The following is a 61,252-nucleotide window of genomic DNA, read 5'->3' on the forward strand; positions in this document are numbered from 1 at the left end:
TCAACTTATCCGGAAGTGCATCTCCCCATTTTGATTTTTTCAGTGGGAAGAATATATGATTTAGATAAGTAGAAAAATAGTGTTAAGAGGCTCTGTCCTGGAAGTCACTGAGAGAAAGTTAAATTTCATTTCTTTCATTGCAGTGTTTCTATGAGTGTTTTGCCCAGCTTTAATTTTCTCACATGTATCTGCAGCAGTACTGACTGGAGAATGTCTCCTACATATGCTTTATATATTTTTTCCAGAGAAGGGAGAAGGAGGCCTAAAGCTATGATTTTGTCTTCATGTCTGTGTGCAACATATCTCAAGGACAGAGCACTGGACTGTAAACAAAAGGGACAGCTGTAAGGTCATGAACATTCCTGGAAGCCTTCTATACACAAACACAATGTGGAAAGAATATGGAAATCAGACAGAGTTACAGCAATATTCATTCCGAGCTGTTTTACATGTTTTTAAGAACTCAAGCTATTTCAGATTCTTTTAGATCTTTTGTGTCGTATCATTTAATGTATTACAGAGCAGCTTTAGCTAACAGGGAAGAGGTGGGGGAGAAGCACAGATCTCATGGAACCGCATAATGCAACCTTCTTGACTCAAAATGTTTTTGTCATTATTGGAACAAAACAAAATAACCCTACCTAAAAGATGAGTTTCAGGGTTAACGATAAAGCACCTCATGGAGACTACTGAGAAGTTATGAACGGGAAAGAGAGAAGAAACATCATCTGTTTGTTTTCTAGGATTTAAGCCATACAGTCTTCTGCTCTGCTTCTAGACTGCCTTTACACTGACCCACTAATTCCCTAAATAAATAAATGTAAATCAGTCTGCACAGCCTTAGTATTAACAGAGTTCCATGGTTTTGGAAAAGGTCAGAAGCTCTGTGCTTTGCTTCTTTTTTTTTTTTCCCCAACAGGATAATATTTTCAGGACATGTCTTTCCCTGCGCATTGTGCTTACACAGACTTTCCGGTGGTGCTCCAGTAAAAAAATGTTTGCATGTGCAGTTCTAAAAAGTCTTTCAGAGATGTAAATCATTAAAGACACAGGGACTCAAAACCGTGTAGACACAGTGAAAAGCAAAATCCCTGTTGGCTGCTGTTCATGACTGAGTTGTGTTGCTTTCTCCTTACCCTCATTAAAGTCTGCACAGGAAAATCATTCTCTGTGATCCCTTTTTTGTATCAGGTGTTCAGCATCCTTTTCCATCCCTTTTGGAACTCTGCTAATATACTGAAGAACAGAGATAATGCAAATGGATCTACTTGCAAAACAGCTCCTATTTTATTTGTTTTTTGTGCTACACACCATTGCCACAGAGGACTTGGATTTGCCATGGAGAGCTGCCTTCGTGTCCTGCCCAGCACAGTGCTGCGATGGAGCAGAGGTCTTCTCTCAGACTCACTCCTAAAACCATGCTTCAGAATGGCACTAACAGCACTGCTGTGGCATGGAAAAACTGACAGTATTTATTCCAGCCATATTCCTAGCAGTAATGATGTATTTAATAAATTCATCTTAATTCTTCACTAGAATTCTTCATTTCCCATTTTTGGTTTCAAAGTGCTCCCATACACTTTGCAAGAGTTATTGTCAGTGGAAGAGTGTGATGCCAGTAGATTCCAGAGATCCCGTGCAGTAAGTATTAATCAGCATTCAGAAATATCCTTAAGATCATTAGATGAAAGCAATTAAAAAGTTATAAATATCTAAAAAGAACTGGGATGTATTGGCAAGCAACGGCTCTTAGAATTCACACATTTTCTTGTTGAGTCAATAGAAAAGGTTTTCTCCGCTGATATACACTACTGCTGAATTTGATGCAAAATCTGGAATGCATTATGCCTACATTTGCTTACATTTTTTATATCACAAAGATGGCTAAATACACAGCGTGGTTTATTTATTTGTAATTGTATGATTTTGATACTTCTGATGCTTAGGAGATCCTCATTTCTTTCCACTGAGAAGCCCCAGCACTTGTGTGCTGGTGCAGGTACCTGAGCAGCTTTGAGCTGGGGCTGCCACCTCTCATCCCACTGCTTGCATGGAATAGGGTGGTCTTCTTGGCATGTACTCCTGGTCAGAATGAATACTACAAGAACTGGCTGAAATTCTCTCATGCTACAGCTGCGGCATTTTCACTTGCTCCAGCAGAGCAACTCCAGTTTGCAACAACAGAAGAACTGGACCCATTTTAGGACTAGTGGGACGAGAGGGAATGGCCCCATGTTGTGCTATCTGAACTTCAGGTTGGATACTAAGAAAAATTTATTCTCAGAAAGAGTGGTCAGGTGCTGGAGCAGTGTGCCCAGGCAGCGATGGAGTCACTGTCCTTGGAGGTGCACAAGAAATGTACAGATGTTGTACTGAGGGACATGATTTAGTGGGAAATATTGATGGGAGGTGGACATTTGGGCTGGATGTTGTTGGAGGTATTTTTCCAACCCTGGTGACTCTATGATTGTAACATTTCTAATGAAAATTCACGTCAATACTGTGATCACGCTGTATCACCGTGTGGGCTGTTGGGGGAACAATAGGGGTTTCTCTAACATACGCTGAAAACTGAAACTATCATTAGCAGTGATGTTCTGACTGTGAGGCGTTTCTCAGTGACAACTTTCACAGAGACCAGGAGCAGTGCTAAACGTGGGGCTTCTGTAAGCACTGTGCCAAGCTCTGGAGGCTGTTCCTCGGTGCTATGCTCACACCTCAGAAGAACGCAGAGCAGAGGGATGCATTTTCCTTCTTTCCTATTGCAGCATCTACCCTGAAGAAAGGACTGAGGGAGTTAAGACCATGTATACACGTCTACGTGTTTGCATTTCTTTCACAGATGTAAATAAAAGTACATATGCATCTGGATCACCCAAAACTAAAGCAAAACCATGTCTAGAACTAAAAAAATCATTCCAAGTGTTAAATATTTCAGAGTAAAATGTCACTGGGGTTTTAGGAAAGAAGGAGTACTGCATGTAATTTAAATTGCAGCTTGAAAGGAATTATCCTCCAGGAGATCCTTGCCATGGAAGCAGTTTCTTTCTTAAAAATCATTTTGTCCTTTAATAATCTCTAAAAATTATGTACCTACAAACATGAAAAAGACCGTTTTAGTGAAGAACTCCACACACACTGCTCTGCTCCTTAATTCGTATTGCAAATGTTATTTTGAATTAGAACAGAAATAATGCAAACGTGTCAGGCCTGTTGTCAATCTAAACTACAGACGGCTGCCTTAAGATCATTGAACAGCTCTTATTAATGAGATCTTGTACACAATTCTTCCATTTGTCTTAAGTCTTTATCAGTTTGAGTACACTCCACTTCTCATATGTACAGCTATTTCCCATTGCCAAGTGGAAGAGAAAATGTTCTTAAAAATGGGTGTAAAACCAGAGAAAGACTGGAAAATTTCACAGCAGCTGCAAAACAACTTAATCTTGGACTCTTATTAAAGTAAACCACAAGCAGCTTTCGACACCCTTAGGTAAGTGCAGATTTCTCGGCTCCGAGAACCTCCAGCACCACACGTGCTCCATGAGAGCAGTGCTGTGGCACAGGCTGAGGCACTTTATCTATTTCTATGTATTTGCTACAGGAGCACAGCAGAATAACAGCTGATGAATAGAAATCTGCATTCCCTCCAGCAGTGCCTGAGCAGTTGGTGCTCTGCAGTTGGGACAAACTGCTTTCCCACTCAGGAATGGAATTCCATGCAAAAGCACATGCACAAACCACAAAGTGCAGAGCTGTCGTCTCATGCAGACAAACTGATTTTAGCTCCAGGTTGGCACACTGGTTAATTTGGAATCTCAATGCAGGTTTTTCCAGCAGATCTTCTCTATCTATCAGCAGGAATAAAATGCATGCATGCTCCTCATGTGACTTTCCACTCACATTCTCAATTTAATAAAAATAGAATTCCTAAGTGTTTGAATGTACAGTTCCCACTTTGTTTCTAAATTTGGGACTTTACTTTAAATTATTGCTGGAAGCATCTCTCACTAAAGGAGATTGGAAGGAAAAGGACAATGTCTGACTGCAAAGTCGTGATTGTGGAGGAGTTTCCTTTTACTTGGTGTTCTGCAGAAAGCTGCTTTGTGGCATTGCAGAATGCTGTGATTTGTTGCCTGCTATTGCAAGGTGAAAGAAAACCTCATCATCTGATCACCACTGTATCTTTACAAGCCCTGAAGATAAAGTATGGAAAATCTATAACCTCAATGTTATGTCTGTTGCTGCCGCACTCTTTATTAATCAATCAATGCCTCTCCACAGAGCTCTTTCAGCCTCCTCCTACGGCAGTAAGACCTGTAATCAGCTCGACAAACACAGTTCAGAGATGCATCCTTTGTGCTTCTATGTAATTTACATATACTAAAAAAACACCCAGCGTGCTATTCATAACATGTTATGGAGTACAGAACGCACCGTATTAGAGTGCTATAATCACAGCCATTATTTAAATAGGTTAAAATGCTTTTTACATTCTAGAGTAAATTTCACTGTGAAGACCGAATGGATTAGATCGTTGTTTCCCCATTTCCTTCATAAGTAAAGCACAATTGTTAAACAGCCCCCTGCCCTTCCTGCGCAGGTACGTGGAATGAGTGCACCTTAGCACAAATGAATGCTCCAATGAGTGAATACGTGTACCTGCTACACAGAAACCTTCCAGCTGACTTTTAATAACAAAAAAGAATTTGTTGTATTTTCTGAAATTGAACAACAGACATCAGCAGAGCAAAAAGCATTTCCTGATGCATCGATACAAGGTTTTGCTGCTGCCATTATCACACCATTTCAGGCACAGGCACTATCCCATGGCACATATTGATTTGCTTGCCTTTCCCTCAGCACTGTTCTCCAGTGGCCTGGCTCACCTCACGTTTAGACCATTCATTTTCACCCCCTACTGTTTTAATTCAGATTTGGAGTGTTAGAATTGCACCTATTGACTACAAATTGGATTTTGCTTTGCTCTTTTGTAGGTAAATCATCTGGAGGGAAGGGGTAAGGAGCCTTCATTTTGCCAGCTCATCTCTCCCTTGTTGAGAAGGCCAGCCCCATGCTGCAGCTCCTGCAGCTTCCAGCTTACCAGCGCTCTGGGGCAGCCGCACAAAGGCTCTCAAAGAAAGTCATCCGTTAAGTACTCAAGCAAAGATTTATTTATAAAGCATTCGATGGGAGGCCAGTGAGGTGGATACAAAGGATAAGAGCACCAGTGAGGAGGTCACATCTCAGGCACTCTACTTGTATTCAGGGCAGAGGCACGGCTCATGGTGGGCTGCGCTGCAAAGTACTCTAGAAACAGCAGCAGCAGCAGCAGCAGCAGCTAGCTTGATTGCAGGTGTGTTGTCTGATCCTTACAGAATCATCATGAACCAACAAAATGCTACTCTTAGTAACATGTTTTATATCTACATAAGATTGTCTGAAAATGTCAGCATGGTAAGAGGTTATTTCCGCCCTATAAACAACTCACTCCAACTCTGTTAGAGAATGTGATAGTACCTCGGTTACTAAAAGATTGTGTTAACATATTACAGGAAATGTCTATTTTATGCAAAGACTATAATATGAAAGTATGTTATGGTCACTACATGCATGATGATCTCTATAGATAGCCCTTGGTTAGGTGTTTTGATAATGGTAAAACCCAGGATTTCTCCAAAGAGAGGTCTTGGTATCATACAGTATCTGGTTCCTGTCAGTTTCTAGTTTCAGCTCATTAGAACACACCTTGATAAAGAAAAGAAGCAAAAAAAATCTAGAACAGCAGCAAGGTGATTGTAAGAGTAGAGAGAGCTTCTCCTGTCTTCTATCACACATACCATGATAATATCTAAGAAGATGTTAAACGAATTTGGATGGTCAGAGGATGATTCTCAATGACTGATTTTTCCTTTGAGAAATTCACAACAGAGCACATTCTTATCTCAAATATGAATTCTTAGAAACCATCATTGGCTACAAATGAAATAAAGTAATTCCATTTCCATTTCTCCATCTTGAGAATGATGCTGTTAACTAGGTTAGTTCAAATCCCTGAGAGTAAAAGGCATGAGTCACAAAGCTAGAATTTAGCCCTTCAGAAACTTCACTTGCCTGCATCACTTATTAGCAGAAACAATGCCAGAAAACAGTGTTGTTGCAGTTTTTTAACCTTCTACTTTCTTATTCCAAATACTACCTATCACTGTTACAACATTTTTTATTTTCAGGGATGAAGACTGTTTGAAGGCACACTGTAAACAGAACTCCTCCACTCAAGAAGGGTCAGAAATTCAGAAAGTGAGCAAACAGGGAGAACATTATCTCTACATCAGTGCTGAACATACATTTATTATTTTAAGTCTTAATCTCAGTCCTGACCTGAATAAAGCAGAATTTTGTTGATTTCAGCTCTCTGTTTTCCAGCTTGACTCCATATTTTCTGATGCAAACACAGTATCTGAGGTCTGATTCAAATTCATTTCAACCTCATCTATATCCCTGTTATCCTGACAATACATCTTGGGCTGTATAAGGGGAAGTATGGCAATACGACTTTCCCTGAGGGTGAGCTATATTGGATGTAACATGCTCCATATATTTGCATTCAGTAGCGTGGCATGAAACACACAACTGTATTAGCAGATCTCATTGGACAAGTCTGGAAACCACAACAGATGCTGGCAATCACAGAGAGAGTGTTGAAGCTCAGCTCACAAATTATCCTCACCCTCTGTGCTGCTATGTTGCATTCTGACAGGGAACTGACCTTTAACGTGCTTCTTTGGATAGACACAGTCAGAGGATCTTTTCTGTTTGTCTGCTATCAAATAAATGATTTCTAATGTTTGTGCAGTATTTTAGCAAAGATATCTTTAACTATATAGTCCCAATTTTATTGGAATCCTAGTTAATTTTGAACAAATACTTCGATAGCAGATTAAAATACTCAGTTCTGCAAGAGGGAAGTGCTCAGGCTGGTGGAGGTCTGTAGTATATCAACATCCCTTCTGTTTCCTGCCAGGCAGAACCAGGATTTCCTCTGCTTAGGATGAAGGTTCCCAAACACAAGATCAGTTCTCCATAGATGCAAAACTTCTCCTGCTAGGAGGAAGGGAGAGAATGAGAAATCCCTCTTGGCGCTGTGTGAAGGACAGCTAACTGCTTCCACAGCAAACACTGATGGCAGAAGGCAAACATGCATCAGAAATATGAACAGTGGATGATTTAGGAATTAAACAAACATCACCTCTCTCAGTTACACGACTAACAAAGCAGCCCTTAATGCAGAAAATAGAGCATGCTGCAGAATCCAGGAAGTTAGCTGGGAATTCTAGATTCAAAATCTATTATTATGTTCTTCTGCAAAGTATCAGTATGTTTGTGCAGCCAGTCTCAGGTCAATGTGACTACATTTTGGAACACGGCACCACAAATGTGCCTCTTTGCTGCTTCTACTTATCAGTTTCAAATTGTAGTATACGTTTGCAGGGCTATATGACATCTACAGACAGAGAGCACTGACTGGTTAGCTCGCACCTGCTGCCAGCCACCACAGTCAGCTCTCTCATTTAGTCTTGCTTATTTTTTTGTTGTTCTCTTCCTGCCTCCTTGAAATCCCCCTTTCTACTTCACTCCTTTCCCAGCCCTCACCTCTTCTTTTTCTCTCTCTATCAGGAGCAAATGCTAACAGAATTTATATTTGGCAGCTTGTCACATGGCAGACATCTATTTTTCACTTGTCAGTTTGTCCAAAATTGAAGCAAAAGCATGTTAGTATGGTGATCAGAACATGCATATACTCTGGGTCAAACCTTCTCCAAAAGATTGGTGCAACAGACGTGCACAGAAGTTATTTATTTTAAAACAAATATTCAGCTGTGGATGCATACTCATTAAGGATTAAATAAAGCCAAACAAACCAATTAGAACAAGCCACACAATGGGTAGAACTACGAGCATGTTGGAAAATCAATAGCCATACAACAACATCTCCCCTTTTATCAAATCTGTCTGTAAAAAGAAAACTGAAAGTGGCTAATCCTTTATCCTCACTATGGAGCTAAAAATTTACACTTGCTGCCTGTTTGAATAGGACCTGCCATGTTTAATATATTCTGAGTTATATTTGTACCTACCTTGATAATGGGCAGCCATTGACCAAGGTGAAAACTTACATTAAGAGGCAGAGACAGTAAGCCAAAATAACTTTCAGTCCTCTGGTTAAGCAGTAACAGTAGTAGTAATCTTCCCTTGCTTTCAGTACATGTAGGTATATTTTAACTCCAGAGAATCACAGAATCACAGAATCAGAATCACGAAGGCTGGAAAAGACCTACAAGATCATCCAGTCCAACCATCCACCCATCGCCAATAGTTCTCAATAGACAATGTCCCCCAACACAACGTCCAAACGTTCCTTGAACACCTCCAGGGTTGGTGACTCTACCACCTCCCTGGGCAGCCCATTCCACTGCCTGACCACTCTTCCAGAGAAGCAGTACTTCCTAACATCCAGCCTGAACTTCCCCTGGCGCAGCTTGAAGACATTCCCCCTAGTCCTAAGACCAGTTACACGAGAGAAGAGGCTGACCCCCAGCTCACTAAAACCTCCCTTCAGGTAGTTATAGAGAGCTATAAGATCTCCCCTGAGCCTCCTCTTCTCCAGACTGAACAGTCCCAGCTCCCTCAGCATACATCAATATGCAATGCAATAGTGCCAAAGAAGCCAAATGACACTCCTCTCCCTTTGATACACAATACTTCCTCTTCCATTATTGATTCTTCCATGTAAGTGGTCTGTATAGAACATAACATGCTGCTTAGATTATGCTCTGCAATGCTGGAGACAGAGTGAAACCTGTAAGCATGAGGTTCCCAGCTGCATAAGCAATCACACCCCTCTTACTGCCTGATACAATATAAGAATGAAACAGCTGTATTAGCCTTGGCAGAAAATTATTTCAGACACAACTACATTTGATTTATGTAGGGGAACCATGGACATTAAGGTAGACAAGAATTTTGAGAATTCAGGATGTTCAGACTCACTTTATCTACAGCTGCTGTTATGAGCAGCCGGAGTAACGGATGGTAAGCAGCAGCAGCATGGGACTGGATGCACTCCCCATTGTCAAACAGTACAGTAACTTCATTTAAAGAAAGGCTGTTATTTTTTCCCTATTCTACAAAAGGTGCAGAGACCAATTAAGGCATTTTCTCAGTGATGAAGAAATCAGAAGATATTTTCATATTTTGAGATACACAAATCAGAAACATAATGACTTCAGCTTCAGTCTGACCGAGGTCTGGATGGGTGAGACAGTCTGGAGCCTTTGGAGGACTCCATGCTTTCCGTGTGTTGCTATATCCTTTTCTTGAAACCCCTCTGCAGCTGCTTTGCTGTTTGTCCCCACTGCTGTACAACCACCTCTGAGAGACACAGCACACTCATTGCAGAGGAACCTAATAAATCCACGAAGCCAAACTTTCTAGTGTGTCTCGCCATCTCTTTATGTTTTATGGATGCTTTCAGCTGACAATTCTCTTTAATATTACCAGTGTCTCCAGGAGCATAGAGAAACAAAAGATATAACTCGAAGAACTTCTCTTATGTAAAAAAGCATTTAGGATTGCTCATCTAATGACGAAAGTGATGGTGTTTACTCTCTTATATGACTGTAGACCAAAGCTAAAATGATACAGCACCATTTTTAGGCTGTAAGTTTGTGAACTCTGTAAAAGCTGTAAAATCAACAGAGATGATAGGAATCTTTAAAAATGTGAAACATGCTGAAAAGAGAAGTGTTCAAAGCTCAAAGATTCTATCAGTGCAGAGGCTCCACTTCCATTGCAATCCACTTTCTTCCACTGAAACTGTCATAGATCTCAAAACAAAATTGAGTTAGAATAGTTAAAATTGGGGGGGGGGGGGGGGGGGTAGGGGGAGGAAGAGAGGAAAAGTCAAAAAGGCATATTTCAAAAGGGATTTTAATTCTTCTTTTTGGGGCACTAAAATCACCAGAGATAAATCCCAGAAATTAATCAACCATAATAAACCACCACCGAGTGGGTGAAGCACTTGGAAGCCTCAGCTGCACTTAGAGCGTATATGGATCTCGACGGACAAGTAAGCCTGTCCCACAAGACAACTCCTTTGTTCCCTCACACAAAGCATGCTATGCAGAACTCAGGACTGGGTTCCAGTATTTTAAAAGTGGTAAACTGTGTGAAATGCCTGGAATGCAATGCTGGGATAGGGGTCCCTGCTGTGCCCAGCCCTACAGTCTGCAGTGTGGCTTTAACAACATTTGTCTGCAGGAACAAGGTATTTTAAGACTGAACATGTGCAGTATGTTTTGAGAGTTTTAAGTAGAAAGCATTACATAACTGCATTGGGTTTGATGATGAGGAAGATGAAGCTTGAAGGATTCTTTTCAGTTGTTTTAAACTAATGGGAAGAACAGTTTTTAAAATCCATTTTGTTGAATTTAAACATACACTGGAAGGGGGGAGGGAAGGGGGGGGGGGCAAGAGGGGTATCGGGAGAGCTTTGGGGCTGAAGTTTCTAATTCCTTTTTGCTTATTTGTTTTTATCAAGTTTACTTCACTTGAGAGAGAATGGGAGAGCAATAGAATTGTGTGCCAAGAACAGTCATGGCATATTGTAGAGGTGTGTGAACCCCACCAGTTTACAAGCTGCAAAAGCATCCATTGAGAGGGGAAGGCAACCTGCCACACGTTGCAAAAGCAATCCATTTTGATAAAATGCATGCCTTTGTGAATCGTAAGCAGACTTTCTACAAAACTGTCTCTCTTTTCTCCAGATTCCCTGCAGACGTGTGCAATTTTCACTGCCTGTCAGTTTATCAAAAAGACCAGAGCATCAAATTTCAGCTCTGGATTGTCAGGTCTGATCCCTATTTCCTTTCAAATTCCAAAATACTGACACATTGATTGGAGTTCAGAGTGTCAGACAACGGCACTTAAGAGACTTTTTTTGCTAAAATATAGCTTCTGATCTATCTTTGATGGTTTAGTGTGTTGTTTTTTTTCCTGTTTTTTTATCCCCATCCTGCAGCCTCAAGAGCATTGATCTGGGACTCATTTCTATATGATTTTCACAAAGTAGCAGGCAATTCACTCAAACAAAACAGTTCTTTTGTATAACCTTTTAAAAGGGGGCCCATCAAAGGGGACTGACCTAGCTTGTTTGGTTTACCCAGCCATCCCCCTCACCCTGCCATGAATTGCCCATCCCTTTAAGATCTCAGATGCCAGCAAGGAAGATCTAAAAGGAGATTGCAGCTACAGAGCACTGCAAAGTTATGGCATGTTAGCATCATGCAAAAGTTGGGACTCCATAGCAAAAAACATTTATGTACATACACATACCCTGATAATACCAGGCATTATCTGCTAAGTTTCTTTAGTAAATACATCATTGCAGTGGACCTACACTTCCAGCTGTTATCTCAGAATGTTATTTTGAATCACAGACTCCTCTTTAGTGACCCAAACAGTCATCCTGCCTCCTCAACAACTGTCCACTTTCACTGCAGACCGTCAGATTGCATTGTAAGCTGCACATGCCTGTATTTCAGAGGTTGCAACAGTGCTAGGGGAGGAACGCAGTAGTTGTATTAATTGCATAACAATAGATTTTGAAGCACTTCAATTCATAAGTGTGTACATTGTGATGTAATATAAACGGTTAATTTGATTCTCCCTCAAGTGTGGAAGTCAGAGAATGCTGTAATATTTCTGCAGTTGCACGCTGTGCTCACTTCTCCTTTTGGAGAAGTGTCATGTATTTATTTTTTAAACATTCTGCACTCTCTCCACCAGCACACTGAGCCATATGTGTAGCATCCAGCTGTGACTCAGAGTGCAAGACTTGCCGCTACCTTGCCCTTCAGGAAACACACTTTTGAATCCTTAAAGTGAGCATCCCTCGAGGGGAACTTCTGAACAAGCAGCATACAAGTGTGCTTTTTAAAAGTGCGTGTGTACATGTTTATATGCACATTCAACGGTGTTGGTAGAATAAGCACTTATTTATCAGATGGCCACTGAGGGAGCAGAAGTGGGAACTGTCACCAAATCCCTGCTTGCAGCTCGGCTCTTCATTACAAAGACAAAACCTCAAGGCTACTTTGGAGCAGAGAAAGGGACTAAGAAAGAAACACTACTTGTACTAATTGAATGAAAACCTAATGTACTTTCTTAACAAAACCTGAAAGAGGAATAAGAGTAAATGGGAAATTCTGCAGTGATTGGAAGTTAACCAATAAGGAATCCTAGGTGCTTCAAAAGAAGTAATAGCTAATGTAGTACAATATATATCTGCTAAACTCCTGATACTAAAGCAAAAACAGATATACCAATATATGTATGAGCTACCCATCTCCTTCAAGAAAGTAGCATAAAAGTTACATGAACTTTCTTACATTTACTCCTGGAGCTTCTCATGTCTGAGCAGTGAGAAGTCCTCACTCTTTCTTGCCTCTACATGTTCTGCACTATCCTTGTAGTTCATTCTCTATTTACATTAAGCTCAGAGAGCTTCAAAACATAAAAGTAATTTTTAAACTGATACTATGAAAAGAGTCTAGGGGGGAGAAAAAAGAAATAAAAACAAACCAACAAACAAAAACTTTCCATCTGGTAAAACTGCAAATCTCCAAAGCAGAAACACTTTTTCAGCCATCTGAATGAAGAAAAATATTCCATGTGCAAATAAAATGCACTGTGCAGTTATGGAAGCAGATAAGCCATAAAGTGAAGAGTAGGCTAAGAAATCATTGTTCCAGCAACACGTAGAGGCTGCAGGACCCAGTGTTGCACACCACATTCTGAAGCACAAACTGACCTATAGCTCTATGGAGCTGAGACTGCCGTTTGCTTGTCTTACTGATGGAGATGTCTGTCTTCAGACTTCTGTATGACACTGGCAACAGAACAGTCAAATAACAATGAAATCATGAAAAGCTGATATCTGACTATGTGCACATACTAAACCTTTCTTTTTAATAAACTCTATGTTGTATATCATGTAAATCAAAGAATGGCTTGGGTTGGAATGAACCTCAAGGTTCATGGTATATATAGCATAAACACACATACAGCTATAGTCATGTGAACTAGCTGGAAGAAAAGCTCTGTTTTTCATTTTCAGGCATGAGGGAAGTTGTGAAAGCTATCACAGATAGAAGAAGGAACAAATCTCTTGCACTTTTTTTCTATGCTCTTTGTTGTAAAGCTTCTAAAATACTGTGATTGTGTTTGAATATAGAATGGAAAAAAGATGACAATACAGGATGTGTGATCTCTGCCACTCTGTTCTCGCTTTATTTCTGAGTGCTGTTTTTACTTAAGTAAATCAACTGGTAAGCACTTTCCCTGAAAGGTAAGAATACATTGGCTAAATGAAAGATTTCTTATGTAGTCTGCAAACCATTACTTTTATTTCATTAGCAACTGAATCCCACAGCAAGATCAGCGTAGACTCCTTGCTTCCAAATCAGAGTTAATTAGTTACCTAGTACCAAAAGTAAATCAAGACACTGCAAAGTTGACTGACTTGGCAAGGGTCATTAAGTAGCTCAACAGCAGAGGCAATAAAGGAGACAGGCCTGGCCTCTGGCTCTCTCCTGTTTGCGCTGTACCTTTCCCACTGCAACACACAGGGCCCAGTCTTCGCTTTAAGTTGCTCTGTCCTGTACAAATGGAACCTGTTAACTACTGCTTAGAAGACTTCTTACTGCAATTATCTGGCATTGGTATTTCAGCTGTGAGAGGATTCTTGTCTACAGAGGCGTGTGGGTACACATACATGAGGTGGGATATGAGCCCTTTACAGAGCATAAACCAGCTGGGTATCAGATGGCTGAGGAGTTAGATCCCTTTGCTTTTAGGGAGAAGGAACACTGCAGACTGTGCAGAAAAGAAAGCATGGAGTAAAACCACATCCTGATCTTCACTGTCCTCACCACAGTGAGACTGAGCTCTTCCTTGCTTCATCAGCTGTCCTGAAGTGTTCTGTACATCCAGACCTCCTCTGTCACCCATAAGTACTTACACGGCAAAGTGCTGGACTTGGTGCCAGCTGGCAGACCCATTTGTTTTCCTGCACCTCTCCTTCAGTTCAGAGAAATCATATTTCAGACTGCTTTACAATCATATTGTTGGTAAGGGCTACCACAGTTTCAATCAGATTAAGATTTTGCTTATGCAATATTGAAAGTAGAGCAGGATCAAATAAACCCATAGCAGTCTTCTGTTTACTAGAAAAGTAAGACTTGCTAGCAGAAGAGCTGCAGTAATGCTATGTCAGCTGTCCATCTGAACCATCCGCTATTTGGCGACAGTGCCTTACAGAAAATGGCCAGTGAGCAGGGAACTGGGCACAATGCCATCCAAACAGATGGGCAGGGGTCTCAGGCAGCCAAGAGACTGTGTATGTGTGTCAAGTGAGGGTACTTAGGGCAGGACTCCCAGCTGGCAATACCCACATGGCCATCCATTCTAAGCTCGCACTTTAACAAAGAAACACTCCATTGTTAATCCAGCTCAGGGCTGGATTAACTCAGAAGGAAAAAGAGCATCTTCCAGAATCACTGAGGATGCAGGAGAGCAGGGTGTCAGGACCAGGGAAAGGGCTGTTTCTCCTACTCTGTCTTTCACTGCAATGCCATCATGGACAACTGACCCATCAGCAAGTAAATCCCACAACAACAGCAGGGTAAGACCTCACTTCTGAGGACCAGAGAGTGTAGAAAGTACAGCTATTGTCCTCAAATGATGAAAAGCTTTACTTATTCTTTTTAGCTTACATACATGAATAACACTACTCTTACCACACCCACAGTAAAGTAGTAACTCCCTGAAGCACCAATAATTGCCCACCACCACAAGCAGCTTTAAGGGCTTACTTACTTTGGATGAAAGAAGTGGCAATAGTTTCAGAATGACAAGGAAGTTTCTGGCAGCTAATATTGTGGCCAAACCATTTCATCTTAACAAAGCTTTCAGGGGCAGGATTAATTTTGTGACTGCCAGTTTTTTAGCTTACGTAATTTTTGCTATAGAAGAAACAGCAAACTTGAAAGTTTAGAAACTGCAAGACTTGATTCACAGTGGCATTTGTAGGGTTTGGAACAATGCACTTTGGGGTCAGAGAGTCTGAATGCTGTAGAGGATGGAAAGGAAGCAGAGCAGAAAAGGTGACTGCACAGCCTCTTCAGATCTTTGCAGGTTTTTGGGTATGTGAAACATACACAGCTTTACAACAAAGGCTGTTGGGAGTAGGTTTGAGCTTGAGTGCAAGTATTTCAAATGTCTTTAACTTTAATATCAATTGTTTTCATGAGATTATGCTGTATTTTGTATTATTCTGTTCCATATGGGATTACGCAAATTGTGATGTTCATGTTCTCACTAGTTCATAAATCATCACTTTCACACAAAGAATTCCTCAAGATTTCTCTGAGGTTTTGTTACATGCTTTCAGGAAGGAAGAACTTGCCTCAAAAATAAATGATATTCCACTCTTCCATCTAATCACCAAAAACATCCTAAATTTAATATGTTGGGTTTTCATTGATAGGTTTTTTGTGAACAACAGTTCCAGTCCAGTACAGGGGGAGCTAGACTTCTGTGCTTTGCTCATGTATTTCAGTAGCTATATCTATATTCCAATGATTAGTTATCATTTTCAACAGTATGCCCCAGGAATACCTTTAGCACACCTGCATTGTTTCACCAATGCCAGTCATCCTGCAGAAGCAGTCTTCAGACAAAACAGTAAGCCAGAAGGAGCAGAATGCCTTTAATGCAAGGACAATCCCATCCTCTTAAAATATGGATTGATGAGCTGAGGAATACAGAATGCTTTTGGATTTGCCTGTCTGTAAGTGGCTCTGTGTGTAGAACATAACATAAGGTTTATGAAGCTCTCAAAAATTAGAAAAGCATGTTGCTCTGTATCTCATTTCTATGTAAAATTAATGAAAATAAAGCAGTGCACTTCCCATGCATAATGAATAACCATGCCAAACTGTATCAACTTTTTCAGACTTTTCCTCTAGAGGGCTTTTAAATGAGGTCAACAGCAAACGTATCTTTACATTTGATCTAAGAGTGAGCAGCACAGAGTAACAGAGCTTGTCCATGCAAAGCACAGAAACAAGCTCTTCTTGATTTTGATGATGAAAAGTAGAATACTAGATGCCACTCTTGTATTAGTACCAGATATGGATTTTGCAGACTCTCTTTTAGACAGAAGAAAGGACTGTAAGTAGAGATACACAGTTGTCATTAACAATGCTGAAAAGATCAATGCTAGCTAAGCACGAGAATGACAACCCCATATGTCAGATGCAGTAGGACCGGCAGCACGTGCCTCCAGAGGAGACTCTTATTGCACAGAGGAGTTTCAAAGAATCAGGTAAATGCTCCCATTTTACATTAGCAGCTGATAATTAGCATGCTGCTGTAACAGAATGCAGCACTAGCACAGCCACAATGAGCGGACAGCCGCTAATCTTTTGAAGAACTGGGAAGTCAGGGTGCCCTCCCACCCCTGAAAGGAGCCCCGCATTGCACGTGGGGGGCCACTGCGCCCAGCCACTTCTGTGTAAGGTTCATTGTAGCTGATTTATTAGCAGATGTAGCCTAATTAAGAATCAATCTCCTACCCCACTGAGGCTAGAATTAAAAGATAACATCTTCACTTACAAATATTCTTACTAATGGCTTATCATATATTATTATTACTCTTTGTACTATTACTATTTAAATTGTCATTAAATAATTATTCAGTAAAACTCACAAAATCCAATTTTTACTAAACCCATAGTGCACCAGACCTTGCCAGACACATTCCAACTCCTTTGTCCTGGAGCACTTGCAATCTAGCCAGATGAAACGGGTAGCACAGGAAAGGGAGTACTGCCGTCGTTTTTACTCCCTCCCTCCCTCCCTCCCTCCCTCCCTCCCTCCCTCCCTCCCTCCCTCCCTCCCTCCCTCCCTCCCTCCCTCCCTCCCTCCCTTCTTCACTCATTCCCTCACACTCCCTCCTCTCCCTCCCTCGTCCTTCTATTCCTTCCTCCTTTCCTCCTTCCCTCCCTCCCTTTCTTCCTTCCTTCCTGCTTTCCTGCCTTCCCTCCATCCCTCCCTTCTTCCCCTTCTTTCTTTCTTTCTTTCTTTCTTTCTTTCTTTCTTTCTTTCTTTCTTTCTTTCTTTCTTTCTTTCTTTCTTTCTTTCTTTCTTTCTTTCTTTCTTTCTTTCTTTCTTTCTTTCTTTCTTTCTTTCTTTCTTTCTTTCTTTCTTTCTTTCTTTCTTTCTTTCTTTCTTTCTTTCTTTCTTTCTTTCTTTCTTTCTTTCTTTCTTTTTCTCTCTTTCTCTCTTTCTCTTTCTCTTTCTCTTTCTCTTTCTCTTTCTCTTTCTCTTTCTCTTTCTCTTTCTCTTTCTCTTTCTCTTTCTCTTTCTCTTTCTCTTTCTCTTTCTCTTTCTCTTTCTCTTTCTCTTTCTCTTCCTTTCTTCCTTTCTTTCTTCATTTCCTTCATTTCCTTATTTCCTTATTTCTTTATTTCATTCCTGTCCTTTTGTTCCTTCTTTCCTTCTTTCTTCTTCCCCTCCCCTCTCCTCTCCCTTACCCCACCCCAACCCAGCCCTCCCTTCCTTTTCCCTTTCTTTTCCCTTTCTTTCTCCCTTTCTCTTTCCCTTTCCCTTTCCTTTTCAGAACACAGTCACTGACAGAGCAGTTTTACACAATATCTTGTAGAAAATCTCAGAAACCAAATACACAACTCCAAAGTGATACTCCAACACTGCATAAACAAGGGGATGGCTTTTGTCATTTTTTATTATCATTATCAGCATCTAAAATGCTTCCCTTTTCCACATCATTCCTACTTCTACAAGGACTTTCTAGTTCTCTAGCCAGGAAGCTTTTCAATTTAAACTGGCAACTAACATGATTTTTCATCAACCAGTACATTACAGCCAAATTAAAAATAAAATGCCTACATTTCTCATCTTCCTTCTTGTCTTCTATGAAGAGACATCATTGGGGTATATCTCCACAGTATCCCATTGCAAACTAAGAAACCAGATCCTACATCCAGGCCATCAGAAGTTGCAAACACTGATACAGCTGCTTGCCCCTGAACATAAGTACCCATAAATCATAAATCACTTCACAGTTACCTCTTATCAAAGATTAATCAGAAGTTAAAATGGTAATAAAAAGCAAGAAGCAGCATTTCTCCCCCTGCAATGCTAGGCCATGGAGTGAGAGCCCCACAGACCTTGTCAGACTTCATTTTTCACATTTGCTCATATAATTTAAAACTTGTTATAGAAGAAATATTTACTGTGGTTGAAACTCAGGCACTTATTCAAATTATAAGAAAAAACTAACAAATACAAGGAGGAAATAGAACTGTTCACTCTACCTCAGGCCATGACACATTGGGCTTTTTCAGGCAGAGGACACACAGCCACAGTGGCAGATCACAACCACGGTGCTACTTAATGATAATTCCATAATTCTAATACTTGATACGTTTTTGAGACAGATGTGAGTAACTAGCGATCCTTCTGTAGAAACAGTGACACTAAACAGGCAGAAAAGGATTTGGAAGGAGAAAGGAGAATGTAAAATTCCTGGAGAAGAAGCTGCAACTGTGCAAACTGTTCACAAGCTCAATATGTCTGGATGGAATTTTGGAAAACTGGGATTAAGCTCTCAAAGTGAGCAGAACCCACTGGTAAGGTGGAATGGCCAGGCTAAGTGATCACTAATTTGGGCTCTCCAAGGTAATTTATGTTATACAATTAAAGCTGAGATTCCCTTGCTATACTATTTACGAACACTATTAACCCACGACCTTTCTCTTAAGTTTACATCCAACTGTTTTCAATTTCTTTTCCTGAGTGAAAGGAAAGCAGTTGCTGAGGAAGTTATTTCTCATAATAATTAATTGTATCTGGAGCCTGAGAGGTGGATACATACTTTAAGACTATCTTGCTGTCGTGTTGTGCTGTGTAATTATATTAGAGATGTCTTTGGGATCCTTCAGCTGAGCCATTGCTAATACCCTTGGTTTTATTTGTATTGATTTTGCTTTAAGTGCGAAGGTGCCAGATGTTCTTCATTTAGTTGAATATAAAATGATGAGCAAAATCCTGATGCAAACCTCAGTGGTGCCAGCAAAGAATATGCTTTGACCCCACATTAATATTTGGCTTTTATTAAGTCAATTTTAATGGCATTTCAATAGGCAAATGCAATAATAACTCTTATGCTATGGATAAGCACACTTTAAGGGCAAGTGGGAAAAGCGGAGCAGTGTGGCATCTGCGTCTCTGAACACACATCCTCTTGTGTCTTATTCAGCTGGTCATTAACAAGTTCATTCTGATGAATAGTTGAATGACTGGAAGAAAGGCCGTTGTTTCTTATACCTAGTCTGGAAAATTGGGTTTTAGTAACTATATTGCACACTGCTATAGCGTGTTATGATTCAGAGAGTGCTTGTTTCAGGGGACAGATACTTAATGCTGGCAGCAATTATTCATTTCCAGGATGCTCATCATGTGTAATACGATGGCTTAAGAACACGAAGTAGCATAAGTAGCACAGTGAATAGTGCAGGGAAGAAATGTTCCCAAAGAAAGGAGTTAAACTGGGAATCCTCTGCTTCAGGGAGCTGAAAGTGTGCAACGCAGATGCTAATTTCTGGAGGAAGGGGCAGGTGCTAGGCTCCATGAAGAGCACAAGTGGGGGAAACACTGCACCGAGAATTAATGAGTGTGCTGGCCACTGGGGAATAAAATAACATTGTAAACTTCAGTAAACAACAAAGCTCCAGGACTGGACTTAATTTATAATAAATTAGGCTGTCGAAATCTATTGCCCTTTTGTGGGACCAGCCCTGGAGAGGATGCATGCTTTGCAGCAGGCATCAATATAGTTTCATCATCTGTGGATGAATACAGAAATACATGCAACTTGTAAGAATAGCAGAGAGAGAAGAGCACATTGATGGAGACACTGCCTTGCTGTTGTGAGATGTATGACAGAATGTCTTCTATTTGGCTGCAGAATGATATTCGTACAGATATCTCATGGATTATTTTCAAAAATAACTTACTATGAGATTTCTACATAAAATAAAGATCTAGTACAAGAAGCCAACCATCCTTCAAGTTTATACTCCCCCCCTGAGCACCTGGATTTGCTTTTCCAAATTTACATCACTAAAAATAAACCGCACGATCATTTCTACAGTTGATACAAAGACATGACCATCTGCCACCTCAAGATACCTACACAAGATTGGCAGTTCTCTGGGACAACAATATATTCCTATCACTTTTGGTGTTACATGAGATAGACATCAGCAGCTCAGCCACCAGCATTTCTGAGACAAAAAGTAGTGTGTGACTATTGCTTTAATGCACCATATATATTTGTCTCCTCCAAACTGCAAGTAAGTTCATAGTCAGTGCATTAGGTATGTTAAAAGAAGTGTTAAACTTTGTTTAATGAAAGTTATCTACAATTTCAAATTATAATTAAAGCACTTTCATTTTTATTAGTGTGGATAGTTCATATGCCATATATGTGGTCATCTGTCTGTTGTTTGTTTTCACAGAGGATAAATTTCTTAAGAGTGAATGATGCTCAGGAGAAGATTTGTTTCCTGAAGCAAAATTGAGGCATGAAGTCAAAGTGATCTGATGTAAGATCTGAAGAGGAACACTTAGGGTATGTGCTCAGAGACCTGAGACAGTGTACTTCTGGTACACTCAGCAACAAGCTACTTCCTAGGCTAATCTTCTCTCTTGACTGAAGCTCGAGGTGTTGCCGTTATCAGAAGAACAACTACCATCTTCAGAGCATGTCTTGAAACACATATCTTCAGATTTCAAGTAATTCTTGCTGTTTCTCTCATACAAAATCATTACAGAATGTATTGAACTAAAAACTACATAACTGTTTAAGTTTTGTACTTGTGTTTTAGCTCGAGATATATTCAAGCAAAACCCAGAATGGTATAAAACATGACTTCTAGCTTTTCAGGGTTTTATTAACTCTAACAAACTAATTATGTGTTGTTATGAAATGTATGTAAAATATGCAGAAAAACAAATCCTACGTGCAAGTTATTACACTTTATAATGTTGTATAAACAATGAACTCTTGATTATAAAATAGGAATAAATATGTAAAGGCATTAGGTAAAAGCACTGATCTGTAAATTACCAACTGGTTTACTTGCCAATTTGCCAAACAGTGGCAGCAGTGATAATTATGATATTTCACTTGACAGAAAACTCTAGTTGGTATTGTTCATGTCTGGCCAGAGTAGTTCCAGAAGTTCTTTTCCAGCCACAGAAGATTGTAAGTGCCACTGGTCTCCAGCAGAGACAAATCTCAGCTCTCACGGTCCCACCTCTGACATTGTTGGCAGAGCTCAAGCTCACCTCTTCCTCTCCTTCTCTCCTTCCTTCTTGCCTAGGAGAAGTAGTAGATAGAATACACATGCAGGCAGAACATACAGTATCAATGCACAGCACAAGTACAATATATACATAGTATCTAGTGTATAGCATCAAAGTACAGCGTGTAGCACACATGCATAAACAACAAATAAAACATCCCTTTATGGCCTGCTATGACATTGTAACCATGTCAGTGGACAAGGGGAGAGCCACTGATGTAACCTAGCAGGACTTCAGTGAGGTGTTTAACACTATCAGCATCCCACAGCATCCTTCTCTCCAAACTGGAAAGATATGGATTTGACGGGCAGGCTGTTTGATGGATGAGGAACTGGTTGTGAGACTGTACTCGCAGAGTGATGGTCTGTGACTCAATGTCTGGATGGAGATCAGTGACGATGGTGTTCCTCAAGGGTCAATTGATGCTCTTTAACACCTTCAACAGTGCAATCAAGTGTGTCCTCAGCAAGTCTGTAGACAACACTAGGATGTACAGATCCATCAACATGCTCGAGTGACAAAGATGTCATCTAGAGAGACCCAGACAAGCTGAGTAGTGGGAATCCTCATGAGGTTCAACAGAGCCAAGTGCAAAGTCTGGCACCTGCGTTGTGGCAATTCTCACTACCAACACAAGCTGGGGGGTATAACAGTAGAGCACAGCCCTGCCAAAAAGGACCTGGGGTACTGGTTCTATGAAACAGCTAAACTGCTAAGGTTTTTCTTAAAAATGTTACTGTTAAAGTGTGTCTCCTTCACAGGTTATGTCACAAGTTTATTTTTATTAATAACATTGGAACCATCAAACAGACAGAGCTGCCATTTGCAAGTAGCCTTACTCTGGACATGAACAGCGCCAGTCAATCTCAACAACAGCACTGCCTGAGGGTACGGAAACATCTTACTCTGTAGATTCTTCCTTCCAAAACCATTCCAGGATTTGAATCCATTCTAAAATGTGCTTCAGAAATGCACATAAACTCCGTCAGTCCTGTTGGGCTGAAAGAAACCTATCTTTTTTCTCTGCTTGATTTCAGACTGTACATACTGCATAGTATCATTATTAGGTATCAAGAACAAGTGTTATTTTCTTCCTTGGTGTGAAAAGAACATACAATCACTTATTTTCCAAACTAGAATATAGGCTAGAGAAAGAACCTATCTGTTAGGTAGTTTCTTGTCTATAATTTCCACTCATTCCCTGCTGGCATTATTTCTGATCTCCTCTCTGTCCCCCCTGTAACATGAGTGAGCATTAAGCTAATCAAATTAAAATAAATAAAGAGAGAAAGAGAAAAGGAAGGAAGGAAGGAAGGAAGGAAGGAAGGAAGGAAGGAAGGAAGGAAGGAAGGAAGGAAGGAAGGAAGGAAGGAAGGAAGGAAGGAAGGAAGGAAGGAAGGAAGGAAGGAAGGAAGGAAGGAAGGAAGGAAGGAAGGAAGGAAGGAAGGAAGGAAGGAAGGAAGGAAGGAAGGAAGGAAGGAAGGAAGGAAGGAAGGAAGGAAGGAAGGAAGGAAGGAAGGAAGGAAGGAAGGATACATTGAGGAGCATTCTTCACTTCAAAAATGTTAACAAAAACCCAAACCAAAATCTTCCTGCCCCCAGCCTTTTATTAACCACTCACTAACATTCAGTACAAAATAACTTTTAGCACATTATGGATGAGAAGTAATTTTATTAACTACATTGTGTATCTGACCAATGTTCTACAGATTACCATCTTGTCATAACCACTACAGAGAGTGCATTAAATTCACTGTTTTCTGTTTCTTCATTTGTAGTCTTGTTAAACACAAGAAAAAGGATTATCTAAAGCCACAGCCTAAATTTATCTCTAGATTTTGCACCATTTTTTAGCAGAGCTTGAGCTCAACTTGGAATACTTGAAGGACAAATTTTATCTGAAATACCATGTACAAAAACTTTTCCCTCATCTCCCTGTTCTCCTGAGGAAATAGCTTGGATGTTCTTGCATTCCAAATGAAAACTTCCATCTGTATCGACAGAAATGACTGTTGATATCAAAACTGCTAGTAAACAAATCAGCTTTTCTGATTTCACAACTGAAAACAGACACATTAAAATTTGATCTGCTACCCAGACCCAAATCACACTGTTAACCACTTCAGTTCCAGGGTGCTTCCCCTGGATGGAGCCCACATGTACAGCTTTCCCCAGCACTTTCCAGGAACTGCGTGTGGCATCCCAACTTATCCACTTCAGAGTGATGCAGAGCAAAGGATAATGGAGCAACATAACAAGAAAATGTCTCATTTTGCATTCAAATGAAAGTCTGAGAGATGAGCCAGCACAATCTCTTTCTCTAATTTTACTTACCAGCCTGCCCTTGAAAGTGTCTCAGAATCACTTAGTGCAGAAAGATTTTGAAATCTGAAGACCAAGCGCTCCATTTAGCAATAGCTAATTAGTCTATACATTGTGCAATGCAAAAATATAATTGACTCTGTGTGTAAAACTATCTGAGGGGAGCCAGGGTATTTGCATGCTAATACAAGGCACTGTTTGTAAAGATAGACCCTGCCATTATAAATGGGATATCAAAAAGGTGCCAATTACGAAGAAGGGGTGTGCTGCATTATAAACCAATCGCCTTGTGCAACTAACTGATGGCTCTATGCTCCGTACAATCCAAAAATACAATTGACCCTGTCTGTAAAACTATTTTTGGGAACAAGAAATCATTAGCATGCAAAAACCAAGTGCTGGTTACAAAGCAGGGAGTCTGACCACTGCGACCATCTGCCTCCTGTGTGAGTCAGCTACGCTTTCTGGAGAAAAAAACAAAAATCCCTCTTTTTTTCTACTGCTGTCCAAAATAAAACCAGGGCTCATGAGGTTTTATGTATAGGGCATTTGCAGTAGTCTGTAGAAGAGAAATATCTTTCAATGGATTCCTCTGTCCAGATGGGAGCCCTGCTGGCAAGGATCTCTGCCACTGGGAGCTCTGTGTCTTTGTATGCTGCTTTGAGTTGACAGTGGTTCTTTTCTATTGGTGTTCCTTATTTCCACCTGGAGAAAGGGTTACACATAAACAGAAAGTCCTTTAGTCAGGCAACACACTAACTTTTTCCATTAACAAACAATAAACATTAGAGAGTTAAAGATGTAAGCAACCCAGTCTCTGTCCCCAAGAACAGCAACTATGTGACAGACGCTGCAGCTTACATGTTCCCAGCCCACTGTGAATTATCAGCTATACCACACAAGTACCTGAGCTTTTTGTCTTTGGCGTGCAAAAAACACCTGCACCACTGATGTCAATAGCACTTAGGTACTTCCACTACCCAAAACTACTCCTGTCTACAGTCATCTCTTCTGTAGAAAGTTCTTCTGAACTGAGACATTACTAAGAAAAATCTCACTCTTCACAACTTTGTTACCCTTGGGGTAAACTGCTGAGAAATTGCACTGGGGCTGCAGCATTTTCAACATTCCTGGCAAATGCTTCTGTTTACTTTCCTCATACCATATATTCTGGTGGTAAAACAACCCAAGTATATTTTGAAAAATGAATGCTGTGAATAGCTACTGAAAGACAATGAAAGTATAAAAGGAAGTAAACTGGCACTTTTTGCAGAGATTCACATGCATCTCAACCGATGAGTCTTTTCCCGCGCATCCTGCCATAGAGCAGATCAGTGTAAGAAAGTTTATGACGTGCATCATTTATTACCTGGCTTCAGGGATTTCCCAAAGTGTATTGCTCATGTGAAATGGATTCTGTAGTCTGCACAAGGGAACTGCGACTCTTGAGCTTTGATCTGCAGGCACCAATCTGTGTCTGAGCCAGGAAAATCCTTGGTGAAAAAAATAATGAACAAACTTCTTGTAAAAGAGTTTATATGTGTACACAGAGGTTCCTATCAGTAAATATTATTTCACCAAACCCAAACATCTGTCTGCTGTGGAGTGTAAGTAATTTTCTTCGTCACATTCTGCCTGGTCATATTTCATTGCTCTTTGTAACAAATTTTAGGTAGATGTACCCTAGCTTTAATGCATATCAACTATCCCTTCCCTTCCCTTCCTTTCCCTTCCCTTCCCTTCCCTTCCCTTCCCTTCCCTTCCCTTCCCTTCCCTTCCCTTCCCTTCCCTTCCCTTCCCTTCCCTTCCCTTCCCTTCCCTTCCCTTCCCTTCCCTTCCCTTCCCTTCCCTTCCCTTCCCTTCCCTTCCCTTCCCTTCCCTTCCCTTCCCTTCCCTTCCCTTCCTTTCCTTTCTGTCCTACTCTTCTCTACTGTACTCTATGCCATCCCATCCCATTCCATCCCATCCTGTTCCGTTCCATTCCATATAATATACAGAGAAAATGTCATCAGTGAGGATTTTCTTCATAGAATACTCATTAACTAGAAGGTGAGTTTTTGACGCTGTTTGCTAATAAAAGATTTTTTAAAATACTTTTTTAGATCTTTTAGATTTTTTAGATTTTTTGCCTTAAGTCATATTGCAATGATGTAATAATCAACGTCATTTACCAGAGCAACTGCCCAGCTTTTCCCCACCATGCAGGAGTCACAAAATAAAGCAAGATTTTACAAGTGACAAATGTGGCTGTCCCCAGAACTTCATGGTGAGTGGCTTTTGTTTTTTCCCCTTCCTTTAATTCACTTTCCTTCTATTCTACCAAGATGCACTGGAGCACGTTTTCCTGCTATATGCTTTTGGGTGGATTTCTTTTGCAGTCACACTCTGTGTTAGCACCAGTCATTTCTATACATAACTTTATCAAGTAAGTAAACAACTGCAGCGATAAAGATATCTTCACTTGCATTGCCATAGCTGACACACCAGCTGAGAGCAGTGGATATCACCTCACCCAAAAGACTAGGTGGATGGAGGGACAGTGCAACACTATCATCTCTTTTGTGGCTGTTAAGACATACTTCTGCTTTCTTTTCCCTCTGGTTTCTGCTGCTTTCTGGAACCAATAGATAGGACACAACAGCGCATCCAGGAAAGTCCAGGATCAGATGTAGTAGAATAAATGTGAGGTTTCTGATGATGTAACCAGCATTTTTCTGAAAACCAACCATGTGGGTTCTTAGCAGCCACTACATTTATTCTGGGAGATCATTGAAAAGAGGAAGTGGTTGGGAGTGGAATACAGGGAACTGGTCATTTTTACTTTCCTCACATACTTTCGTCTCCTGCTATTGCAACAGTGTCTGTAGCTGGTGCACCTTCACTGTCTACATCTGACGTTGGAATAAGTTTCAGCTTCAGGAGTTTCTATATATTATCACAGTTTACATTTCACATGGACATCACATTTACAAGAATTATTAGCTCTGCTACAAAACTAACTTCAGAATTCAGTCTCCTTCCTAACCTACGTTGCACTCAGCTTTAAAATTCAGTTTACTGCTTTATGAACTTCAACTACTATTTTACAGTGCCATTTAATAAGGAAGTGAATAAATAAATAAATCAGCAGGACTGCAACATCTTTAATAACAATTAACTGAAGAAAAGGAAATGCTTTTAGTGAGCAGAAGCCCATTCTGACAAGCTGGTAGGATCTCCCTGGTTGGAGTGAACCATGAGCATTACAGTCAGAGCAGCCAAGATTCTTCTTCATTTGTGCCCTGCCCATAGGATGACTTGCTAGCCTGGCAATTCTCATGTCAGCCATCAATACTGGCAATGATATTACTTGTACTCTGTGAAAGCAAAGAGTTAGGCCAGTTACCATTCCCTGCATATCCATGGTAGAAATCCCTCTTAAATGCTGATGCCCCCAGCACAACTTATTTTGGATATCTTTCAGATGACAAGCACTTAATCCATCTGAGGTGGGCTTTACCAGTATTGTAGGGAGTTAATTTTTTTTATCAGACTGTCACACAGTAGTAAGTCAAATGCTGTACAAAAGCCTAAGTAAGTGCACTGCATTTATATACACAATAAACCCCATCATTTTATCACCACAGTTTTACAATCTGGACTTCCAAAGCTGCTGAATACTCTTCTATTTTTTAACATTCCATGTCTAAGTTTTCAACCTTGAGCAGTAACTGAAAAAATGGAAATTAAATAATTTACCAGTTTCAGATTCTAACCAGTAAATTGCTGTGAATTTGTAACTGCACTATCATTTTCATTGTACTACATTGGCCATTTAGGTGAATGATAACCCAGGAGACAACACCATGCAGGGCTAGCAAACAAATAAATCATTTAGATTGCGCACTGCTTTCAACTGAAAAAGGGGCAGTAAATCTGTCCTGCCATTGCCTTCTCTTTTGTTGAATTTTCAGGATGGTGCAGTCTTCTCATTGAAACAAATAATAAAAAAAAATCTACAGATTTAATTTATTGTCTGGGCTTTGAGCATAACGGCTAAGGCTGACCAATACAAGTCAACGTGCTAGAAGAATAGGTTCGGTCATTTAAGATCATGCCAGATAAAACATACGTCTAGTTTTAAGCGTACAAAGGGAAAATTCTGGTTACAGCATGGCACCATCTAATGGCTTTGGCTTTAACTGCAAGATTCCTTAAGAGCTCCAAGCTGTGAAGGTGCAAACTGACCGAATATCAGTATTCTGCTCACCTACCTCTCCATGTGTCACAGACAGGGAAAAAAAAAGAAAGAAATAGAATCAATTTAAAATATTAATCTGCACTGACAACTTAGATGACAGAAGGAACTACAACTTCTTTTCAAACCACAGTTGAATATTTATTTCTAAGATAAATATTTTAACACAAACAAAATTTATGTATAAAAACAATTCAGCATTTGTATATAAATACAGACACATAAATATCCAAAGTCCATGTGTTCAGAGATTATCACTTTTTCTTTCCAATTAAAAATATTTGGCACATGGAAACATTACATTTATTTGAAAAGTTTGCCCAGAAAGACAAGATTCTATACAATTCATTGTCAGCTTCTGTTTTGATTTTGTTTATTTGGAGTAAGTTAGAGGTACGTAGGAGATAACCAAGACTCTTGGTTTGCATGGTAAAACTAATTTGCTTGCATGTTTTCATTGCAAGTGTGGAAACACCAACATGTAAATTCCTTGTAAGAATGCCAAAGATTTATGAATCTTTTAAATACATTCTGAACTAAAACAGGAAGACATACAATTATGTACTGAATATATATGACACAGGCAGAAATCTGTATCTCAATATGAAGTGTAGTTTAAGAATATGACCCATCTTGGATGTGTTCGAGAAACATTTGGATGTTCTGAGTGACATGATTGAGTGGGAAATACTGGTGATATTTGGGCACTTGGACTGGATAATCTTGGAGGTCTTTTCCAACCTTGGTGATTCTGTGATTCTTTTCTATGATTCTGAATGCCATTCAGATGTTAACAGAAAAACAAGTCATATGTAAGACACTTAAAAGTGAAAGGTTCCATTGACTTTACTATTTCATCAATTCAACACATTTAAAACCCAGTTTCAAATGCTCTTAGTTATACTTCTTTCCCAGGAACAGGCAGCCTAGGGCAGGGCCATCCTCCCACCCATCGCTGCCATCCTTTGGCACTGGGTTTCCCTACATATTTATTGCTGCTTTTGAAATGAAACCCAAAACCTCAGCCCAGAATTGCACTGAATTCATCTGTAAGTCTTATTCTCCAAATTTCCTGAGAATCAGCAAAGCTCCTTCTCTGGTAAATATTTCGTTGTCTGAGGCTAACCAGGGAGTGCACAACTGGAAAGACTTGCTGAATCTGGAGTGAACTCCATGGCATCAAAGACAAGCTAAACATAATGAAAATGTTTCAAGTGACTGTGGTGGAGTTTGGTCACAGTCGGTGAAATCCATATTACACATATCTGCATAAACAGCCCTGTGAAGAACAGCAAAAATTTAGAGGCAGACCCATAAAGTAATTCAACAGTTCCCACATACTGAAAATATACTTAAAAGTGCCATGAAACAAGAAAATAATTTTTGAAGAGAGTAAACAAAAGTACCAAATGAAGTGATGTATTAGACAGAGATCTGATTCACCCTTTTCTTTTGTGTCCTTTTGGAGAAAGACAATCACAAGATCTACTCCCTGCTTTTTCCTCCACACAAACTTTCACATGTTCCACTCATGCAGAGATAATCAGTTATTTTTATGATTACTGCTGGATTAGATCCTATTCATATCAGTAATGCAAAAGCATTTCCTGACTCAGCTATAATTTTGCTGTCCTCTTTTATAAGCAAAGCATGAATCTGTTCGGAAGTGCAGATGGTTCTGAATCATGTTTTAAGAAACAAGATGTTCATGACTATGCGTACTTTGGCAAAGCCTCCACACAACATGACGATGCATTTCTATTAGATCTCTGTTGAAGACAGCATTAGAAAAGTGAATCCCAAGGCCTGTGCTTCGAGGCTACAATGATGCATTTGTCCAACTAGCAAAAATCCTACATATGGACAGGGACCATCTATTCACTCCTGAGAACATCACTAATGTGCCAGACACTGTGTACTTATGATCATAGTCACTTATTTGGACAGTATAGTATGTAAATACCACAGCCTTCATAAAAAAGATAACTTGCAAGTTTATTGTACTAGAAGTGCCAATGTGAGGAGAAAAAAATAATTAAATCACACAATCATATAACTTTGCATATTATACATATGTTTTATTTAGAAGGCTGTTCTGGCAGTCAGAATGCAAAAGCCCTCTCTTACAATGTAGATCTAAATGCAGACATAGTTCTTGTCTACAAGGATAGCTGCAAAAGCAAGAAACAGAAAGAACAGCCTGAGGCACTGACAGGTTCTTTCCAGCTGGAAAGCCCATGCACATCAGCTAGATTACTTTACTAGGTAAGCAGAGTGCTGCATTTACCATGGCTGTACCAGGACACAACCAAAGGCTGCATGGGATATGCACTAGGAAAACTGAGCACTGAAGCAACATAAATTGATGGTTCAGACTAAAGAACATCACAAAGAGCAAAGGGCAGCAATTTAAACATCACTTAACAGAAGGACATAAGAGGAAGAGTAGAGCAAAGTATGATTGTCAGAGAAGTGAATTATGCTATTTTGTATGAAAATACGATCCAGTTAAAGTACTGAAAATGACCACAGTCTACTGAGGAAGTTCCCAACTGTGTAGTTTACACTTGTGGTCTGATACACCCCAAAATATACATCAAGCCATATCTTTTAAAATACACATGTCAATTTTCCCCATAGTTGCTCCTGATCACACTTGTTTGGCAAAGGTAAATCACAGTGCGAAAATTCTTACTCCCTTTCACACCTACCTCCCATAGCTCAGATTATTATTCTTTTTCCTCTGTGAAAGAAGCAGCATCGCAGTATTCTGCTTTTCGTACTTCCCTCTGCAAGAGCAATGCAGAGCTGCAGGTAGAGCACAGCTTCCTGCTGGTACGTGATGGGTAGTTCAATGCTTCTATAGCACGAAGTTGCTACAGACCACTGCCTACATAGAGAGGAAAACATTGCTTGAAAAAGCACACTGGGCTTGCCATCCAAAAGCTGGCTTTCAATCCTTCATAATTAGGAGCGTCGAAGTCCACAAGAAAAAGATAATTGAGCTCCCTTTTCCTCTGTCCCTCCTTCAAATGGTAAGCACATGGTCCTCATTTCTTCTCAAGACTGCAAGAGACTTTCCCTCTCCTCCTATCTACCTAGTGTCAGTATGGTTCATCTTTACTTGCCTTTCTGTTTCCAAATCAGAGTTATAACATGGTCAAAAGTGAAGCTATTAAACTTTGCTAGTTAAAGAAAATGAAACTGAGAAGCTGAAGGTGTTGTTACTGTGTAGCTGCATTCTAGTGATACCCTGAAACTACAAAAAGGTGTTATGGCAGAGATATGGAATAAAACCTGGGAGATTAGCAATAGATCCTTAGTTTGCATTCCTCAAAATCTGAATCTCTTCCTCTGCACCACATTCCTCAAATAGTCGATCCCTGCCAGCTTTTATTTGTGTGACCCTGTATGGCTGAGAAAGAGGGGGATGGAATGCAGATTCCAAAAATAGGGCAGAAGGCAGAAGCGGCATAAAAGCAGAAGTGGGAGATAGGCAGTAATTGCAAAAGAAATTCAGCTATCTCTGTTCATTTTGGAGGAAGATAACAGTCTCTAGCAAAAATACTCAAGTAGTAATTCTCTAATGGAAGGAAAACAATTGTCATGCAAGGGAAAAAAGACTGATAAATAAACTTGCTTACAGAACCTTGAGGACTAATGAGAGTAACCGCACTATTGGCTAAGTGTATCTTTTTGTATGAGAGGAAATAACAGTGTTGAGCAATGGCTAAATATCAGGCTAGCATTAAAATAAGGGGAAAAGATTCACTATATTGTACACATAGAAGAAAATAACTCAGATCCAGATTCAGTGGCTTTATAGATTGCTTAGTATTGAGTGGAAATATATGTTAGGATGCTTCCTTTTGCTGACTGTGAAGTGTGCTTCTAATAAAGTTCTTCCTTTCCCATGAAGCCCGATAGCAAGGAGCAGGCCTTTCAGCAAATAGCACATTTCCCTTTCTGCATAAATTAGGCTCATCTACCTGGACAATCTGCAGCTAAAGGCTGAATAACCTGGTTTTGCAAACATTATCCACTCTGCACTTTAAATCATAATCTCTGCTCTTTCCTGTTCTTTAGAAACATGTCACATCCTATTGAAGTGTTAAGGAGAGAGACAGAAATTTGCAAATTGATGTTCATGTTGAGAGGAAATCACAGTTTAGTGGGATATGTGGAGCACACACTTATGAGAACCTATGTGCTGCTCCCAGCTCCCTGTTTCTGAAATGGCTTTATGAAACCTGACACAGTTTGCCCAGTGCCTCAATCTGCCAGTCCCAGCAGCGACCCAACAGTAAGATGCTCGCATTGATACCTACACAGCTCACACTGCCACCAGCACATCTCCTGGGTGCACAGCCCTCCTGGACTTGTCAGACACTCATCCCACTACTTTTCTGCTACGTTTGTGTTGCTTGCTATTTATGATATTTTATGATATTCTGTGAAGTTATAAACTAATCATTTTGCCACATAAACATAATACATTTTTTTTCCCCTTTGGTATGGGAAGATGTCATTTGAATGCATGTATGTGCAAGTTTGATAACCCTCCTAGAACTGAACACACATCACATCTAACCAGCCAGGAGAACTACCTGCCACTTCTCTCTGCATTTTGCATGCATGTCTGAACTCAGCGGACGCTGTGCACCTTCTCCAGGTGGGCTACCTTGATACATCTCCCTATTTCCTCAGCACTTGCTCCACGCAAAGCTCTCCAGGTCACTTTCTTCCTCTGGCTCACCTGATACTGATGTTACAGAAGTAATTGCTTGGACTGAGCTAATTAAAGTGACTTTAACATGGGTTGATGCCACAATGAAGACAGTAAAGCTGAAAGAATTGCAGAAATGGTCACAACTCCATTGCCTCTGAATGACATAGCAAACAATGCACTGAGTATACTCAGTGCTTACAAACGTTAGGTTCCTAAGACTCAGTTCTGGTGGCATAATTTTCAGACAGTCAATACAACCTTTAAAATAGTTTTAGATCATTTTTACCCTACTTAGGAAGAGTATACAAAATTATGTCTTAATGAAAATCTTGGGAGAAAAGCTGACATAAGTATTTAATGAATAAGCCATTTGTGACTGTTAGCTAAAAGGGAAAAAAAAGCATTTATAAGAGGGAAAAGTGTACAAATGCTGAGAAAATTGTTTCTAGGCTTGCTGAGTAGTGTCCCATGGTTTATGAGACATTCTGAATAAAATGGAGTGTAATAAGAAAGGGTAATCTTCTATGTAATATATACACAAAGTTAGCTTCTGCATGCTACAATGTCTGCTTCAGGTAACTCTGTGCTTCCTCACCTCTAATCTCCCCACTGTCTCACACCAGCATTATCAGGAAAGGTAAAGGAGGCCAACAGTGAAGAGGAAAGGGGCATAAAGAAGGCCATATCATCAGCTTAGAATGAAGAGTCACTTGTGGCACTTTAAATAGATCTTAAAATTCATGAAAACTTAAGTTTCGTTTCTTCACAGTCTTTGAATGATAGGCCAGCTCCAGCAGTCAGGCACTAAGAGGGTTCCGCTCTACTTGTGCTGTGACAGTTGCGAGGATGTCCAACAGACTGTGTGTGGATGGCCGTAGGTGTGTAATACTGGGAAAAGGAGGGAGATGATTAATTATTTTCCATAACCTTTTTGTCATTTGCTCCCAATGGGATGATTTTGTCACAACACAATGCAGGGTTTGTACTCCCCATTATGAGAGCCTGGAAGAAGCTAATGTGCCTTTGGGTACCTAATCAGCCTCTCCCAGAGGCAAGCGGCAGACTTCAAAGGAGGAACAAAAAGGAAGAGCTCTGCTTAATTAGTGCTTGGCTCCAAAGGGAAGCAGGCCTGTGGAAGGCACAAGGATAACTGTTCCCTGTCAGAGTCCCTTGGAGAAGCAGGCCTGCCAAAAGACATTTGCTTTTATGGCTGCCAACATTCAACTTCAGCTTGCCCAAGTACAGCCTGTGTGGAAATTTTTCTGCATTCACGGAAAGGGACAAAGATCTGCTGTCAACACATCCCAGAAGCAAAGTGAAATGGAACCATCCTGCACACGTAGGTCAAAGCTTACAGCAAAGGACCGAGGTTGAATATCTTGAATTTATATTTGGATGTATGTTGAATAGCAGGCTCTGCCCTCCAGCATCCCCAGGTGCCATGAGGCCAAGTGTCACAGCAATTCCTTCAGCCTAAATGCTTTATGTGTATATACACACATATATTTAAATAAAAATGCATCCTCTTTCTGTTACAACAAATTTTAATTGTTCTCTCCATTTCTTTTTTCTCTCCCCAGCTGCATCTCTGATCAAGAATACTATAACTATGTGCACCAGTATCAACAGAATAGAGATCTCCAAGATGAACACATTCTCTTAGAAACCTTTTATTTTCTTGCTTGTGTCTTGTTGTGGTGGAAACAAAGTAGATTGATTTGTTGTAGTACCCAGGAGAATACAAGGCATGAACAGCTGAGAGGGGACAGAAGCTTTGGAGACACTGAAATAACAGAAACAAGAGCTTAAGAAGCGCATCTTTACAGACGGCTTCACATCCTGTGTTATGAAACCTACTCACATCGAGAGGACACCACTTTGTTTTCAAAGACCAAATGAAGCGCACAGTCAGATTTATTATATGCTTCAAAAAGAAGAGATACGCTCTCTGAATAAAGAAGCCATGCTCAAATGCACAGCAAAATGAACGTACAATTTTCCCATCCCACATTCCTCATCCTGAGCATGAAGTAGACACACAAGCCTTTCTATGCAGGTTAATTCATAGACAGAAAAAGTAAAACTTGTGCTAATAACAGAAACTTAGGAAAGCTCAAGCCCTTCTAGGCTTTAAAAGCAAACAGTTAAAATTTGCTGCTCACCACAGGGTAACTGAGAAGACAAAAATTAACGATGGAGAAATTGAGACAATGTCTGTTTCTTCTTTATCTTAAGACTAAGCAAGTAGGGCATGATCAAAGTACTATAAATAGAAAAAAAGGGTAAAATAGATATATAAGTCTAAATGAGTCTGAAGTAATATTTGCTATAAGCTTCTGGCAGTCAAATGGCTTATGTAGAAATAGCCAGCTTCTGGGCTTTAAAACCCAATGAATCAGTGTAATTTATAACCATCTGGTCTTTGTGTTAAAACACGGAAAGGAAGGAATAAAAGTATCATGGCATGAAGAGGGCTGGAGGAAAGACAGAGCGAGAGGAGTACCATTCAAACTGAACACATTATTCAGTTTTCATACAGTACAGATAAAAGTTCAGCATGAAGACTGTCATTAAAACATAGCCTAAAAGTAAATGGAAAAGGCAATCTCTTATTCTGTATTAGCTTCAGCTGTTTCAAAAGAATATCCTTATCATTAAAATATTCACTAGTGCCTATTATGAATTAACTTTTAGCTTTATTCATTGCTTACACAGAATAAGTAGCAGAAAAAAAATAGAGTGAGAATGTAGGAAATTAAGATGGCCATTTATCATCTTTTCCTGGAAGACTTCAGAAGAGCTACATGAAACATGAAGCTAAAATCTCTGAATTTAAGAACGCATGTTGTTACTTCAAAAAAATTAATATATTTTCCATAATTCTATGACACAAGATTTCATTAAAAACTAGTGCTTTGCTCTCCTTGTTCTGTATTAGGAGGAAACCCACTTTCTTTAACAGATGGGAATCTTTCAGAACTTGACATGGGGCAATCAAGTTAAGGGTCTCTGCTTTACTGAAGGGGTCCTTCAGGGTCACCTGGAAACCTTTCCATCAGAAGATGAGCACAGGGCTGCTCCTGGTAGTGCCTCTGGAAGTACGGGCCTAGGTGCATCTTGTTCCCTGCTCTGTAGGATTTCTTAGCATCAGTGCAAAGCAAATCATGAACAGTTTGAAAATTCAGCCCTTCTACTCAACTGCAAGCATTGTTAACAGCAAAATGTTTAATTGCCTTCCTAGGGAAGTCTTGCTGGCATTTTGCCCCCCGTGTTCTTTGAAAAAGACAAACATACACACAGTATCAATAAATATAAAAAGGAGAAAGATCAAAAATAGACTCAAGACACCAGTAACAGCAAACAGCAGTGAGAAAACATGAAACACTTATTTGGTTAAAAAATTCAGATGAATGTAAATTGGATGGGGCTCTGAGCACCTGATGGAGTTGTAGGAGTGTGTTCACTGCAGGGGAGCTGGACCAGCTGGTCTTTAAAAGTCCCTTCCAACTCAAACCACTCTATGATTCTAAAAATTTCCTTTTAATGGCCTTATAGATACCAACTGCTTCAGCTGGCATATGTTGTAAAATTGTTTAAGTATTTCTTATTCAATTAAATGCACTTAGAATACCTATTCAGACACCAGGCAGAGTGTATCTGTATTTTCCCTAAATATAATGAGTAACTGTTATAGTACAACAAGACAAAACTCAGCATTGGAAACAATATTTCTGCAGTTTATTTGATGCTGTGGCCCGCTTCCAATTAACAAAGGTTAAAAAAATGCTACAAGGACCCAACAGAAATACTGCTGTTTCACAGCCTTCAATCCCAAGTCCTGCCTTTCAAAGTCTGGGATAGCAATCATCACAGTGTGCCCTTATAAAGAACAAAACCAGTCTCCAATTACAGAGTTGGGCAATTTTCAGCCATCTCACAGCTTCAGTGACCCCTCTTGCACAAATCACCGCTGTCCTAGGTAAGCAAAACCTTACAGATATCAAGCTCAAAAGACACAACTATCTTACATTGCAAGTCTGGGAGAACACAGGGGAAAAAGGACATCACTGACCCACAGTTGCTGCATGAATATGATCTTACACAGCTAAATGCAATGACTAGCAAGCTGGCAACCTCAACCCTTTTTTTTTTTTTTTTTTTTTTTCCCAGGTGAAATTATTATTCAGGTGTGTCTCAACATATTGAATATTTCTTCAGGCTTCTTTGTCAAATCTTCAGCCAATTAGCTCTGCAAATCTCATTATAATTCAGAGAACTGTTCATCTCTGTTGGTCAGATTGGCTAACATGAAGACATAAACCTGAGTATCAACATTTTACTGAGGATATCACAACACTTCTGCCTTGGCTCGTCCTGTTACTAACTTTTGCATCCAGAAGGGGAGGAGTGATAGAGGTGGGTTTACATTACTCACACTGCAGGTGTTGAGAACCAGTTCATAACTGCTTAGGAGAGCTGTGCTGTTTCTCAGAAGCCTCATTAACAGCAAGGAATGGAGGGGTTCCTGTCCACAGCTGAATACACCTCCCATGTTTATTTCATTCCATCTCAAATCTTGATGCCAGCTTTCCAACAGAATCATCAGATTCTAGCAACCATTCTTCATCTGCTTTACAGTATTCAATGGCTTTTCATGCCCTTACTTCCTTACTACCCTACGTTTACAGGAAAATCAAGATGATGAGCTGAAATACAAATTTACAAGTGATAAAAATGAGGAAGGTAATTAGAAAACTCATTCTGAGCTATTGTAATTACAATAGAGCTGGGTGAAAGTAAATAAAATGAAAATGGGCTGTTAAGGGACATCATGTATAATACAATGCCTTTAACAGGGGTATCATATATCACATAATGCCTTAAATAATGGTCCAAACTGCAAAAGACAACAACTGCTGTCAGATTCCTACAGTAAAAAGTCTGGTTCTGTCATCTTGGCAAAGTTAATATAAGGCACACAAGGTCAGTAAGTCAGGATACATTCCTATAACACCTCCTCATTAGATCCCAAAAGCTATTTCCCCTCTCCATTCAATGTATGTAATCCATATTTTCCACAAATAATCATAATTCTTAATTGTTAAATGACGACTTAGTCAACGAACCTGTATTTCATGTTAAAAATACCTTCTTTAATAAAGCATGTATCTCCTTTGTGATCTCAAGGAAACCAAGTGTAGACTAGTATGAACATCAACAGTCAGCAAAACACCACGAGTTTTCTAATGATGAATTACCACCTGTGAAGTGGTCTACTCCAATACTGTTATTTCTGGAATTTCAAGTATGAACTCTGCAAACAGCCAGACTATGCATTTCTATTCAGTGGCAATAAATGTCCGCTACTTTGGTACCAAGTACAACAGGATATTGTTGTTTATATATAGTTTTTATCTCCTAATTAGGGGAAAATCTGCCAAGTTATGTCTCTACTAAGGGGAATTTTAGAAATGGATGGGGGAGGCACCAGTGTTAGTGTGCAGTTCTCTAATTTATTTCACTTTGAAGGAAAATGTCATCCTTGGAAAACAGACTTCAGTGCAGAATAGATTTATTAGCCTTTTTCACTTGATCTTAATTTGATGACAAAACATTAAATGGATGTTGTATTACACTGAAAGCAGTTTTGACAATGGGCTCATTCACCCATTGTAGTTGCTAAGAAAACCTCCTTGTATCCATGTGTTAAAATGGCTTACAAATTCAAAGAATCATCTCAAAAGGTGATTAATTTACACGGCAGCTTAAAGAAATCTTTTCATACTCATTTGAAGTTTTTTTCCTTAAAAATAATCAAAACACATTTGTGCACTGCAACACTACTGGGCAGCCTCTGCAAAATCACAGTGCATAAATTACAAAGCAAGCCTTTTCACAGTAAGCACAGAGCTGAGCACAAATCATAATAATATCCTCCTAATCCCCAAAGCAGAGAAGAGCTAAATGCATCTTTAAAATGTTCAAGAACTGTTACTTTTTCCTTTGCTTTGTTTTAGCTATACTGCAGCGAGCTTAAATTTCTATCATCACATTGCTCCAGGCAGTGCCTCTCTGAGTGTACATGCTTTTATCCTTTCAATTTAGGTGAGAGAAGTTCTTTATGGGGTGTGTGGTTTGGTTCTAACTGTAGTTACACTGTATCATTCCCTGCTGCAACTGCTTTCACTTGAGCTCCAACAGCAACTTTCTTGTTACAACATTCTCAGGTAATACTACAATGCTTTACACGTTTATCGAGTCTCATTACTTATTTGTTATGACTATATCAATGTTAATGAAACTTTTATGCATGGACCATTCAGCCCCATAATGAGTGTCTGAACACTAGTGCTACAGAACAGTAGGCTCTATTGTATTACAACAGAATACAGTAATCAAAGTGACTTTGGTTTATAAAGCTTGACTGAAATGATCTATCATTGCCAGTCAGTTTAACATATTCATTACATTACTTTAGTAAAAAGATTCCTAGAAATATCCAGTTGTGTCATACTTAAATCATACTTAAACTGACACCCAGTAGTACTCCCTTTGTATGCTGTACCAGCCCATGACATAGCAAACCCACAAGCTTTTTTGTTATTAATCTATTCATTTTGTATTTTTAACACTGCCTTTTTTCCCCAGCAACGTAGGAAATTATTTGATCACAAAGATTAAAGAGCAAAACCTAGGAATAAACATCCTAATATGATCAGCACATCACAGATCTGCCTCACTCTTCATTCAAGAAAACCAAACTTGTCACTAATGAAGGATCATTAATGAGTTCAGAACTTGCAATGCCAGCTCCTGAAGTAAGATAAGACTTGGTTTGCACTCTGGCCAAAGCACAAGTCAAAGGTAAGGCTGTGTCCCAAACCTGTTAGACCTGTAGCTCGCCTCTTGTGGAAAGTATTAACACCCTTTATACCCACTGTACATGATCTGTTTATGTGGTAGTCAGCTCCCAGATGGATGGAACCATTAAGATCAAACCAGTTGTTCATAACAATATGAAAATAAAAGGGAATTTTCTTATCTGCAGATACTTAAAGGCTGTACCGGGAGATGTATATTTCAATCAAAAAACATCACCCTTCCCCCCCCCCCCCCCCAAAGGCTGAAATCCTTGTATGTGATTTTTATGTGATTTTTATGGTGCTTGGGAAATGGATGAAAAATCGCAAGCATTGCCAAATGTGTAACTAGAAAAACTGCCTTGGAGTGGGTGGAGGAGCTTAGAAATAAGCAGCTGCTGTGTAATCAAAAGCTTTTACAAATATTAAGTCTCATTACTGAGACAGACTGATTCTGGTAGTTATCCTCCTGCAGACAATATAAGATGTTCAGCTTAACTTTCTAAGTGCACCTCATGACCACTGAATAGGAACCATCAACAAGAGCGCAAGACATCTGAGGTTGTGCAGAGTTCACCCTTTTGAAAGCACGATGTAGCGAGAAACTGAAGCTCCAGTTATTTTTTTTCTATTTTCTGATTTCTTTGAATCCAAGTTCTGTTAACCAAACAATGTTGTCTGGGCTAGAAGTCCAACTTCCATGAGTGTTATTGATACGCAGTGCATTTTCACTGATGTATATAATGGCAAAATATAATGGCACTGAATTGAATTTGAATGCAATCTTCATTTAACTGTTCAGCTGCATTTGAATGAAAATATTGCTGATGAGTCAGGAGAAAATAAGGTAAAAAACTCCATAGATATAAAACCAATATTAGATTACACCTTGTGAAACGTGGCAGAACACCTGATCAGCAATGCCCCAGAAGGTTCCTGTAAGGCTTCACGTGCCACTATTTGCTTCACAGATGTCACTAAGAAGAGAAAGTTGAACTTGCACCCCAAATCCTGTCTCTCAAAAAATCCTTCCTCACTTTTGGCCATCTAAACTCTAAGGAAATATTATAAGGAGCTTCTTCAGATATACCAGCACCCCAGTGGGTTGGAAAAAGCCCCAGCACTCCTAATAGCTTTAGTATATGCTTACAGCAAGACTAAGGCTTCATTGGTAGAATGGGATTTTGAACTCTTCTGTTTCAAAGCCTGGTTTAATGGAATTTCAGAATGTGGAAGGCATCTGTGTCTGGGCAGTCAGAAAGAAAACCTGGACCCACAGACTGCAAAGCACCATGCAGATTCAAGCTTCTTGATTATGCTTCAGGATTGAAGTCAAATAGCAAGTGTAAGTAACTTAAGCATAATCCAGAGTAATGCTTCTTAAAAACAGAAAATGATTCCTCTCCCAAATAATGGATTATTATTTTGCATTTATGAATTATGTACTTAATTTTCAGGTGTTTCCTGAGGTACTTATTGAGTCACACACCATCAGGCATTCACACCAAGTTTTAAACATATCTTTTTTAAAAAATATATCTAATACGAAATGCACAGTAACTCACCAGGCAAATTCCAACAATATAACTGGAACACCCACATAACTCTTTTTTTTCTCATGTAAACAGACACCTATGATTACAGACTGAGCTCCCATAGTTTTGATGCATACAAGTATGCATTACACACGCCACCTCAGCAGGCACTCATTATGCAGTCACAGCAGAGAAAAAGTAAATGCTTCACTGAACAAGGAGGAAAGGGGAGATTTTTTTCACTAGTTCTCTTGAAAGGGAGCCACGTTGTAGAGAAAGGAGAAATCATTGCACACTTCTTTTTTATCCACAATTTGTAATAAAATTATGGCTAAAACAGTACTTCAACAACAACAAAAAATGCTTCTGGAATCCATAAGCTCCAAGAATTTCTTCCCATTTGAAGAGTAGCTACATGAGTATATGAAACTAACTAGGTAATGTAAAACCTGAGTAAATTATTAATTCAGGTTAAACCAGAAATAACAATCTGCCCTTTAATGTCTGGCGATAAATGATAAATGTTCAGTGACTCCAGACACAGTTGCTGAAAGCCAGAGTTAACTCAGGAGATATGGTTTTGTTCTTTAATTTTTCTTCTACAGAAGAGGTAAATTAACCCATTGGCTTCAGCTACCATAAATAACACAGATTATGTCAATGTGTACACTTAAAAGAAAGTTACTCTTAGATGACATCATCCATTCTTTCTCCAAAGCACACAGCATGCATTACCTTTAAGAAGTTTCTCCAGTTGTGTATAAAAATACACATTACATGCACTACAAATCCTGCTGCACTCAACTTCAAAGTATCTGTACTTGCTTCATTCACCTAATTGCAGGAGAAATGCACAACAGCTACCAAGACACCTAGTTAAACACATCTCCATGCAGCTGCAAATATCCAAAAAAGCTCCAGCTTGCACTGTGCCATACCTGAGCATCAACCTGGGAAAGATGGAAAGAAGTGTGGTTGGCTTCCACTGTACTTTTATGCACTTGATTGTCCCTCTACATCAAAACCATAAAACTCTGAACTGAAGTATTCTATTGCCTGTTGTACAGGAAGGGACAGATCCGAATGAGAAACAGCTTAACACCCACATTTTACATTAACCATTTATTTATTAAAAAAATAATCCATCCATAGGAATATTGGGAACTCCCTATCTTAGCTGGAATACAGACATTAACCCCAGCACCCACCAGATCCACATCACAGGCTCCCGGAGCGAACAGCACTCCTTGCAGCCAGCTCTTCTGGAGCACTTCCTCCAGTAAATAAACAAGTACTGACAGCATTTTACTGAGACTGTTCAGAAAGCAATGCTCCCTTTTAAAATGACATGTGGCTCAACATTTCAATGTACTGAATTACTTTGAGGGTGTATTTTCAAAGAGCTGCAGCTCTCTCATCCAAACCAGAAAACCTGTTCTTAACAAAACTGCCTCTTAAAACCCTCTGTCAGTCCAGGAGTTAAGAAATCTGACTGTTTCACGCCCAGTTGCACAACTCCTGAGCACTACAACCAGAACTACCTGGAAGTTCAAGGGCTTCCATCACATAAAAGTAAGGCCATTACTACGAATATAAAAAACAGGTTTATTCCTCAGCATGGAACTGAGATGGGAGAAAACCAGCATTTGACATCTCCAAGGAAGCAGTTTAAAAATACAAGGTAGTGACTTACTACACATCATAAGAGTGTGATCGACTGTCCCTATTGATATGAATGAACATTGTTTGTATCTGAGAAAATAACTCATTTTTAAGAACACAAACACAGAACACAGATTATATATTGAAATTAATGAAGCACGTAATGTATGTCAAGGACAAATCATACAGACTTTTTCACTGGTTTTAATCTGCAGCAGTTCTTACATGTTCTTGAATTAGTCTGTGGACATTTCGAAGGTTAAAATGCAATGAACTCTGAGAACATTAACATGAAGTTCAATGTGATGAACGTCAGTCACACACTGGCAGCATGGCATTTCATTTTTGCCAGGGGCAAGGCGAAAAGCATAAAGAAAACTTGTTACATTAAAAGATAAGAAGGAATTAGTAAGCACTAAAGCTGAAACAGAAGATTATGCAATTTTCTGTAGCATTTCTCCAATTCAAGGCTTACAACCAAAGAAGCCAAAGACTGAGCAGTGACTGAAAGGCTGAGAAGCATTTAGTAATAAGAGCAGCTAAGACCTATAACTTTGGAGGACTGCTCCCAAAGTCTGCTTCTGGAAAAGCAATGCTGCCCAGTGCACCAAGAGTGGCCCCTACATTCATTACTGCACACTGATGACTTCATTAATTCTTTCACTTATATCTTGTCACTACAGGCTCATAGATGAGTCTAAGACAAATAATCCCTGAGAAAAACAAAAGCTGGTATTGCACTACTGAGTCATTGAGTCACATTTTATTATGAAAGTCCAACTAGTAAGTTTTAGACTGGTATATGGCCAAGCTTCAGCCTAGCCATCTGAAAGAGGCCCTACATTCAGCATACAGCCAGCCTGGGATCATAGGTGCCAAAAAATACATGAAGTATGTAACCATGGGCAGTGAGTCAAGCATTTAAATATCCATTTAAGGATAACATTTTTAACAGATGTGGTTGGTTACTAACTATACAGCACCTCTCACTCCCCTCCAGCCTCCTCTGCCTTGAGACTGTTGAAATTTTGCCACTCTATTGGCATCATTATTTTCATAGCAAGTTTTGAACATAAGGTCTAAGGTAAAAAAAACAAAACAAAACAAAACAAAAAAAAAACCACAATAGGCTTTTTGTGTCTGTTGTTGATGGGTTTGACTTTCCGCTGAATGGCAAACCGTTCTGCTGAATGGTTGCTACTGATTCCTCTTCCTGAATGCACTGCTTTCTGCACCTTCACCTTTCTTAGTGCTTTGGTTTGGAAAGAGCCACTGGAGGTCATTTAGTCCAAATAACCTGCAGCAAACAGGACCAGTGTTGGCTGGTTTGCTCACAGACTGGCCAGGCAAGTTTTGAGACAGTTCAACAGCTGAGAATCCACAGTCGCCCTGCACAACCTCTTCCAGGTCTGGAGCCCCCTGCTTCGAAGTGTTTTCCCCAAGTCTAATTGGAATCTTCCTCACTGCAACTTCTGACCTTTGGTCCTTGCTTTTTCTCATCCTTAGCAATCAGAACCACTTTCCACTTTCTTCGATTCTTCTGTGTGTTAGAGGTCAATGAGGAGTTCACCATTTATAGCCTTTCCTGGCTTTGGCTGGGGTAGAGCCTCTCACAGATAAATTCCATCCACTCTCCAGTAAACATATACATGAGCAGTTGTGTCTTGCGCAGAATAGTGCTATAAAACACAGATGAAAAGTCCATATGTTTAAATTGTTATAAGACAATAATGTTGATAGTTCAAATGTACTTCAGTTTAAAGCTGTAGCATGTTTCCATCAAGCAGTTGCAGAAAATTCTGTCACAGTCTGGCCAAGTATTAGAGCATGAACCTAGTCTTAAGCACTTGAGTAGTCCCATTGATCTTCAAAGGGATTATTCACATACTTAAGTTAAGCATATTATTAAATGTTTAGATGGATCACAGTCTAGGTCACTGTTTCAGTATAAACTTGGCCCAGGTCTATATAATAACATCAGAAGATATTTTTTTTCCCCTAGAATGTACAATACTTAGAGTTGAATGTTAGTGACTACATATGTACAGACAAGGCATATTCTTCAAAGAAGGGATTTATTCTACTAGTTTTTTCACACTTAGGACCTGTAAGATATGTAGTTCTATCAGATTGGAGCTGTAGTTACTTGATTATAACATGTATATAGACAGATATGCAAAATACTGTTAGCTAACATTGAACTAAACACTACAGAGCTTGCTTATTGACACTACTTGCAAGAATAACTCAAGACTTAGCTGATTATCTGTATATAATCAATACAGACTGTAGACACAGAGCAGAAATACTGAATAGTCTAAAGCAAATATATGCTAACTCTCTAATGACGTTTTAAACTTTGAAGCAACTAAACACTGTCAAGTAGGCAGAACATAATAAAATCGTTAGTGTTACAAGGTGGTTAAAATAACATGATGACTGTGGCTTTGTTTAAATGCTGGGGAAGGGCAGGAAGGAAAAACCCATATAATACAAGATCCCCAAGTCTCAATTCTAACTTCATCATTCTTTGTGCCTAGATTCAGTTCTAGTAGTAATAAAATCTGTTTTCACTACCAAAAACACGGGATCACTGTAAATCAAAGATTTCTGTATTCTCACTATGTACATCAATTTCAGTCTTGGGGGAAAAAATAATCAGGAGAAAATGTAAACAGGAATAGTAGTGTTATAAGTGTCTATTCTTTTATATGTAGTTTACTTAAATAATACCAGCAACATCAACACTATCAACTGAAAACATCCAGGAACTGAAAAATTTCTTCAATGCTCCAGATTAAAATGGTTGAAGCTTTCTTATTAAATATATTTATCAAAAATTTCAGTTTGCAAACTACAGGAGGGCTCTAAAGTCCCGAATTTATTTGAGTAAAAAGAAAGGATGGAACACAATATAAGAAAAATACAGCAATAATATGTGGAACACATAATTCAAGACAACAGATTCATTCTTTAAGTACTAAGCAAGTCTTTGTTTGAGCAAGCATGCAGTTTACCTACACTAATGTTGTCTTATTGCATAAAGCAGTTTGCATACAAGTACTCACTCTAGTAGAAGTATCTCTTCTGTCAGTTATAAGCAGTTCGCTACTTGCAATTCAGTAACTTTGGGTTATTGAAACAATACAGAGTAGATTCTGTTTCTCTTTATATTGAAACTAGAAAGAAATTCCTTCTAAAGTTGATTTTAAATGCTAACATTTACCAAATGGTGGTTTGAGAATCACAAAGAAAGAGATGCTTTGAAATTATTTTGTTGGAGTAAGTTTTACAAGACAGCCTAACTTGACTGGGAAACAGCAAATCTACAAGGTGTGCACTTTTTATTGCCTGGGTGTTTTGTTTGTTTGACTGTTTTTTGTTTCAGAAGGATGTAAAATGAGATCTTCACTCATTCTTCTGTGTCCTTCCCCCCACAATTCCTAGATAAAGAAAATACCAGCAAGATTCTGCAACAACTATTAGCAAGTAATCTCAACAGTGACATGCTTTGCACCAGTGCTGCCTTGCTGCCATAGTTACAACTTCTAGCAAGGCCACAGTTCACCAGGTCTCTCCAACAGCAATCTCAACCAGAGAGTCTGTAAAAACACAGTACCTTATTGTGGAGGATAAGGAAAGCAGCAACAGTCACTTTTTCCTCTTTTCCTTACAGATGCAAACAATGCTGGAAGCACCAGTCAGTCAGACCACATGTTGGTTCCACAACTGCCACCAATAAAAACTCGCAGCTAAATCCCCTGGTATTAACTCACTGATATGAGCAGCTCCAGATATTCAACTGGGGCCGTATGTGCAGGATGTGTTAATATCCTCCCACCAAAAAAGCCATATTATGTTGAACCAGCAAGTTTTGATTGCTATTACAGCTGGACTTTTATGTGCTAATTAGTTTTGCAAATTCAACGTTTGCACATTTTGTCAGACTCCCACACAGGGCAAACAACCAAAGTCACACTAACAAAACAACTGCTTTTGGTTTTCTTGGATTTCTATCACCCTGCTCCTCACAGAGACTTTTATTTGTTTCCAGAGCAGCTCGTTGTCTTGGAATCAATGATCCTTTAAGTCTTTTGATAAATATATATATAATATATATATATATATATATATATATATATATATATATATATATATATATATATATATATATTATTTTTTTAAAAAATAGATACATTTTAATAATGTGATAACACATTTCATGCTACAAATGCTATGCACAGCCATGTAGATAGCTGTGTGCAGGCAGTTCTGCTCTCGGAGCTGTGTGCACCCCAGGCAGCCCGCAGTGGCAGCTCACAGGTGCTCCCTTCAAAACAGCCAGAGCAGATTCCCTGTGCCTGGCTGAGGGCAGCTCAGACCCCAGACCCTGCACTGGGACTTCCAGCTGTGCACTCCTACTGCCTCTACAGATGGGCTTGGGCTCAGGAAGAAGCACTCTAGCTTCTATAGGAAAACTCTTAGATTTTCTTAGTTGGAAGCACCCTTCAGAAGCAAACCTCACTAAACAAGTGATGTGAAATAGAACCTTCCTTTCCAAAGCCCCATGCGTTCATACCTCCTTTGGGATAAAAGGCAGGTACAGGTCAACAGCACTTCTTATCAGGAGACATTTCTCATCTTCCAGTGCCTCTGCTTTCTATCTACACTAGGATAAGAGATCTCAGATAAGTACGAGTGTTGAAAATGTATTCTGTTCATTAATGCTTGTAGGATAGCTTCATAATTAGGTGTTGGAGGATAAGTAAGGACTGTGAAAGATACTGTTATCATTTTTTTGTAAGATCTAATTTATGTTATTCTCTTTCTTGTGGTTAGATACCAGGTTCCAGTCCCAGAACTGTTGTGCTGAGCTCTGCTATCTACTATTTTTTCCCTGTTTTAAATTAATCCACTTTAGTTCTGGTCTAGATTGCCATCATCAGCATTGCTACATATCCCATTAGGCAGCTACAGCAGTGATTTATTATTTAATGACAGCAGTGTGGCAGAAGTGCTGGTGTTATGTTTCTTAATATCTATAAAGAGTTCAATAAAACAATCTGCTGAAGGTCTTTTTGTTTTTCTGATGGACAAAGATATTTTCTACAGACAACACAGGAGACCACACAGTAGTAAGTATGAATCTCAGAAGGAAACCTCTGTGCTTTATTCAACTCATTCTTCACACATTTCCTAAGATATTAATTACACTCCCAAATCATCCAAATTAAATACAGTTAATACATTCCAAAAGACTCATCTTCAGCATAGATCCACAGTTTAAAGGAGCTTAAACCAGCTGATCAGGTGCAGCAGACGTCTTACTGCATCCTTAAAGCCACAGAACTATCCACAAGGCAATGCACCCCTGGCATCTAGGCATATAAACTTCATATAAACACACACAACACTGAATGCAGAGCACTTTCAAATTTTATCTTTGGTCTTGGTGCTGAGTATTTTAAAAGTGCCGTAAGGGTGTAGGTCTTACATTTCATTTTAAATATCAAGATCTGAGTTTCCAAAGCTGGCAAGCTAATTCACAAAGTCTAGCTCTAAGACACAATTCACTATAAGCAGAAAATAAAATGGTCTGCAGAAAGCTTCTCTTTAACCATTTTATAGCCTGGTTGTTTCCACTGAATTAAAAAGAAAAATGAGGGGCTGGGAAACAACTGTACCCGTTACAGTTGACAGGAGTAATAAAATCACTGCTTTCAGCAATGTGAAAGGGTGCTGAAGCACTGAAAACATCTATTAGCACAGTATGATTACAAGGCATTTGAACAGTTCCTTTACCACTGAAATTAGCTGGAAATACATGAAGGTATTGTTAATCTGTAGAAGGTAGTCTACGAATCCGGGAAGAGAGGTCTAAACGACATGAGTAATAAGAATGGAAAAAACTCTGGATTCAGATCTATACACTATTTATTCTTTTAAATTATGTAATCAGCTTTGGACTAATGACCATATTCTTGGAGTGGGCCACATTCCCGAGGAAGCTTGGAGAGATCTCTCATACACTCTAAGCAGACTTAGAGTCTACTGCACTTTCTCTAAGAAATCTACTTAAGAATCAGCCATATCTAATGATGGCTCAATTTTGTAGCCATAAAACCTGGCTGTCTATAGGCTGTTTTAAAATATTTCTCACTCGCTGACTTAATTTTCCTGGTATACACCAGTGGGACTTGTCCACACAAAATTCAACAATTTATGGTCTGGGATTTTGCTTGTTTTTCCCATACAAACCTTAGACTTTAAAGAATGTGGTTAATCCACAAATGGATGTGCAGAAGTGTTGAGCTGACTCAGATGGCTCAGGCATACTGAGCACAGTATTTTACAAACAGATTTACACAGTGATACAAACACATGCAGATATATACTAGATGTGTTTTTAGAAGGTTCCGTTGTCAGCCTTCTTCTAATAGCTATCAGGTTGCTCATTCTTTCCATATTTCATGACCGATACTTTAACCATCCAAGATCAGTAATGTTGTTCAAAATGTATTTATCCAGAGGAGAATGAAAGCAAAAATGGAAATAGAAGGTGTAACACAGAAATTGCAATCACAAGCATTCAAGCTGCTGAAAATTATGGCTTCTACCATAATTTTATTAAGACAGATATTTACAAAATGCACAGGGAATTCTTAAGATTTCATAAGATTTTTGTTGTTGCTGTCACTTGTTGGTTTAAAACAAATAAAATTTCAGGCCTTTATAAATTGATCAAAAGTTATTAAGATTCCAACAGGGTCATCATAATGCAAAGCTGATTGGCACACAGGCTGAGCACTGGGTACTGGATCGATCACTTCAATATTCAGCCTACAAATCAAGTTCTGTTCAGGCTGCCTCACATGCTTGACTCCATTAACAATAGCAAAATGCATTTAAAAACCCCAAGCTTTACATTCACATTACTTCTCTTGCTTGCTCTGTTTCCTGCTGGTGAATAATACATATAAAAAGGCCTGTGATAGGAGGGAAATAGATGGGATTTCCCAAAACTGTGTAGATAATTATCAAAATGAATATCTCTATGACAATATTTTAAAAAGGTCACCTCAACAAGGCATCAGTGGAAACACTGAGCTGAAGAACAAATCCTATTCTCGACTCCTGTTGATGACTTTGATGAATAGTGTTGTGCAGAGTAAGCACAACCTAAAGCCAAATATGTCAATAGCACTAAAGTGGTGAAAAAGTGGTACATTTCAAGAGGCAGATAAAATTACATTCAGAAAGAAATTGTATTCAGAAATGTCATATCAGAGGAAAAGAAAACTGCAAGACAAATAAACAATGCCTTAAAAGACTTGATAGTGTCCTTTAAGAAGCGTGGTAAGGTTAGCTGGTTCTTGGAATGCAATCTGTAATTTTCAGTTACAACACTCTGCAAAAAATGGCAATAAACCTTCACTGGGGTCATCTATGATATGTTCATAAGATATATAGCAGCCCTGAATTTGACTAGGAGACAGTTCATTGTACTGACTCAATTTCTAAATGTAGTATCAGAAGGAATTGTCTATAAAGGCATGCAATTTTTATCACTACAATAAGCCTTGACTGCCATTGTCTACGATCTTAACAGACTGAAAAAAAGGCAAATGTCATTACAGTTCCCACGTTAGGACAGCAGAATGAAAGGGAAACATGGTACTGCTAGATGCAGTGCATTTGAACAGGAACTTTGATAGGCCCCTGTTGCTTGCTTTTTCCTGATTGCATGAGGCATTAACAACTCCTTGAGAGCAAATCAGTGATATAAACAAGAGAGAATCAAGCTCTATAACCCTGCTATGGTTTCTCTGAATTTATAACCACATAAAGAAATCTATGCAAACTTTGGTCTTATTTTGAACGTTCTGAGCCAACAAACAAACAAACAAACTAAAAACCAAACCACTTTCTGGCTGATATTTGGTATATGCAGCCATATTTTAATATAAGATACAGTTCCAGCTGACTATTTTTAATATATGTATATATGTATATATACATAAGTAGACATAGTATACCTCCTTAAATGCAGCAAGACAATGTACACATGCTATGCCAAGGTACAACACTGGCTCTTTGCTCTGCTGACCAGAACTGGACTCAGTGCATGTAATCATGCACACTGCCAAGCACAGCAGGGTATCACAGGTAACTTAGAATTGATCCTCCTGAGTCAAGGGAACACGTTCTTATTTTTCTCCAGGCAATATACTTGTATACAACTCATTCTTTCAGGAGAACTTGAGTAGGAACACCATTAGCAGCACAGAAAACAGTGGTAACTAAGATTCAGTAAGGATGCTTGCACAGCTTGTAGAGACCACAAACATGTTATCTTCTTTTTATCTCATTTGCTGTGAAAAAAAACCAAACAGTATCCACTAAATGAACGCTCCCACAACTGGGACTCTGCATGCCAAACAAATATGCTATGATGGAGTTAGTTTACTCCTTCACTCAGTCACACGTATTGTTCCTGTGTCTCCTTCTGCATGACAGGCTGCTTACACACTGTCAGGCTACAAAAACTCTGCAATTCTAAACTGGCATTCAATAACATTTTTAATGCAATGATCTAAAAGCTCTTTATGAAGTAAGGTGACTGTAATGAACTCTTCTTACCTCCATGGTGCAGAAAAGTAAGCGTTACACTTGGTGTCAGTCGATTTCCTTGATATTGCTCTCCAGTAACAGCAGTGTCATGCCCATGGGTCAGTAAAAAAGCTGCTGCTGTCCATGGTTGGAATTCAGTTGTTTCTTACTGCTCCTTTCTAGCTGCACACTTGTAATATATATCTATTTCTGGTGTCTCGTTTGAGCAACCTGAGCTCACTACATCATTAGGAAAGTGAAAATAATTTTCAGCTTTTTATAGAATAATAATGGAGTTTAAAGTATGTGAATTATAGAAGATGTTTGTGATGCATATCCTCTTCACTGGCATCAATTAGTGCTTCTGATCATGTTAATTTTCAAGCAACGCAATTCCATTTACTCACCACAAGCACATACAAAAAGTAACAAACCTAAGCTTTAATGACACTTTGCATCCTACAACAGTGAAGAGATTTAAGAATTAAAAAATATATATAGTTTTAAAAAGTGAAAAGAAAAAGAAAAAGAAAAAGATGAAAAAGAAAAAGAAAAAGATGAAAAAGAAAAAGAAAAAGAAAAACAAAAAGAAAAAGAAAAAGAAAAAGAAAAAGAAAAAGAAAAAGAAAAAGAAAAACAAAAACAAAAAGAAAAAGAAAAAGAAAAAGAAAAAGAAAAAGAAAAAGAAAAAGAAAAAGAAAAAGAAAAAGAAAAAGAAAAAGAAAAAGAAAAAGAAAAAGAAAAAGAAAAAGAAAAAGAAAAAGAAAAGTAAGGGCTCATATTAGTAACCGCCTGGAGATTACTTAACTTTCCCTGCAAATACATTCATATTAAAACACACAGCTATGCTTTTATGTAGTACAGCTACAAAGAATACTGATGAATCAATCATCTGTTGCTATTACAACTTGGCTGACAATTGTGCTGTTGCAGAATTACTGTTTGGTGAGGAGAAACGAGTGTTAAACATTGGCACTTAGCAGCTCTTTTTTAATACTTTCCTTCCTGAAACTGCATAGGGAATTATTACCTGGCTGTGGTAACTGGCATTTACAAGAAATATATATATGTGTATGTATATAAATAAAGTAGATGTTACATTTCTAAAACGCAAGTAGGCATTTACCAAACAGAATAGCTGCACTGTGAGAGTTACTAAGGACGTTTGGTTTCCTTAAGCAGAACAGTATCACGTTGCATGGGTGACAATTGATGCTTCTGGCAGCTTGCAGTGCATGTTGCATGCACTGAAACAGCAAGAAGACATGTAAAAAGTGGTATTCAGGTAAATACTATAGTGGCTTTGAAGTCCTGGAGGCTTTCACAGCAATGTGATGCCGTACTTCAGGAGGAGGCTACAAACAATCATGGCTTTAGATTTTAAGTACCAGGTGAAGAAACACTCCTTGTGGAATCCTAAAGCTGCAAAACTTTGATACCTTGCATTTGTCCCATGCCATTTTCACAGGCATTAACAACATATTAGGTTCTGCTGTCTTCAGCTCTGCCAAAACCAATAGATCAGGTTTAAATACTTATCTCTGGATCTGCTATTTTCAGGCTCTGTGTTCAAGACTAATGATTTTTGCACAAGCTCTCAACCCAAGCACGCCAGGTGTTCAAATGGCACCAAGGGTGATGATAGCTGAGGTGGTGCTGCAGCTCCCCTCCCCAGCAGGCAGACTCCTGTCAGGAAGGCAGCACACAGCCACCCTCAGCCCGGCTGGGGCAGGACTCCATCACTGACTCACACCACAAACTCACAGCATTCTCAGCAGTGAGATCATGAATTAAAAATGTTCCCATTTTCGCAGGCAAAACATATGTAGCCGTATTTCAAAAGTTTTGCCTTCCTTATAACTAATGTTTGAGAGAGGAATCAAAATATTTAAGGGAACTGTGCTGTGAAATGCCACTTGTTATATAAGCATAAAAATATAGAATCCTTAGCAAAAAAAAAAATAAAAATACCAAGGAAACAGGGCTGAAATTTTGATTTAAGACCAGATTTTTAAGCACCATTTTCCTACTAGAAAGATGCCCTTCCAATGACACCTAACCATACATTCCCAGGGGTCAGTGCTAGAACTGATACTCTTTAATACTCTTTGACACTGATGGTGGGACGGAGTGCACCCACAGCAGTCTGCAGATGACACCAAGCTGTGGGGTGCAGTCAATAAACCCAAAGGATGGGATGCCATCCAGGGAGACCCAAACAAGCCTAGAAGGGAACTCAGGAGAAGCTTGTGAGGTTCAACAAAGCCAACTGCAAAGTCTGGCACCTGGGTCATGGCAAACCTCACTACCAATACAAGCTTGGGGGTATAATGACAGAGCACAGTTCAAAAGGAACTGGGGGGTACTGGTGGATGGCAGCTAGGCATGAATCAGCACTGTGCCCTTGCAGCACAAAGAGCCAACTAGATCCTGGGTGCATCCAAAGCAGCACAGCCAGCAAGGCAAGGGAGGGGATCTTTGCATGTCCCTGTATATTGCAAGGGAGTTGGACTAGATGACCTTTAGAAGTCCCTTCCAACTTTAAGGATTTCACAATTCTGTGATTCTAAGTACACCACCTTTAACATTAAAAACTTTTTTACTGACACCTGAATTCTCTATTGGAAACAAACACCCTGACTAGCCTGCCTGTGGTCACCTCCAGTGCCACGTGGCCCCAGCTGCTTCTTTCTTTACCAACAAGTGCACTCCTGACCTTGCGTGCTGGTACTTATGCCATTAATGTTGGAAAACCACCCAGACAGTGCAGTGGGCATCAGACTGGGAACACACACTGGGAATTACATAATACAGAATACTTGTACAAGGACTGGTCAATGCCCTGGTTTTAGGGCTTCCCTCAAATGCAAGAACAGGAACCACAACAAAAATTCAGAAAGAACTGATGGCCTGTGACAGTGCATTTCTGATCCACTGCACCAACTGACAATATTCAGCTGCAGAAGAACACAGTCTTTCCAATTTTAACAGTAATTAATATTTTATTAATACAAAAGGAAACAACTCAGTAAGACTTTGCTTTGCTAAGCAATCATACAAATGAGATCTGTTGGACAAAGCCCATTAGATGAGCAGTAATAAGTTGTCAGAAAAGGAATGAGAACTTAGAATTACTACTAAACAAGCATTCTATCCTTCTCTGACAAACAGAGCATAGGTCCAACTGACACCACACAGAACACCTCAGCGGTGAGGCTGTACTGGTGCTTTAGATGAAGTGTACCCAGACACTGAGCTTTGCTCATCAGAATAATAGAGCACACATCCAACACAAAAGCTACCTGCCTTGAAGATGCAACAGCCCCTCACTGAGCATGCACCCCAAATTCTTCTAGTCAGTACCTTTAAAAGTGAAGCAAGAGTATTGTTCACCAATCATAACAAAGGTATGATGCCAGGGGCAGACCTGAATTCTGGGAGCAGTTGGCTGGCTGAGCTTCTCCCCCCACCCATATAGACATCTCTGGGTAAGATTCAAACACTTGGTAATATTAAGCATTTCCTCAGAAAACTCAGACATCTCTATAGAATTAGTTTCATAACTTGATGCGCTTGTGGCCAGGCTTCTCCTTTCTTTGTGTGTGCTTTGCAAACAGTAAATTTATCACCAGCAATCCCAAAAATTGATGCATCTGTTGCTTTAATAAAGTACACTATTCATGAATCCAGCCATGAGAGTTCTAACTGAATGCAACCAGATTCCTAAAGTATGACCACAGGAGTTCACTGAATGCAACAAGATTGAAAGTGTATCACGTTACTAGTACATCTGTAATTGTCATAGTTCAATATATTGAACACAGCCAGGCTATTATCACTGAATTATGGCACCACTTAGAATCTGAGCCCAGCCATCCCCTCTGATATCTGAGCACAGTCTGGAACACAAGGGTTTTATTTTATGCCAAATTATGTTGCACTTTAATGAAACAGGGGTGGAAACACTGGCTCCAGAGCACTTCATAACATAACTGGTATTGTGGTAAGAAAGAGACACTAACATTAGTAACTTATTAAAGCAACTTGCTAATTATTTGATACTACCAGATATGAATAACTGTAACTAAACAAGCATCTAGGAACAGGTTTTTTTTTGTTGTTGATGTTTTTTTTGTTGGTTTTTTTTTTTTCCCTTTTGTTTCTGTTTTCTTTATCAAATCTGTGTTGCCAAAGAGGAATTGTCCCAGCAACAGAGCACAAGTATGCCACAGCCTATTGCATTGCATGGCATCCTTCCTTGCTTACTGCAAAGGAATTAAGTTATCTACAACAGATACTTCCAAGTTAATTTTGTAAGTAATTCCTACAACTAAAATCATTGGTTGATCGAGTTTAATCATTAGCATTTATGTCTTAGTAGGACAACAACGCTGCCTCTGGAGAAATGGTGTAAGTATTTAAAGGATGGGCAATCACTGAGTACTCGAAAAAGTGTTTCCTCGGTCACATCAGCAGCTCTAGGCCTTTCCGTGAGCCAACATGGGCTGTTCTGTGGGTCCTGGTGCCACCTAGAGGAGAGCTGCAAAAGACCAAGGAGCATAGCACAGGCAGGACCGAGTTGTTTAATTAACATAACTCAAAATTTGATCCAGTTGACCTGACTTTGAGACACTGAGAACACATACTAAATTATGCAATTTGTTTAGTTAAAAACGTGACTTAGCACACATGAGCTTATTATAAAGAGTAAGCTATTTGAAAATTTTCAGAATGCGAGAAAAGGAATTTGAGCTTCACAGAACAATGTGAAAATGCTTTTACTCCTGCATATGAATTCTTTTTCTCATAGTTCTTCCCAGAAGGGATGAGACAAGTCCTTTTCTCCTTCTTCTGTATGAGCCTTCTGATGAGATGGAACCAAAGGGCACTTACCTAAACACAGTAGGAACTGAAGATGAATTCCTAACCTCTGTAAGTGTCCCACAAGATAGATATTACTAAAGAAACAAAAAAAAAGCTGTCCGTATTTTAGAACAAGTATCTGAAAATGAAAGAAAAACTGAAATAATTATGAAGCTGGAGGGAAAGCATCAATCAGATGGACTAAGAATGCACTCTTTAAAGCAGGACTGGAGAAACATATTATCAAAAAGAAAAGAAAGCTTTCAGCATTTCAGAGGAGATATAACATGGGCAGGGATCCATGGATGCACAAAGGTTTATCTTTAAAAATCTTTTATGCAGTTGTGTACTGCACCCAGAGTTGCCTGTGGAATAGGGTATCATAGTCAGCATGGAAAGGCAATGAGCTCTCCTTCCCCCGCAGCTTACCTCAGCGTGAAGCCATGCATCTCAATAACAACAAAAATCAATTGCTACTGAGAGCTTCCCAAGGTGTTTCAAAATTAGCCGGCTTGGTGCTCACCCTGAAGTCATCACCCCTAATTTAACCTTCAGAAATGCAGAAGGACCAGCATGGTCTCTGAATACTGGCAACCTTCCAGATTAGGATCACTAAGTGGGTAATACTCAGCAACAGACCAGGTCTGCCCCATGCTCATGTAACTGGGTCTGCTTTCAAACAGGTGGAACATTCAGCAGCAAGACCTGGTGTAAAAGGGACAAGGTGGGCCATTCCGTATTTGGGGGAGGTGGCGCAGAGGGTGTCTATTACACTGGAGAAGAATTAGAAAAACCTTACATTTGCCTATCAGAAATCTACAGACTCTCACTTACAGAAGCTGTCCAAATTGTAACAGGGTCTGGACAACTTTTTAATTAGAAACTGCAATTCTAGTACGAAAATCCGTGGACTAAAAATCTGTGCAACTAAACTCACTGTCTACAATGGGATTTTAGAAGTTTAACTCCTGAGTTAGTAAGACGTTCATAAGGTCTCAGTCACTTCTTTGCACTACATCTAATCTATCTGTCCTCAGTACATGGAATTGCTGGCTCCTTCTTCCACTCAAAGCAATATAAACAATGTGTGCAGCTTCAGACTGCATTCTCAGAAGGAACATGTCTAAGCTCAGACATGAGAAAATTCTGCTGTAATTAACCAACCATTCATAATACACACAATACACACAAAGAAACAGAGATCAGCATGGTAAAATATAAGCGTTTAAGTTCATTCACAACTAAAGGCTCTTTATTTGGCTTTAAGAATAACATGAAGCTGGAGCTGTTTTTTCAACACATACTGGGGCTATGAAAATGGTAGTGTTTTATAGCTCGGGGCTGTTGGGTGGTTGTTGGATAGTTAGGGCTTTTTTTAATAGTTACACTAAATTTTATCCACTTTTATGAGCAGATTACTTCTATTTGGAATCCAGTATAGTTAGTACCATGTCCTTTGGCAATCATTTGAAGAAGGTTTCACCATGAGAAGTTACAGGCTCTTTAACTTAATGTAATTCATTCTACCACCCTAAATTTCCTGAAAACTTTTGGCATCTCTTACTGATTAAATCAAAATCAGCAGCAAGCTGAATACCTCAGACCAAATTTGTTTTGATTCCGGAGCTTTTAATAATGTGATTGTTATATATAATGAACATGCAAGATATAAAAGAGGTTTACAAGCCCTTGACTGCAGTAGCTTGAATAATAATGATGAAGTAATGGCAGACACTTATGTTAGCTGTATAAAACAGCAGGTCTTCTTCTGAATGCGCTGAATGGAATATGTAATTTACAGAAACAGGCCTTTCTTTCTGAAGCAGACTACATCAAGCAAATGTTAGAATAAAGAATATTTTCTGAAGCTACTGTAAAACACATGGACAAAAACTAAACCAAAATGAGTAACAGCAACAACAGATTGATCAGACCATACAATCCACTGAGCTGGGCACAGCACAAAGCCTACATGTCTCCATGACAAAAAATGTTTCTGCATTGCTATTAGATCATGCATAGTGCGTGCAATTATTCCTCCCTAGGTGCAAGAGTCTACACTTGCTTTTGTTAAACCTCATCCAGCTTCTTACCACCCAGCTCTCCAGCCTGTCCAGGTCTAGCTGAATGGCAGCACAGCCTTCAGGCGTGTCAGCCAATCCTCCCAACTTCGTGTCATCAGCAAACTTGCTGAGGGTGGCCACTATCCCCTCATCAAAGACACTGATGAAGATGTTGAACAAGACCGGACCCAGCACCGACCCCTGGGGGACGCCACTAGTTCCAGGTGTAGAAAGGTGCAGTGGAAAAATACTAAAATACAAGAAAAAGCATGCAGGGCAATCACAGACCCGCGAGGTGGAACCTTACTGGTACACAGCAGTTATTAACAACGTCACAGAACTAAAGCATCCTTTCAACCTTACCCTTCGCTGTACGAACTTCCTCTGCCATTCTCAACTAAAGGATCGGCCCATCTCGGATTCAGTGCAACTCTACCAGATCATCCTTCTCATCCTGCCTTTAAGATCCTGCAATTATAACGTGTTTTCGCAGAGCACTAAAAGCCACCGCAACCAGGATTTGCCATTAGCGAGCTCGGTCACTTTCTCGTGCTTAAACGTTACTATTTCCCCCCCTTCAGCTCCCCCCCGCTTTCCTCCCCTCTCAGCCATCCAGCAGGCGGCAGCGCCTCGGCTCCAGTCCCGCGACCGCGCACCCATCGCTCCGCCCCATAACGCTCCTTCCGCCGGCAGCTTTTAGCGCGATGCGGTAAGGGAAAGGAGGGGGCTGGCCGGCCGGTCTTACTGTGCTGGGGGGGGGATAAAGGCCCCTCGGTTCCGCGTTGTCTCCGTGGAGTGAGCAAAGGCACAGCGGTGCTGCTGGGGGAGGTGGATAAGGCTGTCGTGGTTGTGGGCATCCGCTGGGCGATAGCGGGGTGCTGCTGTTGGCTGTGAGTTTGTGTATCAGAAACACGGCAGGTTCCGATGAAAGCAGAGATGAAGGTCGGGTGCCTTTCTTTCCGCCAACCCTACGCTGGGCTGGTTTTAAACAAGGTCAAGACTATAGAGACTCGCTGGCGGCCGGTGCTCGCCAAGTACCAGAACCGCACCGTGGCTGTTCATATCGCCATTAAGGACTGGGAGGATGAGTCGTGGAGGGCGATTCTCTTGGATAGGTTGGGAATGACGCTGCAGGAAGTGCAAGAGCTGCTGGATAAAGGGGAGCAATACGGCAGAGGAGTTATTGCAGGTAGGCAGCCTTGGGCTGTGCGTTTCCGAGGAAAACTTTATATATATCTATATCTTTGAGCCTATGAAATCTTAAAGCGTTTTATAGTACTCGTGCTCAAGTGAGGTTATGGTTTGGCATTGCTTTTCACGTCACGTTGGATCAATTCTATTTCAGTTCAGCCTTATTACTTGGGCAGTGAATAGTTTTATATACCTGTAGTACAAAGTTAGGATGGAGTGATTCTGCTGAAGTTTTTTTGTGCTGCAGAATAATATGTGTTACAGCTCTGAATACTCACCAAGTGTATGTCAAACATTGACTCTTATCGTAGGTGTCAATTCATTTTTCACACCTTGTGTCTCACATTCTCACTTGCATGTTTTTTAGCTATTCCTGCAAGAGAAATTACCTCTATTGCATGTGCCAATAGATTGTTCTGGTTCTATGGTGCTGAAGTCACACTAGCTGTCTTCTGCATCGATTAACACTTGTTTAAGGTGTGCATGTTTTGTACCGTCTTGTTCTGGCAGCATAGATAAGCTGCTTTGTATGTCCTCTGGGAGGTTTTACTTTTGGGAAACATTTTTTCCCCTCATTTCTCAAACATCAACTAATTTATTTTGTTTTCTGATACAGGATTAATTGATATTGGAGAGACATCCCTGTGTCCAGAAGATTTACCACCTGAAGAGATTTTGGAGCTGAAAAACAAAGCAGTTCTCAGTAATCTAGAACAGAAATACTTGACTGTTGTTTCAAATCCAAGGTGGCTCCTGGAACCAATCCCTGCAAGAGGGAGCAGAGGAGTGTGGCAGGTCAACATCCCTGATGAACTGATCCCTTCAGAGTCATAGGAGTTGCCCCATGCTGTGTTTTTTTCCTGTCTAAATGCAAACTTCTTGACAAATCACCTTCTTAAATACCAGTGCATTGATTAGTATTCCTTCCAAAAGTAATTGCTTGAAGAATTGCTATTTTGTAGAGATGACCAAGATCCCATTTTTTATGACCACTACTGAAGATGAGTGTTGTTTTACTACATTTTTTTAAGGTATGTACAGGTGTAAATAAATCAGAATTTTCTAATGCATGATGGAGGTAATGTGTGCTGATTTAAAATGACCGTTCTTTAATAGGAGAGTGGTTTGGCCCTGGAACAGGCTGCCCAGGGAGGTTGTGGATGCCCCGTCCTTGGAGGTGTTCAAGACCAGGTTGGATGGGGCCCTGGGCAACCTGATCTAGTAAAGGTGTATGTTTGGTGGCCCTGCCAGGCAGGGGGGTTGGAACTACATGATCCTTGAGGTCCCTTCCAACCCAGGTCATTCTGTGATCTGTGACTGCAGCCTAACATTATGTGATGTGTGTGTGTGTATCTGCTTGTATAAACCAAAAAACAGTCTTCAGAAAAATGATGCTAGCAGTAACACTACAACCTCTCAGTCAGCTGCTGTATCTGAAGCAATCTCTTCAAGTTTGGGATTATAAAGCACCACTGGCAAACAAACAGAATTGCTTAAGGGATTGCCTTGGATTTGTGTAATGATCTTGAGCTCTCTTCTCACAGGAAACAGAAGAATTACCACTGTACTGTTCTTCATTTCTAAATAAAACTTTATTTCCTGGTAGCAAGCCCCCACATCTTCTTCAGTGAAAGCCAGTGATGCCCAGCCCTCTTGGTTCTGGCCTG

General features: G+C 39.7%; 1 protein-coding gene and 1 long non-coding RNA gene across 4 annotated transcripts; one reads left to right on the forward strand and one right to left on the reverse strand.

The window, feature by feature from the left end:
- Window positions 1-23,165: 23,165 nt before the first annotated feature.
- On the reverse strand, window positions 23,166-59,048 carry LOC107312957 (uncharacterized). Of its 2 annotated transcripts, none has more exons than XR_001554703.3 (3): window positions 58,758-59,048; window positions 25,205-25,328; window positions 23,166-24,540 (listed from the first exon to the last, which is right to left on the reverse strand). It is a non-coding gene; the product is annotated as an uncharacterized LOC107312957 (long non-coding RNA). The 2 variants fall into 2 exon arrangements; XR_014945215.1 differs by lacking the exon at window positions 58,758-59,048 and adding an exon at window positions 43,980-44,091.
- A 44-nt stretch (window positions 59,049-59,092) lies between these two features.
- Window positions 59,093-60,655, forward strand: LOC107312956 (protein EOLA1-like). 2 transcript variants are annotated; one of them, XM_085544765.1, is made up of 3 exons: window positions 59,093-59,583; window positions 59,953-60,062; window positions 60,202-60,655. In XM_085544765.1, the coding sequence occupies exons 1-2, from the start codon at window positions 59,319-59,321 to the stop codon at window positions 60,048-60,050; spliced, it is 363 nt and encodes a 120-aa protein (XP_085400891.1). In that variant the 5' UTR covers window positions 59,093-59,318; the 3' UTR covers window positions 60,051-60,062; window positions 60,202-60,655. The 2 variants fall into 2 exon arrangements, with proteins under 2 accessions (XP_085400891.1, XP_015716308.2); XM_015860822.3 differs by lacking the exon at window positions 59,953-60,062.
- Window positions 60,656-61,252: the final 597 nt, after the last annotated feature.

This window comes from Coturnix japonica, chromosome 4 (genome assembly GCF_054131305.1).
Source record: "Coturnix japonica strain WE chromosome 4, WE-NBRP24, whole genome shotgun sequence".
Classification (NCBI taxonomy): Eukaryota; Metazoa; Chordata; class Aves; order Galliformes; family Phasianidae; genus Coturnix; species Coturnix japonica.

Coding starts and splice junctions, on each gene's coding strand:
- LOC107312956 (XM_015860822.3), top strand. CDS start 59,319: ATGAAAGCAGAGATGAAGGTCGGGTGCCTTTCTTTCCGCCAACCCTAC. Junction 59,584..60,201: donor CGGCAGAGGAGTTATTGCAG/GTAGGCAGCCTT, acceptor TTTCTGATACAG/GATTAATTGATATTGGAGAG.